Raw genomic sequence first — 63,062 nt, 5'->3', positions numbered from 1 at the left:
GGAAACCCAGGGGCAGGGATGGAGGGAAGGTGGCCGAGGTTAAGCTGCCCCCTGCCCTGTGCCCTGTCTTTCCCACCTGCTGGGGTCTGGGACCTGCCCCTTTTCTAGACACACTGGCCAGTCCAACAGCGTGGGCCACCAAGGGGCCTTCATCTGACCTGGCAGTGACCACAGCTGCCTGGCATCCCAGGCGAGGGAGGCTGGGCCAGAGGGGCAGCGTCTTTAGCTCCCTGTGCCTCGGCTGGGGCCTGTCTGGACACTGGCCCAAGGCCCAGGAGGGCAAAGGTGGCACTGAGCTCCGGGGCTGGACCCCAAGGGCCTGAGACTCAGGAGCTGAGTGCTTCCCCTTCCTTGGGCTGACAGTTCAGGGTAAGGGCCAGGGGCCTGTCTGGGCCGTGCAAGGTCCTGGTGCTCCCCTGGGGCCCCATGAGGGCCCCCCATTTGCATTCATTTTATGAACTCAGTGGCCCAGATGTGGGGGAAGAGTGTAAAGGAACATAGCTTCTTCTTGGGGACCCAAGAGCTCTGCTGTCCAGCCTGGGCATGGAGAGGTTTCTCAGAAATGGGTCTTCTGTCTCTAATAGAATGAACTAACCCCCACTGTACAGATGGGGAAACTGAGGCCCAGAGCTGGAGGCAGAACCCAATCCAGGGACGAGGCTGGCTCTGGGTGGAGTCCCAGTCTTGCCCAATGGCACCAACAGTCTTCCCAGAGGTAGTCCAGGGATCACCTTGGAGGTGACAAGCTCCATACCTGGGCACGGCTAGTCTCCCCCAGGGCACCTCCTCCCTCTGGCTTCTGTGGCCGACTCCAGAGCTCTTTATCCAGGCGGCCCTGGCAGCAGTGGTGACCACGAGGCCAGGGCTGTCGTGGGGTAGTAGGAAGGCTGCTGGGTCTGGACAGGGCCTGGCTCACCCTGACAGATACCTGCTGCAGACTGGCTGTGCGGGCAGTGGTGTGGGGTGGGCTGGGGAGGAGTTGAAGGGTGGAGGAAGGAGGTGTGGGAGGCAGAGGGTGTGTCCTGGGAGGCCCAGACTGGGCGGGGAGGTGAGCTCAGGACCAGGGGGTAACACGGGGCGCCCTCTGGGTCAGTTGCGTGTTGGGGGAGGGGTGAACAGAAGGCTTAGCTGAGGTGGGAGGTGAGCAGGTTCTCTCCCTGGGTGGTGTTTTCGGCAGCGCATCTCTGGGGAGGGGCCGGTGACTCACAGCAGTGCCTTTGTCACCCCTCCCCTGCCCCAGTCCCCCCCCCAAGCACCTGCCCCCAGCTCAGTGACTTTGAGGGTACCAGGACAGACCAAGCTATTGATTCACCTTTGACAGGATTGGGGGGCGGGGGGGGGGGGGGCTCCTGCCAGGTGTCCTGCAGGCCCTGCCTTGCCCACCCACTCCAGGGAGCCTGGTCCAGCATCCAGGGGGACAGAGGGGCCTGTGTCCTGTCTTGGGTGGACAGAGCCTCCCTCCCATCTCCAGCCATGTCAGTCGTTCTCTTAGGGTCAAAGGCCTCCAGCTGTCGCATGGAGGGGCCCTGGCTGTGTAGGCAGGACTTCGGCGTCCAGGGTAGATCTCCCCTCCACTGAGGAGAGAGGTCCCAGCATCCTGAAGGGCCCCAGGCCTCAGCCCCGCACAGGCGCTGGCGAGATGCAGGGTGATGGCTCTCGGGGAGCCCTCTATAGATCTATTTTTATATGGAACTTGTTCACCGGACAGAGGGAGGTGGCCTGCAACCCCCACCCCCACCACCCCCATCTGAGTCCACCCAGTGAGGGAGGGGACCACTGGTGGGGGGGATGGTTCCTTGGACTAATCCTAGAGATGTTTTTATATTTCTTGGGTTCTGTGTCCAGGACAAAGTAATAAAAACTTGTCTGTGACGTGCTGCCTCTGGGGTGACAGCTGCTTTATTCTCAAGTGACTTGTGTGGGAGGATGTAGGCACCCTCTCCTCCAGAGCCAACAATACACAGGGGCGGGCGCAGGAAGCTACAGGCTGGGGTTGGGACACACATTTGAGACGCTGTGGGATGTGGAGGTAGAAACAGCTGGGTATGGAACCTGGAGCACAGAAGTGGGCTCAGGACAGAGCTCTGGAGCCCTGGGCACGCCGGTGGGAAGCAGGGCACCCCGGCAGCTCGAGGGCGAGAGGGAGCCCTGGAGACACTCCAGCACTAGCGTTCGGAGGCCCCTGGATTAAAGGAGAGCAGCTGTGGGAGAAGCCAGAAAGGTGTCACGCATCATAGACCCAACACGAGCTTGCTTTGATGTTCAGTTCTGACGAAGCAGGTGGTTAGAGGCTGGAGCAGGGCAGGTGGACGTTGTCTGTGACAGTGTTAGTCTGCTAGGGTCGGTGTAACAAGTAGGAACCGTCTCACAGTCCCAGAGGCTTCAAGTCCAGGATCAGGGTGTTGGCAGGCCTGGCTGCTTCCCAGGGCTGGGAGGGAAGGGCCTCCCCAGGCGCGACTTGCAGGTGCTGTCTTCTCTCAGTGCCTTCACATCCTCTTCCCTCTGAGTCTGTGTCCGAATCGCTCCTTTTATTAAGTCTAGCAGTCACGTTGGATGGTCTCCGGCTGGCCCACCCTAACCACCTCATTTAAGCTTAATCAGCTCTCCAAATACAGTCACATTCTGATTTACAGGGGCTTAGAATTCCCACATAGGAAGTTCAATCCATAACAATGACTGTCATTGTGGGGAGCAAAGCCAGATGGGAGGTTTGGGGTTGGAGTTGGGAATCATGGGGAATGCTGCGAGGGGAGAAAGAGTGGGTGAGATGACGACCAGGGCAGAGGGCTGAGCTGAGGAGTGCCTGCGGCTGCAGCAGGTGTACACACACACACACACACACTCACTCTGCTGGAGCCCTGCCTTTCTTGGTTGCTGGCTAGTACTAGTGCTTCTCTCCCAGGCCTGGGCTGCCCCATCCACAGGTTGCATGGTTCAGGCCATGGGAAGTCGGCGCAGAGGAGTGGAAGGTGTGGCAATCAATAGCATGGCTTTCTTTGCCTCTGCTTGGAACCAGCTGAGCACTAACTCACTGGGCCAAACGGGATCAAAACTCTAGCTCTGAGAACGGTGCCTACCATGTTCCTCTGAATGTAAGATGTGGGTTCCTTGAAACTCTCAGGGGCCCTGGGGAGAGAGGACTTGACTCCCTTCCTCCCTCCCACTGCTTTGATTTGCTTCATGCCCGCAGTGGACGGCACAGACTGAATGGCCCACAGGGTGAGCCAGGTAACATCAAGAAGAGAAGAGATCTCACAGCGACTGCTTTGAACCGGAAGGGGACTCTGAGGCCAACAAAAGCTGCTACTGAGCCCCAGCTGACTGGGGCCTGCACTGCCAATCTCATTGTTAGCAGTCAGTGTTTGTGCGGTCTCCCGGTTTTGACGTTGTTAGTAAATCTGAAAGTAAAAATTACCACCACCACCAAAAAAAATCCGAACCCACCCCAAACAGTGAGGGGGAGACTACATCTGTGGGCTGACAGTAGGACTGGAGTTTTCTTTGTGACAGTCCAGCCATGACATCATTCAGCCCATTTCTAAAAATCCTGGAATGGAAACTTTACCTTCCAGATCAGCCCCTCCTGTGGAATGAAGTGCCCGGTCTCAGTCCCAGGAGTGTCTGTTAGGCGCCTGCTGCATACCACACATTGCCTCGAGCTGGCTTGACTCGGGCAGAGCTGTGAGTTGAGTGAGCCAGGGTGAACCTGGATCAGGGCGCAGCTGGTTGGGTTCTAAGTGTTTACTCAATGTCAGGCTCTTCTTAAAGCTGCCCCTTAAGAATGGAGGGACAGGTAGAAGCCTCAGGTGTGGGGACTTGTAGGCGGGGCTGCTGCTTTGCAGGTAGGAACCTTTCCCCCAAATGCTGGCTGACCACAGGGCTCCAAACTGTATTCAACAACCTGGCTAAGTCCCAGCTCCAAGATGTCTCTCAGGCAGAGCCCTCTGCCGCTCGAGGTCCGTGTTGAGTGTTCTCAACGTAGACAGTTTCTGCCAGGGTCCCTGGGACTCTGGGAAGTGAGAAGCAGGATCACTGACGCCTGCCCCTGCTTTGTTGCTGGCCGACGAGACCTCACTGTACAGGTTAACTGTGGTGTCCTGGTTTTTGTCCTGCGTGTACATTTCTAGCCCCCAGGATGGAGGTGCTGGGAGACCTGCTTGGGGGCTGAGGTTACTGGAACTTGGCGTGAGTCCCTGTTCAGATACAAGAGATTCTGCCTCAGCTCCTGAGGACAGCAGCTGTCCCACGACTCTCACTCCAGGGGGTTTCAGCTCCTAAACTCAGTCCAGGTAGCACAGCTGCAAGATGTCAGGCAGGCTGATGAGTGATTAAAAAAACCAAACCAGAATTTATTGAAAGCAGGTACCTTTCAGAAGCTCTGATTAAAACCATCAGCTTAAAGATACCATCACTCAGGAAAACAGTACGTACAGAAGTCTCAGGAAAACGAGAAAAAGCAACTTAAAAACGATTCGACTTGCATAGGGCTGCATTACTAGATTGATCATGTCCTAAAATAACACAAACCATTCCCAAGAGAAACTGTGCTTCCAAGCCTGTGGGAGAACCCTGGCTCCCAAATTCTGGGAACCCAGCCCAGGACAGTTCGGGGCAGACTCAGCAGAATTCACCTGTGTCCGGGGCACAGGCTAAACACGTGGAACAGGGCCACCACACAAGTCACACGTGCCCGCAGCCCCCGGGAGCCCCCTAAGAGAGAAGTGCTTTCTGCAGTCCATCCACCTTGCAGCGACCACTGGGCCACAGAGAGCTTGGGGACAGTTACTCTGCAGCCAGTCACAGCAAACCCCAGATGCTAAATCTACAGTCCCTTTGTCTGCGTTCCAACTAGCTGGAGAGGTAGACGTGCAAGACATGGAAGCTGCCTCCAAGCCAATTTTTGGTCTTCGATAAACAGGATAAACACAAAAACTGTTCCACAAGTCATCCTGAAAAGAACGACTGGGCACAGGGGGTGAGAGGTGCTGCGGGCCCACGCAGTGCCCCACAGGAGGGGGAGACCTCCGGGGCCTGGCGCAGTGGTCGCGCTGCGCGCGGTCCCGCTCTGCCATCTTCTCATTTGTGGGTCCGGATGCTGCTGCAGATTTGGGCGAGACGGCTCTGAAAGCAAAGCAGAAGGGTCACGTCAGACACACGCACGTGGCGCTCGGCTGAAAGCCACTCGGGCTGAGTGAGCCTCGGCCCCTCTGCTCTGTTTGTGCCACACATGAATGGGCCCTTCTGCTACTCAGCTTCTCATGTGCACAGAGGAGTAAAGCAACAGCTCAGATGAGAGCGTGAGGGCGCAACTGGGAAGAGCGGTGCCCTGGGCCCGGCTAAAGGATGACCGCTGCAAGAGCTGGGCAGCTGGGTATGCGTGGGAGCTCAGCACCGGGCTGGGGTCTGGGAAGCCAGCTTTGCCCTTGTCCCCCTCCGTGGACGTACCCCTCACAGACCCCACAGAAGGGTGGGCCTGTGGCAGTCATGTGTGTTCTAAGCACTCCCATTTGCCACCCAAGACCAAGGCTGACTGGACCTGGGAGGTTTATCTGAGGCAAGCTGAGTCATTTCAATCCTCTCTCTTGAGAACTTATGTCCAGACAGTAAGCTGAACAGTGCTGGACACTGGGGTGATAGAGTTAGAGCTGGAGATGTGCTTCCCCAAAGCAGGTGCAAATCACTGCTGGGGGAGCAGAACCAAGTTCCCTGCGGAAAAGGTCACACGCACGGGGCGGTGAAGGTGTGCTGGAGAAATGCCAAGGGCAGGCACCAAACTCAGCCTCACCTGGACAGAACTGCCTCAGTGTCAGCAGGGTCACAGGTGAAAAACCCCTTGAGGCAAGGAAGGCAGCAGGATTCTAAGTATTAGCCCCAACCCCAAGGAGAGCTACCCCTAGAAAGCTACTGGAGACATACTACGTGTAGAGATGAACCGTAGACTTACAGAGAGCTTCTTAATGTTTCCCAAGGCCTCTGGGTCCAGCTGTGCAATGTCGACCCTCTGCAAGTCACTGGCCAATAACCGCACGCTCTGTAAGGGAGGAGACTGGTTACACTGGCAGGTCCCTCAGGGCAGAACCCTCACCCAGCATCCCCGTGGCGTGCCCAGGCGTCTCTGTGACTGCTGCACTTGCTGGCAGGGATGGCTGAGATGCAGCAGTGGCCTTTCTAGACGAGGTGCGCTCCTCAGCAGTGTCCTCTGGGCCCTTCAGCATCCCCGTGAGTTGGGGCTGGCGCTGTGGCACATGGGTTAAGCTGCGGCCTACAGCACTGACACCCCATACTGGAGCGCCACTTCAAGTCCTGGCTGCTCTGCTTCTGATCCAGCTCCCTGCTAATGCACCTGGGAAAGCAGCGAAGATGGCCCAAGTGCTTGGGCCCCTACCAGCCATGTGGGAGGCCCAGCTGGAGTTCAAGACTCCTGCCTTTAGCCTTGCCCTGAACGACTGTTGCAGTCATTTGAGGAGTGAACCAAGGGATGAAAGATCTGTCTCTCTCTGTCACTCTGCCCATCAAATAAATGAATCTTAAAAACAAAAACAAATCCCCGTTAGTGCAGCTACCACAGATACTATGCTTGCCAACCCATCTGACTCCTGAACTGCTTTGCAATGACAAGAGCCATGCCCCCCCCCCCCCCCCCCGGCTTGCTACAGTCAGGTGGGCAAACAGAAGCCAGTGATGGACAGGGATCCTCCCAGCCTGGGCCCCTGACTTGGGTTCCGAGTCCTGCAGGAGTGTGGAGCTCAGGACCCACATAACCAGCAGACCCCTGATGAGAGGAGTGAGTGAGGGCCCAGGAAGGCAGGTGCTCCACGACGCAGCACGCCGCGGCCTGGCTTCCCAGGAAATACTGTACCGCGCCGCCGCCCACAGGCACGGTGAGGGAGATCTCTTTGCTGTCGGCCAGGGGGCTGCCATTCACAGAGATGTTGTAGATCTGCTCTCTGGCTGCCGGAGTGCGCAGGCCCGGGGTCTTGAAGACTCTGCAGAGTGGGAAAGTCTGTGAAGTCAGCCTGGCAGATGGAATGACACCAGGCACGGGGAGCCCTTCCAACCCCCATCTGGTCTCAAGCTGAAGTTTTCAAAATCACATGTTTCTAAGAAGGCAAGTTCTAAATTTAGGGAAAACATTTTTTTTTTTTTTTTAAAAGCAGTAATGACTAAACACAGCTGGAGAAAGGAGGGTGTAATTACCAAACATACATCTAACAAAAGTCAACTCTTCTCTGTGTAAATTTTAGGCCCGCAGCTCCACATGGGCTGCCAGTCATCCATCCATCCAGAGCCAGAAATAAACTGGATAATGTGCTTCCCACGGTGGTGAGCACTTCCATCACAGGGAGCTTTCGAGGGTCTCAGGAAGACTGAGGGATTACATTATACTGATCCGCACGCTAACTTTCTCAAGACAGTTCAAACGCTGCAGCCTATTTTCACCAAAATGTCTTTTGCTACATGTTCATGTGAAAGACAGACAGTAAAGTGGGAATTTTATAGTACAAAGGGACTCTTCCTCACTTTCCCTACCAAGAGAGAACCCCTTCTTGCTCCACTCCCCAGAGGTAACCACTCCTAATTCCTTACCTATCCTTCTAGAACTTCCTGTGTACATAAAGCCAGTGGGCTCACACAGGACCCACCGTTCAGCAAGCTGCCTGGGGATGCTCTGAGGCCATGAACTCTTTCAGTACCAGCACACACACATCCAGTCGCTTTGATGGGCTATTCGGCAGTTCCTATTTAGTCAACTAGCCCCTGCGGAGGGCCCGTGTTGTGGTGCAGCCTGTTAAGCTTCCACTTGTGACACTGGCATCCCATATCAAAGTGCAAGTTTGAATCCAGGCTGTTCTGTTTCTGATCCAGCTCCCTGTGAATGCACCTGGGAAGGTAGTGGAGGATGGCCTGAGAGCTTGGGCCCCTGAGCCCATGTGGGAGATCTAGATGGAGTTCCTGGCTCCTGGCTTTGGGCTGGTGCAGTCCTGGTTGTTGCAGCCATTTAGAGAGTAACCAGAAGATGGAAGACATCTTTCTCTCATGCTCTTTTTTTTTTTGAACCCCTGCTCCCTCCCCTTGTATAGGAAATGCCATTTTAGATTTTATTTTTTTATTTTTCTGCCTTTCAAATCAATCTATCTTAAACAACGAAAACAAAACACTAGCCCCTGTGGAAGGCATAAGCAAGACTGTAAAAACCTTCTTTTTTAATTTGGCCTCTAAAAGGTGTTATCAGTTTTCCCTCCGACCAGGGATATAGGAAAGTGCCTATCTAGCTTCAAACAAACTTATGATCAGGATCAGAAAATGCCAGAAAAGTAAGAGAGACCTCTTAGTTCTCCTCCCTCTCACTGGACAAAGAATAATTTTTTTTGCTGAAAACAGGTGATTCAGGAAAGAGGCAAACACCAGGAAGCCCAGATGGCTACTGTCCTCTGAGAAGGCTTCCCAGGCAAGGACCCAGGAATATCTTCTAAAACGCTCCTTCCCTCTGAATACTGGTCACTGCTGTGCTCTCACCAGAACCCAAGCTCTGTTCTTGACACTCACCTTGAGTCAAACCTGGGTGTCAGGCCTGGAGTTGGTTTGACCATGGACAACTCCAATCGGCTCATAGCTGGGGTCACAATATGACTATGGCTTGACCTACAGGTAAGAAACAGCTGTTAGGTATCGTCCAACCCTCAGGTCTCAGGACAGCAGCAGCGTGTCACATGTGGGAAGTACTGACCGTTAGACACTGCATCAGCTCATGTGAGCCTTCTAACCACCCGCGAGGGGGAGCACAGTCATCTCCCTTTACAGACACGGAAACTCGGGCATATGGAGTTTACAGTTTGGGTGGACCCAGGACTGCACCTGAGCAGTCTGCCTCCAGAATCTGACTTCTCAATTAAGCTAATCAACTGCAAGAAAGGGGACAGTCTCACAACAACACAAAGGTCCAGGGCAGGCACTGTGCTGTGGACAGGTAAAACTCGACTTGGGATGCCTGCAGCCCGTATCAGTTTCTGGAACAGCGTCCTGCCTCTGCTACAGATTCAGTTTCCTGTTAATGTACCTGGGAGGCAGTAGATGATGGTACAAGTGTTTGGGTCCTTGCCACCCATGTGAGAAATCCAGATGAAGTTCCGGGCTCCTGGCTTTGGCCTAGCTCAGCCATGGCTGTTGCAGCCATTTGGGGAGTGAACCAATAGATGAAGATCTCTTTCTCTGTCACTCTTTCAAATAAATAAATCTTTAAACACACACACACACACACTGAAGGCTCTTCCTGTTGGAATTCTTGTCCTCTTACAAGGTGCTGGTTAATGTCCTGCTACCTCTGCTGAGAGAGAAATGAGGTGTTCACTCCCACACAGACATACCATCCCAATGTCTACTTTCCTAAGCTCTTTTCCCTCTGCTCCAAATGGCTCCCAGTACACCACACCACAATCAACTCAAGTCCATGGGGATTCTTCACACAGCAAGAACATTCAAGAAATGAACTGGCAGCTGACAGCCACTTTGTGACAGGCTGGGGTGTAGCTCTGCACAGACACTGACACCCAGACAACGAAGCACAGTGAGTGGGCAGTTCTTACCACACTCTTCAGCACTCGCTCTCCCTGTCTGTGTTAGAAATGGAGACAGCACTGGGTTAGACCACTTCCAGAGACCCCCAGCTGGGACATTCAGGATTCCATGGTTTGAAGCTCCAGACCTTCAACGGTTGCCACCACCTTCCCGCCTCCATTTCTGCCATGATGAACACAGCTCTCCCGTGAAACCCAAACCACACACTTCAACTTGGAAACCCCTTACCTTTTGCTTTTGCCTTTTCCTTGTATGGACTGGGTTCTCTTCTTGGAGGGAGGACACCTTTTGACCTGTAGTTACAACCAAACAAAACTAAGTGTACAGAAAAGGGACACTAAGGAGGGTTCAAAAAAAAAAAAAAAAAAAAAAAAAAGAGGGGAAGGAGGACCAGAACTAGAAAATGTAATTAATACTGACTTAAGGCCGGCACCGTGGCTCACTTGGCTAATCCTCCACCTGCGGCGCCGGCACCCTGGGTTCTAGTCCCGGTTGGGGCACCGGATTCTGTCCCAGTTGCTCCTTTTCCAGTCCAGCTCTCTGCTGTGGCCCAAGAAGGCAGTGGAGGATGGCCCAAGTGCTTGGGCTCTGCACCCACACGGGAGACCAGGAGGAAGCACCTGGCTCCTGGCTTTGGATCGGCGCAGCGCGCTGGCCGTAGCAGCCACTTGGGGGGTGAACCAACGGGAAAGGAAGACCTTTCTCTCTGTCTCTCTTTTGCATGAAGTGCTGCCATGGAGGCCGCTCAGGGCGAGCCAGGTGCTCAATGCAAGGAACCTTCGTGAGAGCTGGGAGGCACCTGACGAGGTTGCCCTGGTCTTCTAAGACCCATCCTTCCCTCCTACCTTTCCGGCTAGTCCTCAGCAGTCTCCTTCCTCCTAGTGTCCACCTGCTGCCTCCCTCCCTGCCCGCTGTCTAACCTGTAGAACCTTTCCCACTCCCATCCTGGGACGAGCACCTACAGATCTGGGGGTGTCTCTCAATCTCCTGCTTCTCCCTGAAATTCCTGGGAAAGTAGCCAACATCCAACATGTCAACGCCTGACGCCTGCTGCCAGCACACTCTGCCTCCAGGGCCCCAGCCGCGCGAGTCATCAGTCTCCTGGGCTAGAAACCGTCTGGCCGTCTCGGGCTCCTCCTTTCCTCTGCCAATCACACCCCTTCCCTATGGAACCACCCCTTCTCTTTGTGGTGTCCGTGCCTCAGTTCAAGAATGAGCAGCCTCCAGACTGATTCCCTTGTCCTGATCTCCCCCTTCCCATTTATCCTGAATGCTGTTCGGAAACAGTGATCTGAGGTCACTTCTGTGACCCACCCGACAGGACAAGGTCCACACAGCTGTCCCCCGCCTGGCCCCTGCTCCATCCACGTTACCCTCAGGCTTACACCCCAGCCACACCCACTGCCCTTCATCAGAGGACATTTGCTCTGCTCCTCCTGGAATCCTCTCCCCTTTCTTCTCCAGTGAGTGGAATCTCACTCAGCTCAGAAGGCCTGGCTGTGTCCCAAAGGGGTAGGGAACCCGTGCCAGCTTCCTCCTCTGTTTTACAGGCTTTGCACACATGCCAGTGATCACTTGGCCATTTAAAGCAGAATCTTCTTTTGTAAACTGTGAGCTCTGGGAGAGAGACACTGTATTCCCTGTGTTTTCGTATTCGCCTGTCTCCTGCCAGCCCCCAGCCCTCAACCCGAATGCCTACTTACTCTTGCAGTTTGAGGGTTCTTATGTTTACTTTCTTCTTCTTCTCCCTCTTCTTCCACTATCATTTCTTCCATCTGTATTGCCTTTCGTGCTATAAAGGAAGTTTTAACAGTGAAATTTCTGATGGGAATAGACACTTTCATGCATTCATATTTCTTAGAAGGAGTAAAACTTACATGATCTTAGACTGCAGTCAAGAAATAGACTCAACATAAAGAAGCCCACTGCTTTCAAAAACAGTAAGTTTAAAAAACAAAGGAAACAAATCAGAGGGGTAAGAAACCCCACATGACACTGTGGAGGGACAGCCCAGCATTCTGACTAAGACAGACTTGAGCTTGAAGCCTGGCCCTAACCAGGCTGCCTGTTTCCACATCTATGACAGAAGCAGTCACTTTACAGGGACAGTATGAGGGCTGGAATGTGTGCTCCACAAGAACGGAGTGTTTCTTTTATTTTTATTCCTGCAACTGTAGTCCCAGAATTTTCCATGAAGTATTTATTAAGTATTTGTGGGATGAATGAATGTAAAGCCCTTTGGACAGCACCAGACATAGATTAGATTAAGCATGATTTATTTTACATACATTTATAAAGTTATTATTACAGTTCTCATCTTAGGAGGAAAAGGAGTACAAGGCATGCTCAAGATGGAAGATTCTAGAGGCAACAGTACCAATTTTTAATATTTAAAGGTCTGTCACATGGAAGGCAGTTCAAGGGGACCCGAGAGAGCAGAACCAGCACCGAGGTGTAGATGGCACAAGGAAACCTTGGTTCAAATTTTGGAGGAACTTCCCAGTCACCACAGCTGCTAGACATGGAAGGCACAGAGTGCCTCCCTGCTGAACCAGACCCTCCTGAACAGGGACTCCACAGAAAAAAATTCATATCGTGGACTAAATGACTTTGAGTTACCTTTGTCAGATGCAGTTCTGACATACCAAATTAGAATATAAGTCTGTTTCCCCCCCAAAGATTTATTTATTTATTTAAAAGGCAGAGTGACAGAGAGGGAGGGAGGGAGAGACAGAGAAAGAGATCTTTCATCTGCTGATTCACCCCTCAAATGCCCATACCAACTAGAAATGGGCCAGGCTGAAGCCAGGAGCCCAGAACTCCATCTGTGTGGCAGGAACCAAAGTACTTGAACCATCTTCCACCATCTCCCCTGGAGCATTAGCAGGAATGTTGGATCAGCAGTGGAGTAGCAGGGACTCAAACTGGCACTCTGATATAGGATTCAGGTATCTTAACCCACCGTGCCCCAACATACCTCCCTCTGTTTTTTTTTTTTTTTTTTTTTTTTTGTGACAGGCAGAGTGGACAGTGAGAGACAGACAGAGAGAAAGATCTTCCTTTTGCCATTGGTTCACCCTCCAATGGCCGCCGCGGTAGGTGCGCTGCGTCCGGTGCACCGCGCTGATCCAATGGCAGGAGCCAGGTGCTTCTCCTGGTCTCCCATGGGGTGCAGGGCCCAAGGACTTGGGCCATCCTCCACTGCACTCCCTGGCCACAGCAGAGAGCTGGCCTGGAAGAGGGGCAACCGGGACAGGATCGGTGCCCCGACCGGGACTAGAACCCGGTGTGCCGGCGCCGCAAGGCGGAGGATTAGCCTAGTGAGCTGCGGCGCCGGCCCTCCCTCTGTTTTTTAATAGCCTACCAAGTAGGCAAAGTCCAGTCTAACTAACTGTTGGCTTGGTCCTGGTGTGTTCAGTTCCACGGAGTGAAATCAAAGGAGAAACTGATATTACTTAAATGTAGTAATGACTCAAAGTGACCTAACAGATTGTCAATATGTGACAGAGAACTCGAGAACGTTACACCTAATTCTGTCATAACCTCGGGGAGACAGGCCTGGAACATGACCCTAGCAGAGTGAAAACCGCATCATGATTTCTGCACTCTACAAGGCATCCTGATGAAGGGCAGTCGAACAAGCAGTGGACAGGGTCTCTGGCCCTGCCCTGTGGAGGAGGTGCCCTGGGGGGCAGCCCCCACAGACCAGGTCTGGCCTCACAAAAGCTGGATTCGTGGAGCCATCAAACCTGATGATAGCAGTATTGAGTCCATGTTACAGTTCCTCCCGACCCAGCTCCACGCTCACGGGTAACAAACAGGCTTCCCGTGTGCCTTGTCCTGTAAGTCAGCGTTACTGAGTGTGTAACTAGACTATCTCTCAATTTTAGTTTAACCACAGAAAAGCAAGCAGGTATCGGTGTTTGATTTCCAGCATGGCTTTTACTTCCCTTTAATTTTCCCTTTAGCTCCACAGTGGTCTTACGAGTTTGGTTGCACACAACAAACAAATGGAATATGGGGGCCAAAGTAGAAAGTTTTTGGATTTATAAGATTCAGACGCAGACATCAGAGAGGAGAGCCCCACCAGTGAAGCCCAGCCTGAGCAGCCCAGCAAGCTCCCCAGAGCCCGGCCCTCTCCATTCAGCAGGGGTTCTGACAAGTACTCACATTTGGCAGATTTCAGGGGAGTCTGAATAGCTTCTGCTGTTAGTTTGTTTATTTCCGTGATATCCACATCAGCCTATAACAAACAGAGTCAGAAAGCACCAAACTTATTCCATCAAATACGAGGAACAATATTTAAAGATGAAAAACAGTTTCAAAACATACTAGGTGAGGGATCAGCGCTATGGCGTAGCAGGTAAAGCTGCCGCCTGCAGTGCCGGCATCCCATATGGGCACTGGTTCAAGTCCCAGCTGCTCCACTTCCGATCCAGCTCTCTGCTATGGCCTGGGAAAGCAGTAGAGGATGGCTCAAGTCCTTGGTTCCTGCACCTACTTGTGGGAGACCTGGGAGAAGCTCCTGGCTCCTGATTTTGGATCGGCTCAGCTCTGGTCAGTGCGGCCATCTGGGGAGTGAACCAGTGGATGGAAGACCTCTCTCTCTGGCTCTACCTCTCTCTGTAACTGTCTTTCAAATAAATAAATCTTTTTTAGAAATTGTATTCGTTGATTTGAGAGGCAGAGTTAACAGAGAGGCAGATGCAGAGAGACAGACAGGGAGGTCTTCCATCCGCTGGTTCACTCCCCAGATGGCTGCAAGGCCGGAGCTGAGCCAATCCAAAGTCAGGAGCCAGGAGCTTCCCCCATGTCTCCCGTGTAGGTGCAGGGACCCAAGGACTTGGGCCATCTTCTTCTGCATTCCCAGGCCATAGCAGAAAGCTGGATTGAAAGTGGAGCAGCCAGGACTCAAACTGGCGCCCATATGGGATGCCGGCACTGCAGGCAGTGGCTTTACCTGCTACACCACAGTGCCAGCCCCTCAATAAGGTTTTCTGATGCTCTTAGGTCCTTCAAAAAGGACTGGCATTGTGAGCAGTGCAAGCCACCGTGTGCAACACTAGCATCCCATATCAGAGTGCTGGTTCAAATCCTGGCTGCTCTGCTTCTGATCCAGCTCCCTGCTAATGCACCTGGGAAAGCAGCGGAAGATGGTCCAAGTGCTTGGGTCCCTGCCACCCAGATGGAGTTCCAGGCTCCTGGCCCTGGGCTAACCCAGGCCTTGTCATTGAGCCATTCAGGGAGTGAACCAGTGGATGGAAGGCCAATTCTCTGCCTTTCAAATAAATTTAAAAAGGTGGGCGGTTCCAGCCACTCTTCTAGGTGACTACCTATAACATATGGGTTGCTCAGAGAAGGATTTTGAGGCTGTCTGGGCTTAGCAAGTAAACAAAGCTGAGTAGACTAGTAATGTCTGCAATGGTTGCTGAAACGGAAAGTGGTGACATTCCTATCCACTTTCTGCCAACTCCAGAAACTTGCTATCACTGAGGGCAAGCTACAGATCACCTACTGTGCAGTGTGTTAACACAGCAGGCCCGAGCTGACATATGTAAAAAGGCCTATGGCAACACTGGCATCTGGGAACATGGATTTTGGGAGGTTTCCCACCATTCCTTAATTAAAAATGCTTCACTGTTCCTAAAATTTCTGCCAATAATATGGTTTATGGTGGGGGCTAGTGCTTCCGCCTATGGCACTAGCATCCCATATGGGCGCCGGTTAGTGTCCCAGCTGCTCCTCTTCTGATCCAGCTCCCTGCTAATGTGTCTGGGAAGGCAGCAGATGTCCAAAGTGTAGGGCCCCTGCACCCACATGGGAGACCCAGAAGAAGCTCCTGCCTACTGGCTTTGGATCGTCCCAGCTCTGGCTGTTGTGGCCATTTGGGGAGTGAACCAGCAGATGGAAGACCTCTCTGTCTCCCCTTCTCTGTCTCTAACTCACTCTGCCTCTCAAATAAATAAATAAATAAATCTTAAAAAAAAAAAAAAGAAAGGCTTATGCTGAGCACCTGCTTTCCTTCTGGAAGTCTGGAATTTTGTTATGTGCTCAGTAGAGCATGCCTACCTGTCCAGCCCCCAATAACAACTCCAGGCACTGGGTTTCTAATGAAATCTTCTGTTAGACAACACTTCACAAGTGTTACATTAAGCATTTCCTTGTGCTTCCGCTAGGCGTGGACTTTTGGAAACTTGCACCTGATTCCCTCTGGACTTTGCCCAATGGGATTTCTCCCTTTGCAGATTCTGCTCTGCATGCTTTCACTTAATAACCCTAACTGTGAGTGTGATTATATGCTGAGTCTATGAGACCTCCAAACAAAGCCTCTGGTACACTTTCCAATTGGAGCACTTGTGCTTTTTTATCCCCATTTTATTTGAATGGCAGAGAGAGAGATCGATCTTCTATCTGCTGGTTCACTCCCCAAATGCCCACAACAACCAGGGCTGGGCCAGACTGACGCCAGGGCCCTGGAGTCCAGTTTGGGTCCCCCACATGTGTATACTTGATCCATCCCCTGCTACCTCTGAGGGTGCACACTAGTTGGAAGCTGGCTGGGAAGCAGGGAAGCCTGAACCTGAATCGGGCACTCTGGGATAGGATGCAGGTGTCCAGAGTGCCAACTTGCCACTGCACACTCCTTTTTCGGGTTTTAAATCCCATTCACGAAGACTAGAATCCTCTCAACTTGGCCCGACAACACTTGACATCTCACATTAACATCAGAAGTTCTTCCAGTTCTCTGCTGTCGGATTAAAACAGAGGGGGATGCATTATCTAATGAGCATAACTCGTCTCAGATATGATTGTTTGAAACATTAGATCTGGAGGTGCATAGGGGGTTGAGTAAAGTGGGTCATGGGAACACATTACAAAGACAGCGGAAGCAAGCACCTAGAATGCTTTACTAGTTCTTGATTTTATATTTTAGTTATCCCCACCCCTCTCCTAAAATATTCATACCCCAAATGTAACAACTTTTTCCCTACTTCCACCACTGACTCTTAATGTCTTTAATACTAGAGCTGGTGGAGAGAGCTGCTAGTCAGAGCCACTGTGGATCCTTCTCTAGTTAGATTTTTCCAACCCTCGGATTCCAAGTGATTCTCATCAACATGCCAACAAATGCAGATCTTGTGGGTTCACTTTGTGAAGCTGATGAAGCCTACACCAAACCTCCTCCCAGGGGAGATGCACAGATGTGTGCATGAACACAAACTGCTCACATGATTTCTGTGTGGCCAGGGACCCTGTGAAGTCTACTTATGGACTAGTGCCTAACTTTGTCTGATAGAATTTTCTGCAAGGGGAGAAATGCTTTTTTTCTATGTTGTCCAACATGATGGCAGCCACTAATATGGGAAGCTACCGAACAACTGAAACGTGGCTAATGTGTCTGAGGAAGTAAATTTTTTTAATTATCTTTCTTGTTGTTGTCGTTAAGGATTTATTTGAAAGGCAGAATGCAGAGAGGCAGGGACAAAGAGAGCTCTTCCACCCACTGGTCCACTCCTCAAATGCCTACAAAAGCTGGGGCTGGGCCAGGCTGACGCCAGGATCCCAGAACTCCATCCAGGTCTCCCATGCATTTGAGCAATCATTTGCTGTCTTCCCAGGGGCATTAGCAGGAAGTTGGACTGGAAACAGAGAAGCCAAGATTTGAACTGGCACTGAGGTGTGGTATGCTTGTGTCCCGAGTGCTAGCTTAACCTGCTGTATACAATGCCCATATCAAATATGAATTCTTAATTTTGTTAATTTTAATAGCTACTTGGGCCTGATGGCTACCCCGGTGGAGACTGCAGATCCAGACTTGACTTTGCTTCTCTATCTTACGGCTTTCTGTCCTGGCAGAGATGCTAGGGGCAGGTGGGGAATAACCAGGAGTCCCAAGCAAGAGCACTGCTGCTTCTCTGACATGAGGAGCACTCGGTCACGGCTCAGTAACACAGGAGCTCAACAGGACTCAGGGCTGCAGGAAACCTGCCAAAAGTAGGCCTGCTGTCCTCTTCAGGGCTCAAAGCCATTCGGGCTTCCCCTCCTCACATCTGCCTGACTCACTTTTCAGCTGACATGAGCAGACAGCGTCCACAGAGGGTACCCAGCATTTGGAGTTTCTGAGACTGGATTAGTTAGGAACAACAAACAGCTCAAAAATAAGACAGGTCGGCCCGGCACTGTGGTACAGCGGGTTAACGCCCTGGCCTGAAGCGTCAGCATCCCATATGGGATGCTGGTTCTAGTCCTGGCTGATCCTCTTCCAATCCAGCTCTCTGCTAGGGCCTGGGAAAGCAGTAGAGGATGGCCCAAGTCCTTGGGCTCCTGCACCCACATGGGAGGCCCGGAGAAAGCTCCTGGCTCCTGGCTTCAGATCAGCACAGCTCCAGCCGTTGCGGCCATCTGGGGAGTGAGCCAGCAGATAGAAGACTTTTCTCTCTCTCTGCCTCTCCTCTCTCTGTGTAACTCTTTCAAATAAATAAATAAATAAATAAATCTTTAAAAAAGAAAAATAAGACAGGTCACTTACTGTTGCTGCCTCTTCCAGGGCCTGTCTGTTTCCTCCGAGGGCTTTAAAAAGAACATTTTATTTGGTTACTATCAGACTTTAATGACAAGTCATCTTCCCTCATACTAGCGCTATCTTTCTGAAACAGGACCAGGTCAGCCCTTGGCCCAGCATCTTCACTTCAACTTCCAGTCTAATCTCAGCTTCAGTCCCCTCTCTCGTGCTCCAGTCTTGCTTTCCAGACGTGCCACTGTCATGTGGCTTGGCAGCCCGATACTTGGGATTGCCTCTGCACCTTCTGATTCATCCTTCAAGACACAGCGCAAACATCACTAAAACTCTGCTGGTTTTTCTGCCACAGCAGATTGCCACAGGGCGGTGGTGCTCAGCCTCTTCCTACTCTGCTTTGTGGTGAATTCCAGAGAAAATACAGCCGCTGGCAAAAAGCTGGTATCCAGTAGAACCGAAGGAAATGTGCATTGAATGGGAACAGTCAAGAGGTTTAGACGTAGAAGAACAAGTTAGGTTAGCTCCTCCTGCTACACCTTCCACAGTATGCCGTCTGACAGTTAAGATCGCTGGCTTTGGAACCACAACGCCTGCGTTCAGAGACTCGGCCAGCAACTAGGTCATGAGGCTTTGAGCCAGGTAGCCAATCTCTCTGTGCCTTAATCTTGTCATTTCTAAAATAGGGACATGGATAATTACCTTGTGATGAGGATAAAGCTGGTTAATATCACATAAGACACTTGGCACAAAGCCCGTCTGACCCAGACAGCACTTTGTAAATAGGCTCATTGGCCGCCACTCTGTTCTCTCTTTTGTAGTACTTGTGATTTCAACTCTCCATCAGCCTGCCGGCTCCCAAGGCCAGGGCCAGGGTCTGTGATTTCCCAGGGCGTCTTCAGCATCTAGCCTTCTGACTGAGTAAGCTCCGCGTTTGCAGCAATGAGCAGACCCACGGCCTGATAAAGGGGGACGCTACATGTCTGCTATGCGAGCAGAACGTGCATCTGCACCCAGGGAGGAGGCCAGCCACCGTGCTCATTAAGAGGAAGGAAAGCAGAGAGAGTCAGGCAACCCAGCAGAAGGGCCTGCCTGCAGTCCGTGTACCCCGGGGAAGCGCCCCAGCGAGGGAGGGGACATCGGGAGTGGGAGGCCGCAGTGGGCCCGCGGCTCTCCCCGAGTGGCCAGCGCTCCGACAGGTCCCTTCCGAGGGCCTCGCCGCCCCCACGGCCGGGGTGCAGGCCGGGGCCCGGGCAGAGCGGGGCGGCTCTTACCGAAGTAGTCGAGCCAGTTCATCTCGCGCAGCGCCTTGGGGAGCCGGAGCACCTCGATGTTGTACAGGTTGTCCACCTCCTTGAGGAGGTTCTGCCTGTCGGACTCGATCTGCTTCATCCGCACTTGCACTGCGACGGGGCACAGACGGGCGGGACGCGGGTCACCCACGGCGCCGGGTCCCCGCTGCCCCGCGCCCCGCCAGCGCCAGCGTCCCGCGGCCGCCCGGGCTCTGCCCCTTACCCTCGCGGTCGAAGTCCTTCAGAAAGGAGGCGAGCTTCCGGCTCCGGAGCGAGTTGGTCTTGGCCACCCGACTGCTGCCCTTCCTAGGAGCCATGGCGCTTCGGCGGAGGCCGCAGGGCGCGGGACGCCGAGCCACAGGGAGCAGCGGAAGAGGCGCAGGGGGCGGAGAAGGGAGAATGGAGTCCCCTCCTAGGGGGTCTGGGCCTATAAAAGACGCGAGACCGACACCTGAGGGTCGCGAAACAAGGACTAAGAAAAGCGGCGCCGCTCCGGCTGAGGAGTGGCTCTGTAGCTAACCGCCATCAATTCAAACCCAACTGCCACCGGCTGACGAATGAGAAGTCGCCGACTTAGGACGGCGCCGTAACGTCCAATCACCAGGAAGCTCCACAATCAGGCAGCCAATCACACGTAGGACTACATCGCCCAGAAGTCATTGCGGCTTGACGCCTTATTTCCGTGACTCGGCGACTGCGTCGGCCCGAGGCTGTGTGTTAGGGGCGGTCGCCCTGAGCGTGTGCCGGGAGTAGACGCGGATGCGGACGCTGGCGCGTGTTGGAGGTTGCGGTGGGACTACGCGCCGTGACTTCCTTGGCTGTACGTTTTGCTGCTGGCTCTGGTAACGCAGCCGGTAGCCTCAAGCAAGAGACAGGATTTCGGCCCCGGAAGCGCGGATCTGAGGGGAGAGGGGACTCGGGCCCTGGAGCCCGCGGTCTGACGCAGGAGACCGCCCTGTCCGGCTCTGGGAGAGCAGCCGGAGCGCCGCGAAGTGGAGAGCAAGGGTCCTCACCCCTTCAGCGCCTCGCGTCCGGAGGGACGGGGAGGCCAGAGCCCGAGGTCGGAAGACATCTCCCGCCGGCTTGGCCCCCCGGCCATTCCGCCCCCAGCCTTGGCCGTTCTCCTGCGGACATGACTGCGGACCGGCCGTGGCTCGCCGTGCGGGAGGCGCTCAGGCGGTGCTTCCCCGCCGTGGAGGAGCAGCAGGGGCTGTGGCAGGGCGCCCTGCGGGACTGCCAGCCCCTCGTGGCCGCGCTCAGCAACCTGGCCGAGCAGATTCAAGCCTCGCAGAGCGTGCGCTTCGAGGACGTGCCGGCGCTCCGGGCCTTCCCCGACTTGCAGCGGCGGCTGAGGCGCAAGCAGCTGGAGGCGGGAGACGCCGTCCTGGACAAGCTCGGGGAGAGGCTGTAAGGGGCTCCAGAGGGGAAATGCGGGCGCTTCTGGCCCTGGGGGGCGGGGGGCGGCCCGGCCTGGCCGTCGGATGCCGGGTCGGCTGTGCGAGGGCCCTTTCCTGGCATTTGCCTCGTCAGAGACCCGGAAGGGCGAGCAGAAGGGAGAAGGAATGGAGCCCGCGTGTTAGTCCGCCTCTGTTCTCACTGGTGAGAGGCCGTGCGGGCTGTGGTGTAGACTCGGCAGGTGCCAGAGCCAAGGGTTTTATGTCTGCTGGCCCGGGGGGTTGGGCCTGGTCAGAGCCCAGCCCTCACCCCCACTTTGTTCTGTGCCTGTGACGGGCCTCCCAGCTCAGATTTCTGCGTGTGGCTAGACCCTCCGTCTCACCTTAGGAGGATGCTTAAAAGGCTTGTGGAGAACTGGAATGAAAAGAAATTTATTTCGGTGGGAAGCATTTTTTTTGGAATCCAGGTGTAGCCTTTTCATAATACACAGTTTCCCATGAACTTTTTGCATGGATTTCCAAAATTTTTTTGTGCCATAATGAACTTACTTAATTTCATTTTCCATGGACTTTTTGAAATATGCATAGATTATTGACACTGGACAGAGCACCTGTTCCTTGACCCAGAACAAAAGACAGGTCCAGTAGAGTGTCTGTGCCACAGACTAACATAGGAAACTGTCAAAGATGAGGACCTTCCTTTCATTCATTTTTTTTTTTTAAGATTTATTTTATTTATTTGAAAGACAGTGTTACAGAGAGAGGCAGAGACAGAGAGAGAGGTCTTCCATCTGCTGGTTCACTCCCCAGATGGCTGCAATGGCTGGAGCTGCGCTGATCTGAAGCCAGGAGCCAGGAGGAGCTTCTTCAGGTCTCCCATGTGGGTGCAGGGACCCAAGGACTTGGGCCATCTTCTACTGCTTTCCCAGGCTACAGCAGAGAGCTGGATCAGAAGTGGAGCAGTCGGGACTAGAACCGGCACCCATATGGGATGCTGGCACTTCAGGCCAGGGTTTTAACCCACTGCCCCCTTTCATTCATTTATACAAAATGTATTTATTTATTTATTTTAAAGGTTTTATTATTATTATTATTTGAAAGGCAGAATTACACAGAGAAGGAGAGGCAGAGAGAGAGGTCTTCCACCCACTGGTTCACTTCCCAATTGGCCGCAATGGCTGGAGCTGTGCCGGTCAGAAGCCAGGAGCCAGGAGCTTCTTCTGGGTCCTCTATGCAGGTTCAGGGCCCCCAGGACCTGGGCCATCCTCTGCTTTCCCAGGCCGTAGCAGAGAGCTGGATCAGAAGAGGAGCAGCCGGGACTCGTGCCAGCAATGCAGGCGTTGGCGACTTTACCCACTGCACCACAGCGCTGGCCTCCAAAATGCATTTATTAGATACCAATGGGATGGCAAATACAAGGTGCTAAGAATACATCAATGAACCAGCGTTCTGATGATAGTCACGTGGAAGAGATGGACAGCCCACCAGGTTCTGGAGTGTTCTGAGATGGTAGTCACAGCCTGTTGGGGAAGGGACGTGAAAAGCCTGACGATGCGCAGATGTGGACATGAGTGGTGTGGCCTAGGGAACGGGTGGCTGGAGTGGAGGTGGGGAGTGAGAGGGGAGCCAGTTTGTGAGGCGCATGTGATTAGCGTGTCTGTCTCTGGCTTCCAGAGTGAGGGGAGTTTGGTGAGGGGTGAGGGCAGAAGTCCCCAAGAGCCTCCTGCATAGACGGTTTCAATATAGCTCCTTAGGAGCTGTTGAGAAGCTCTGTGGGACATGGGAGACCTGGAAGAGGCTCCTGGCTTCTGCTTCGGATTGGCTCAGCTCCAGCTGTTGCAGCCAATTGGGGAGTGAACCAGCGGATGGAAGACTTCTTTCTCTGCCTCTTCCTCTCTCTGTGTAACTCTTTCAAATAAATAAATAAGTAAATCTTTTTTTAAAAAAAAAGCTCTGTGGGAATCTACATTGTTTATTCTGGTGAAACAGTGGGATATTGAGCCCTAAAGAGGAGAGCATGGCCCAACACGGGAGAGCTTCACAAACAGCATGCTGCAGCAGAGGGAGCCAGACAGTAAAAAGCCATATGGTGTGTGATTCCATTTGTAATGTCTGGAACAGTGGGTGCATGGGAGAGGGAGATGGCGGCTGCAGGGCCGGGATGGAGGGGCACCTGGGGGAGTGAGTACTGGATGCAAGGTTTCAGTTCGGGAAGACGGAAGCGTTGTGGAACTGGATGGTGATGCTTGCTCAATTTCGTGACTATGAGAAAACCACTCAATTTTGTACTTATTTTAAAAAATAAGCTTATTTTTAGAACCGTTTAGGTTTCCCAGCAATACTGAGTGGAAGGAATAGAGAATGCTCTGTGTCCCCTGTCCCCACACAGGCTCACCTCCCCACTGGCTACGTGGCGCAGCACAGTGAGTCATTGTGACTGTTGCTGACGTGACACTGACCTTTATCCCTGCAAGTCCGTCCTTCGCATCGGTGTCCGCTTCCTGTGGGTCAGGACAGACATGGGGATAGCGTACACCAGTGTCCCATACAGAGTATCTTCCACAGGTGTTCCCTTTTTTTTCTGAAATATAACTCACAAATGATAAAACTCAGTCTTTAAATGTATACAAGTTACACTGAGGAGCCAGCACTGTGATGTAGTGGGTAAAGCTACCGCCGCCTGCAGTGCCGGCATCCCATATGGGTGCTGGTTTGAGTCTTGGCTGCTCCTTTTCTGATCCAGCTCTCTGCTATGGCTGGGAAAGCAGTAGAAGATGGCCCAAGTTCTTGGGCCCCTGTGCCCATGTGGAAGACAGGAAGAAGCTCTTGGCTCCTGGCTTCAGATCAGCCAGCTTTGGCCATTGTGGCTGTTTGGGGAGTGAACCAGCGGATGACTTTTCTCTCTTTTTGCCTCTGCCTCTCTGTAACTCCGCCTTTCAAATAAATGCATAAATCTTCAAAAAAGTTATTTGAGAGGCAAAGGGAGAGATATCTTGCACCCGTTGTTTTGCTCCCCAGTGGTTGCAACAGCCAGGGCTGGGCCAGGTCAAAGCCAGGAGCCAGAAACTCCATCTAGTCTCCCACGAGTGGCAGGGACCCATGCACTTGGACCATCATCCACTGCCTTCCCCAGCTGCATTAGCAGGGAGCTGGATTGGAGGTGGAGCAGCCATGACAAACTGGATTTCAAAATGGGATGCCGGCATCACAAGCAGAGGCTCAAACAGCTGCATCACGATGCTGGCCCCCAAGCCAATGGTTTACACGTGAGGAAGAGCAGCTTTCCTGAGTCCTGCAGAGGCCAACTTTGGCATTCTAGAATTCCCTGGGCTGGGGCTAAGGGGTGTGTGGCTTGAAATGGTTGGTTGCTTCAGTTTCCTCTGCTTGTTCCCCTTTGTTTACGTGGCTTGGGACAGTGAGCATCTGCTCTCCTTAGACAGTTTTATGGCAACCCCAGAAGACTTTTTGGTCTTTTCTCTGGCAACAGGGCTTCCTGTTCAGCTTTAAGAACAATGTACTGGCTGGCGCTGCAGCTCAACAGGCTAATCCTCCGCCTTGTGGCGCCGGCACACCGGGTTCTAGTCGCAGTTGGGGCGCCGGATTCTGTCCCAGTTGCCCCTCTTCCAGGCGAGCTCTCTGCTGTGGCCCGGGAGTGCAGTGGAAGATGGCCCAAGTGCTTGGGCCCTGCACCCCATGGGAGACCAGGATAAGCACCTGGCTCCTGCCTTCGGATCAGCGTGGTGCGCTGGCTGCAGCGTGCCGGCCGCGGTGGCCATTGGAGGGTGAACAAATGGCAAAAGGAAGACCTTTCTCTCTATCTCTCTCACCGTCCACTCTGCCTGTCAAAAAAAAAAAACAAAAAACAAAAACAAAAACAAAAAACAATATACCTAGGACCATTGCAGTGACCTACAGAGTAAAGCTGCCACCTGCAGTACCGACATCTCATATGCTCCATTTCCAACCCAGCTCCTTGCTGATGGCCTGGGAAAACAATGGAAGATGGCCCAAGTACTTGGGCCCCTGCACCCACTTGGGAGATCTAGAAGAAATTCCTGGTTCCTGGCCTCAGATTGGCCCAGCTCCAGCTGTTGGCGGCCATTTGGGAAGTGAACAAGTGGATAGATCTTGTTCTCTTTCTGTAACTCTGCCTTTCAAATAAATAAGTTAATTTTTAAAAAAATGTACCATGCCCCTTCTTCAGCCGCTATCCCTAAGTCAGGTCTCGATTCTTTTTTTTTTTAACTATTTATTCATATTTGAAAGAGTTACAGGGATAGAGGGATCTTCCATCTGCTGGCTCACTCCCCAGATGGTTATAACCACTGGGGCTGGACTGGGCTAGGTTGGGCTGGGCTGGATGGAAGCTTGGAACCAGCACCTTTTTCTCGGTTTCCCTCAGGGGTGCAGGGGCCCAAGGACTTGGGCCATCTTCTGCTACTCTGCCAGGTGCATTAGCAGTGAGCTGGATCAGATGTGGAGCAGCCGGGACTCAAACCGGACCCCATATGGGATGCCGGCGCTACAGGTGGTGGCTTGACCCGCTAAGCCACGACTCCGGCCCCTGTTCTTGATTCTTGTTCACTCTGCTGTCACTAATCTGCTGAGAGCAGTGGTCCCAGGAGCTGTTTCCGGCAGGGGACATCTGGCGTATCTGGAGATGTTCCTGGTTGTGGCGACTTGGGGAGGACGGCAGCACGGTAGCTGCCACGGAAAGGGCCGAGGTCAGGCACGCTGCTGACCGTCCTGCAGCGCGCAGGCCAGCTTCCGCAGCCAAAAGCTGTCTGATCCAGGCCTAGAACCTTCCTTGCCTGGTACCTTTTTCGTGGTGTCACCTGATGTCATTCTCTTCACCCAGAGCCGCCCTCCTCAAGGTGCGCGACACGGTCAGCAGCCACGTGGAGCGAGTGTTCCAGGTGTACGAGCAGCACGCGGACACACTCGGCCTGGACGCCGTCCTGCAGCCCTCAGCGGCGAGCCCCTCCGTGGCTGACATGTTAGAATGGTTGCAAGACATGGACAGACATTACCGAAACTCGTATCCTTTGCACACATTGTGTCCACAGCTGTTCGTTTTATTAGACAGCTGTATCCATTGGGTCAGTCCTCTCTGGTTCTTGAGCTTGGATTCCTCCTGAGGCCCTTAGTACAAGGAGTCCTGAAGAATTGTACCGAGCAGCCGCTACCTCCTGGGTACTTGCTAGGAGCTTGAGACAGGCATTAAAAATACAGAATGTCGGATGGTGGTAAGCACCATGGAGGGGCCTGTGACTTTAAATAAGGTGGGCAGGGCGGCCTCATGAGAAAGGTCTATGGTGGGTAATGGAGAGGGCCGTATGAATACTTGGCGTGTTCCAGCCCACGGGAACATCCTGTCCGAAGGTTCTGAGCTGAGAGCATGCGTGGCAGGTTCAGGAGACAGCAAGCGCGCCCCTGTGGCCAGAGCAGAGTCCTGGGGGGAGTCTCACAGGCGATAGAGCTGCTGAGATGGGGCCAGATGTTGCAGAGCCCTGGAGGTCTTTGGAAGGATTCCTTTTTACGCTTTTTTGTTTATTAAGGGACACAGAGAGATCTTCCATCTACTGGTTCACTCCCGAAATGCCCACAACAGCCCGATTGAGCCACGTCACAAGCCAGAACAATCCGGGTGTCCCACGTAGGTGGCGGGGACCCACATCCTGCAGCCTCCGGGAGTGTGCATTAGCAGGAAGCTGGAGTCCGAGCAGAACGGGGACTGACACGATGAGATCAGTGTTTTCCATGGTATCGGGCCGGCCGTGTTCTGGGGAAGTTTCGGGGGACAAGGGTGGAAGCAGGAAGCCCAGTTAGTTAAGGCTGGGGCCTTTTTCTCTAGAGTTTTTTTTTTTTTTTAAAGACTTATTTATTTATTTATTTGAAAGTCAGAGTTAGGCAGAGAGAGAGAGAGAGAGAGAGAGATCTTCCATCCACTGGTTCACTCCCTAAATGGCCGCAACAGCCAGAGCTGGACTGATCCAAAGCCAGGAGCTTCTTTTGCGTCTCACATGGGTGCAGGGGCTGAAGGACCTGGCCATCAGCGGGGAGCTGGGGCGAAAGTGGAGCAGCCGGGACTTGAACCGGCGCCCATATGGGATGCCAGTGCTGCAGGTGGAAGCTCAGCCTACTACACTACAGCACTGGCCCCCACTTCCATTTTCTTTTTGAGTAGTCCTTAGCTTCCGGGAGGTACCTGAAGAGAAAGGACCTCCTCTCCTCCATCCAGTGGGGAGACTTGGCCAGCATCCAAGCTTTGCCCAAGGCCTGGGACCGAATTCCAGAAGAGGAACACCAAGAGCTCGTGCAAGGTGCTGGCTTTGTTTGTCCCTTCCTGCGTCCGCTCCTCCCTTCTTCCCCGTGCTCACCTCCCCCTCCTCCGTCTTCCCCGTGCTCACCTCCCCCTCCTCCCCTTTCCCCGTGCTCACCTCCCCCTCCTCCCTTCTTCCCCGTGCTCACCTCCCCCTCCTCCCTTCTTCCCTGTGCTCACCTCTCCCCCTCCTCCCCTTTCCCCATGATCACCTCCCACTCCTCCCCTTTCCCCATGCTCACCTCCCCCTCCTCCCTTCTTCCCCGTGCTCACCTCCCCCTCCTCCCCTCTTTCCCCGTGCTCACCTCCCCCTCCTCCCTTCTTCCCCGTGCTCACCTCCCCCTCCTCCCTTCTTTCCCCGTGCTCACCTCCCCCTCCTCCCTTCTTCCCCGTGCTCACCTCCCCCTCCTCCCTTCTTCCCCGTGCTCACCTCCCGCTCCTCCCTTCTTCCCCGTGCTCACCTCCCCCTCCTCCCTTCTTCCCCGTGCTCACCTCCCCCTCCTCCCTTCTTCCCCGTGCTCACCTCCCCCTCCTCCGTCTTCCCCGTGCTCACCTCCCCCTCCTCCCTTCTTCCCCGTGCTCACCTCCCCCTCCTCCCTTCTTCCCCGTGCTCACCTCCCCCTCCTCCGTCTTCCCCGTGCTCACCTCCCCCTCCTCCCTTCTTCCCTGTGCTCACCTCCCCCTCCTCCCTTCTTCCCCGTGCTCACCTCCCCCTCCTCCGTCTTCCCCGTGCTCACCTCCCCCTCCTCCCTTCTTCCCCGTGCTCACCTCCCCCTCCTCCCTTCTTCCCCGTGCTCACCTCCCCCTCCTCCCTTCTTCCCCGTGCTCACCTCCCCCTCCTCCCCTTTCTCCGTGCTCACCTCCCCCTCCTCCCCTTTCCCCGTGCTCACCTCCCGCTCCTCCCTTCTTCCCCGTGCTCACCTCCCCCTCCTCCCTTCTTCCCCGTGCTCACCTCCCGCTCCTCCCTTCTTCCCCGTGCTCACCTCCCCCTCCTCCGTCTTCCCCGTGCTCACCTCCCCCTCCTCCTTCTTCCCCGTGCTCACCTCCCCCTCCTCCCTTCTTCCCCGTGCTCACCTCCTGCTCCTCCCCTTTCCCCGTGCTCACCTCCCCCTCCTCCCTTCTTCCCCCGTGCTCACCTCCCCCTCCTCCCTTCTTCCCCGTGCTCACCTCCCCCTCCTCCGTCTTCCCCGTGCTCACCTCCCCCTCTTCCCTTCTTCCCCGTGCTCACCTCCCCCTCCTCCCTTCTTCCCCGTGCTCACCTCCCCCTCCTCCCCTTTCCCCGTGCTCACCTCCCCCTCCTCCCTTCTTCCCCATGCTCACCTCCCCCTCCTCCCTTCTTCCCCGTGCTCACCTCCCGCTCCTCCCTTCTTCCCCGTGCTCACCTCCCCCTCCTCCCTTCTTCCCCGCGCTCACCTCCCCCTCCTCCCTTCTTCCCCGTGCTCACCTCCTGCTCCTCCCCTTTCCCCGTGCTCACACTCTGGCTCCTCCCCTTTCCCCGCGCTCACCTCCCCCACGCTGGCTGTGTCGGACGTTTCGCGTTCGCAGCAGCGGTGATGGGCCAGTTTTCCTCTTCCTATTCCAGATGCGCTGTTGAATGTTTCGTTCTTCCTGGAAGAGTAAGGAAGCTGTGTGTTTCGCTGGAGAAAGGGGTGGGGGCGAGGCACCGAGGTCTCAGACTGACACTGCTCTGCCCTGCGGTTTCTCGGGAAACGCCAGCAATGCGGGGAGACCTAGCTGCAGGGCCAAGGCCTGGAGCCGAGGTCTGGGTTTGCGGAGCACTGGGGCTTCTCCACACGGCACACGGCTGAGACTCTGGGCCAGGCTTGCTGTTTGCTGAGGCTCAGGGAAGTGGACGGAGGTCGAGAGCGAGCAGGAAAGGCATAGCACAAGAACACGGCGTCGGTGTCTCCTTCCTAAGGCGCAGAGCGGCAGGGAGGGAGAGGACTGGGTACCTGGGGCAGCATCCGAAGCACCAAGTCTGGTGGACGGCAGGCCCTGGGCCCATGTGACTGTGTCAGTAACTGACTCACGGGCACAAGGAGGGTGGTGGTGATGACCTAAAGAAATAAAGGTGCTGTTGATGGAAAACATTTAAAACTCAGTCTTTGACCCGTTTCCTAGCTCCTGATTCTTGAGCCCCTTTCCATTTCCAGAGCCTGCCACCAGGGGGCGGTGGTGCTGCATGAGTTGTTCCGGATGCCTTGTCCTGGGAGAGTGGCTCTGTTGCTGTAGGGTCTGAGAGCTGACTGATTGCCAGTGCCCTGGGAGCTTCACCCGTAGGAAGACAAGCCCGGTGTCAAGCGGTCCTGGGGCACTGCTGAGGCCCATGCCTTCCTCTGCGGTGGTCATGATGCTTCTAGAACATTCACCTCCCCGGTGGGTGTAGAAATCTTGATCATTGGATGTAACAGGGCTTAATAAACATGAAGACTTTTCTTTCAGGATGAACATGGTTTTTGTTCAGAAGTGGTATACTTATTACAGAAGTGGTATACTCTTATCTCCAAATGTAAATATTCTGATAATAAAAAACTGAAATATTACATAGAAATGTGCCATTATTGACCTGCCAGATAGCTATTATTAATTATGTAGCATCTAGTCTGACAGAAATGTATAAAATTGTATGAGGTACATAATCATTACGGTTGGGTATGGAGTCTTATGAGGGACTCGAGAAGAGATGAAAGAAAACCGTGGAGAAGCTCACAGGGCCACGAGGCAAAGGCTGAAACCGGCGTCTCTCGAGCTTTAGCATCTGAGTTGCCGCCGCCTCGATGAAGTCTGGATGCTCGCGCTGTTGGTCCTGATGGGGTCTGAGCGGGGCCTGAGCTCTGTGCTTCCAAGGGTCCCAGGTGAGGCTGGTGCTGACCTCGCAGGACTAGACCCTTGTGTGCAGAGACGTAAGTGTGGTGTAGTACAGTGTTAGGATCGAGACCACGACCCTTCATTGAGACCTAAGTGTGTTAGGATCGAGACCAGGCCATGCTGAGGCAGAAGCAATGACTCACTGCCTGTGGGCTGCTTTACGGTGACAGCGACATCTGCGTTGGTCGTAAGGGGATTTTTACTGGGAGGGGGACTTAGAGTAGGACATTCCGTGCACAGGGGACAGGCCACGCGAAGGCAGCACCTTGAGGACAAGTGGAAGCTGACACTTGTGAACAGCTCTGGGTCCTGGCCCAAAGGTTTCTATGTCGTTCTGCAAATGAGTGTTGCTTCCTTGTGTGTAGTAAAGAGCTTTCTAAACTCCCCCTGCTGGAAAAATAAAGACTCAACAGAAACAGCTAGGTTTGTGGAGTAATAACTATGCATTATTTAAGAATCATCATCACTTTGTTCCCTCTGGGCTTTTTCTGCTATTAAAATGCCATTCTGGAGCCGGACCTATGGCGTCAGCATCCCATATGGGCGCCAGTTTGTGTCCCCGCTGCTCCTCTTTCGATCCAGCTCTCCGCTATGGCCTGGGCCCAAGTGCTTGGGCCCCTGCACCTGTGTGGGAGACTTGGAGGAAGCTCCTTGCTCCTGGCTTTAGATCGGCCCAGCTCTAGCTATTGTGGCCATTTGGGGAGTGAACCAGCAGATAGAAGATCTCTTTCTCTGCCTCTCCCTCTCTCTCTCTAATTCTGCCTTTCAATTAAAAATTTTTTAAATGCCCTTTAAAAAAATCTTTTTAATTGTTCTTTTTAAATTGAAAATTAATTTATTTCTTGAATAGTAATACATCTGTATTGTGTGAAATTTAAGTCACTGAGATTTATTTCTTGAATAGTAATACATCCGTATTGTGTGAAATTTAAAGGGTACAAAAGCATATTCAGTGACAGATCTCCTCCCCAGTTACACAGTTGCCTCCCCTGGAGGCAGCCGGGGTGAGGTGTTTGTGGTACACCCTCCAGCCGCCTGTTCTGCCTGGGCCAGTGGTGGCAGGCACCCTCCCAGGTAGCCCTGGAGACCCCTCCCCGTGGCGTGGGTGCCGTGCTTACTCTCTTCCTGTTCCGCGTGGGCTGGACCTACCATTTGTTGACAAGGAAACGAAATACTGCAAAAATGGTGGCATGCTGCTTCCGAGAGCGCGTTACAGAAAACGGCCAGAGACTGCATCGCGGGTGCTGTCTTGCACTCTGCGGTCACCCACTGGGGGCAGTCAGCCTCCAGGAGGGGCCCAGGCCTGCCAACAACTTCCCCCCGACCGCTGCCACCTGCCCCAGCCCCCAGCGTGAGGGTCTGAGTCCTGACCTGGGTAACCAGAGGTGATAAATGTTAAGTCGCTGAGTTTGGAGGCAGTTTGTTCCACGGCAGCCGATAACACACAACAGAGACTCGCTGTTGTGTTCTCTCGTTTCTATGTAGAGGGACACGCCACACACCACGTTTTGAACCTTGTTTTGTCCCCTTGCAGTTTGCCCGCTGGGAACACTCAGGGCTTCCTTAGAAGAGACAGTTACACAGCTTTGTGCTTGGGGGCAGGGAGAACAACTTCTTTCTCTCTTTTTAAAGATTTATTTATTATTTGAAGGTCAGGCCCACAGCGAGGGAGAGGCAGAGAGAGAGAGAGAGGTCTTCCAACAATTGGTTCACTCCCCAAATGTCTACAATAACCAGGGCTGGGCTAGGCCGGATGTAGGAGCCGGGAGCTTCATCCGGGCCTCCCACGTGGGTGCAGGGGCCCAAGTACGTGGCCACCTGCTACTGCTTTCCCAGACGCATTAGCAGGGAGCTGGATCAGAAGTGAAGCAGCAGGGACACAAACTTGCGGTGGCTTTACCGGCCACGCCACAGCCCTGGTCCCAGAGAAAAATTTAATTAACCAGCTCCTTCCTGGGGGAGATCAGGGTCTTTCCAAAGCCCGCAGGTCTGACAGGTCCCAGCAGCCCTCCCCTGGTCTCACTTCCATATGTGATGTTCCCCCCTAACCGCCCCAGCTCCCCAATTTTCCATCTAGCTCATCCTACCCCTCCCGACAATAACAACAAAGAATCCTGTTGCTGTCTCTATTGGAATCATGTTACATTTGCCGCCAGGGTGGGACCGTTCCTGGCGTCCCCCCACTACAGTCTGCCCCTAGCTGGTGGCCAAGAGCTCTTTTCTCTGCTTCTCTCAGCTGGATCAGAGCCGTGCTCCTCGTCCGTGTGAGAGAGACCCATGCTGTTGGGAGGAAATGGACAGTGGTGCCCCTGTTGCCTTGCCCCTACCCTGTCCACAGCAGAACTTAGCAGAGGAGGGGTTGTCCCAAGCTTGTGGGATGCCTGGGCTCTCAAGGGCCCCTGGTTGCCCCGGGAAGAGGCCAGGCTTTGTGGCGGCCAGGTTGTGCCGACCTTGATCGGGTTGAAAGAAGCCAGGTACCCTCCCAGCCTCCTGGAGCCTGTTTATAATTCCTCCTCCCCAGGAGCATGCACGTTTGCAGGGGAGGGAGAGTGGGCTGGTCACCCCCTCCGGGGAAAGCTGGCTGAACTGCGAGTCCCCTAGACCCAAGGGCAGCCCCAGTCCAGCTCTAGCCAGCCAGGGGGTCTTGGGTCAGCAGTCGCCCCCTTACATCTCAGGGTTGTACAGGGGAGTGAGGAGAGATGGAGGAGGGCTTCTGGTGAATTTATAAACATTTAGGGAATGGAAATCCACTTAAGATTTGTTAGTCAGCTGTAAAATACATAGATGTGCCATGCTCTTAAATCTTTTTTGATTGTTTACTTTTTGATTTGTTTAGAATTTTTAAAATATCTTTTTAAAATTTATGTATTTGATTTGAAAGACACAGAGAGAGAGAAGGAGAGAGAGATCTTCCATCTGCTGGTTCACTCCCCAAGTGGCTGCAATGGTCAGGGCTGGGCCAGACCAAAGCCAGAAGCCAGAGCCAGGAGCCAGGAGCTTCTTCTGGGTCTCCCACATGGGTTCAGGGACCCACACGCTTGAACCATTTTCCACTGCTTTCCCAGGTGCATTAGTAGGGAGCTGGATCAGAAGTGAAGTAGGCGGTCTCAAACTGGTGTCCATATGGGATGCTGGTGTTGCAGGCAGTAGCTTAATCTGCTAGGCCACAGTGCTGGCCTCAAAAAAAAATTTTTTTTTTTAACCCTGACGTGTTGAGATAACATTGTGGAGTTACCTCCATGATGCAAGGAAACCAAGACAGTGAGTTTTCTGAGTGCCCACGGCTTCTCAGTGGCGAGGCCGGGATTTGCACCGGAGCCTTGTTGGTACTGGGAAAAGGGTCTTTCACCCCCAGGCCCGTGGTAGGTAAGGGCATACCTGACACTGCCACAGCTTGCGCAGGAGCCAGGCTGTCGGAACTCCCAGCCCCGCGCGGCGCAGGGCTCCTCCAGGGCCGAGCCACCTCCTTCGCCTTGGCAGCGGTTCATGGAGTCTCCAAGCCTCTTCCAGGTCAGCTGCAACCTTGCCAGTCACCCTCCCTTGTGTCCCCCAGCCAAGAGGGTTGGAGAGAAGCCTGGGCAGTCTGCCAGGGTCTTAGACTTCCGCCCTTCATGCCAGGGCCTGGGAGGAGAAAGCCGGTCCTTAAGGAACGTCAGGGCCACCCTTCCAGGCACTCTCCCCACCCACGGCGTTCCTGGAAAGGAAATCTTCTGAGACTGACACCTGGTAGCGCGTTGTGGGTTCCCAGCCCCGGAGATGCAGATCCAGCATGTGGAGGGAGGGGCTAGGAATCTGCATTTTTTAAAGATTTATTTGAAAAGCAGAATTTACAGAGATGAGAAGGAGTGATGGGGAGAGGGTGGAAGAGAGAGAGAGAGAGACATCTTCCATCTGCTGGTTCACTTCCCAAATCGCCACAACAGCCAGAGCTGGACCAGTCCAAAGCCAGGAGCTTCTTCCAGTCTCCCCCGTGGGTGCAGGGGCCCAAGCACTTGTGCCGTCCTCCTCTGCTTTCCCAGGTGCTATAGCAGGGAGCTGGATTGGAAGTGGAGCAGCAAGACATGAACCTGTGCCCATATGGGAGGTAGGTGGAGGCTTAGCCTGCTATGACACAATGCTGGCCCCAGGAATTCACATTTTTTTAAAAAAAATTATTTATTTTAGAGGCAGAGTTATAGACAGAGAGGGAGAAACAAAGAGAAAGGTCTTCCATCTGCTTGTTCACTCCCCAAATGGACAGAATGGCCAGGGCTGGTCTGATCTGAAGCCAGGAGCCAGGAACTTCTTCCAGGTCTCCCCATGCAAGTGCAGGGGCCCTAGTACTTGGGCCATCTTCTACTGCTTCCCCAAGCCATAGCAGAGAGCTGGATCAGAAGAGTAGCAGCTGGGACTAGAACCAGCACCCAAATGGGATGCCAGTGCTGCAGGTGGAGGTTTAGCCCACTGTGCCACAGCGCAGGCTCCCAGAAATTTGCATTCTTAACAATCACCCTGGTTCTGTCCCAGCGTCATTCTGTAGGACACGGCCTTAATGTTGAGCAGCTGCAGCCAGCACAGGGTGGGACGGCGGAGTGGAGTAGCCACAAAGACTGCCCTTGACTCTGGGGAAGAATCCGGCCTTCCTCACTTCCTCACTGCACCTGCTCCTCCTCATTGCTGCTCCCCAGCACCTAGCCCGTCCTCAGTTCCAACAGGATCGCCCTCCCAACACCGCCCCCGTGGCCTCGGTGCTGGTGCCAGCAGGGCAGTCCTAACTTAGATAAACGGGGCCTTATAGAGCGCCACGAGAGGCGTCCCTGTGTGGCCAGCGCAGAGCTAACCACTGCACAGACAGAGGTAAGTGAGGGAAGCAGGCAGTTTAGTAGGCTGGGCCGACGCGCAGTGCACGGTGAGAAGTGCTGTCAGCAAGGATGTGCAGGGACCTCCAAGGGTGCATCGAGGGACTGATTCTTCTTGCAGGTTTTCAAGGGAATGTCGGCATAGCTCCCGATAGCTGAGCTGCTCGGCCAGAGCCTTCCCGCTGGTGGCTAGCAGAGCAAGCCGGGAGAAGAGTCCAGTGGGGCCTGTTTGCCATTGTCTGAGCAGGGGACACCCGCCACGCTCCGGCCCCTCTCTCCGCGATTCAGACATGGAGCTTACTTCTTCATTTGTACGGAGCGCCCAGACCAATAAATCCTCTGCTCAGTTGTGGTCCCCACAGCGCTTTTATAAGCAGCAGCTGACTTTTATCAGCTGGTTTGCTCTTTCATATAAGCAGAGTTTTATGAGGGTCTCCTGCGCTGGCTCGTAGCGTAATGAATCGTCTGCACAACTCGGCCGTAAATCCCCGGCACCTGCCGGCCAGAGGATGCTGTTTTCCAGGCACATTTTGTCCAGCTGGCGGCTCTGTCCCCTTGCCCAGTTTGCAATTTTGCACTTGTCTCTTTCAGCTCGGGTTTGTTCTGCATCTCTCTGTGGCCTCTTTAAAGGCAACTGAAAAATGAGGGGTAGGAACAAGGAACTAGAGAGTTACGTCTGTGCTAAAAATTACCCTTGGCTTAAGTTGTGCGCAGAGCTGGTTTTGATCCGCTGCTGAGACAGAGACCTCAGTCCTCCCAGTCCCACGAGCCTCAGGGTGGAGGACCGGAGGACAGCGCCAGCTTAGAATGGCTTTGATCCTCTTCTGGGCCATCACCCTTTGTACTTGCCCAAGGCCCCTACCCTTGGTCGTCAGTTCTGTAAATTAAAGGAGCAGTTCCAGAAGACTCTTCCCCAGATGGTCTCCAAGCATGACATCTCCCAGCATGGAGAGAGATGGAGCACAAATATGTTCCACCTGCTCTGATTCGGGCCAGCCCTGGGGACTTGGGGTGCTGGGGAGCTTAGGGGAATTGGGGCCTGGGAAAGCTACAGATGCCCCCCCCAACCCCGCCACGGACCATCCCATCAGTGTAGGACAAAGGGAGGGTGGCCCCAGGCGGAGCCTCTGGATCATTCGCTGACGTGTTCATGGGTTCTCTTAGTCTCGGCTGGGGGACTAGTGGGCCAGATTAAGGGTCCCGTGGCTCCCTGGCTGCCCTCCGCGTGGCCCTCACTCCTTATTTGCTTCCCGAGATTGCTCTCTGGGACAGGCTTCTTAGGGGTCTGACCTGTGCTTGCAAGGGTCCCTGTGCAGGGCTGGCACTGTGGCATTGTGGGTAACCCCACCACTTGTGACACTGGCATCCTATTTGGGTGCCTGTTCAAGTCCCGGCTGCTCCACTTCTGATCCAGCTCCCTGCTAATGTGCCTGGTAGAGCAGTCAAAGATGGCCAAGTCCTTGGGCCTCTGCACCCATGGGGGAGACCCAGATGAAGCTCTTGGTTCTTGGTTCCTGGTTCCTGGTTCCTGGCTCCTGGCTCCTGGCTCCTGGCTGTTACGGCCATTTGGAGAGTGAACCAGTGGATGGAAGATTCTCTCTCTGTCTCTCCCTCTCTCTCTAACTCTATCAAATCAAATAAATAAATATTTAAAAAAAAAAAAAGCCCAAGGGTCCTTGAGCTTGATGTCATGCTCCACTGTTGCCCCCTGACACTGAGTTTTGAGAGATCAAACTTTCATTTTGCTCTGGGCCCTACAAGTGTGGTTGCCAGTCCTGCCCTGCTCACACCTGCTCTGACGGCACGTAGCTAACCCAGGGCTGTGGTCAGACCCTCTCTCTTTTAAGTCCAAGTCCAAGGCCTTGCAGAGCAGGTCACTTGCCTGTCAGTGAGGAATCTGGCCTTGCCCCACTTCCAAGGGTTCCCTGTTACCCAATCTGCCGGTCACAGCCAATCCCTACAGTGTGATGGTATCTCGACAGGCCCTAAGGAGATGCCTGCCAGTCTCAGGTCATTAAGCCATTGTCAGCTGCTCTTGGCCCCTCCTTGTCACCATTCTGGAAAACTTTCTAGTCTGCCTGCTCCCAGGGGTGGCTGGGTCTCTGCGGAAGTAAGGAGCCCTTAATCCCCACCCCCACCACCAAGGACAAAGGACATTGTTCCCTGCAGAGGAGAGGAGACCCCCTGCTTGTGTGTGAAGTCCTCAGGCTCCATTTACTATTCTTTGTTATCGCCCTGCTCAAAATGACCCTTCCAGGAGGGTGGGCGTCATGGTGCAATGGGTGGAGCCACCACTGGGGGCACTGAGATCCCATATCAGAGTGCCTGGGTCGAGTCCCACCTCCACTTTCTTTCTTTTTTTTTTTTTTTTTTAAAGATTTATTTATATGGAAGTCAGAGTTACACAGAGAATGAAGGAGAGGGAGAGAGGGAGAGAGGGAGAGAGAGAGAGAGAGAGAGGAAGAGAGAGGTCTTCCATCCGCTGGTTCACTCCCCAAATGGCCTCAATGGCCGGAGCTGCGCAGATCTGAAGCCAGGAGCCAGGAGCCTCTTCCGGGTCTCCCACGTGGATGCAGGGGCCCAAGGACTTAGGCCATCTTCCACTGCTTTCCCAGGCCATAGCAGAGAGCTGGATTGGAAGTGGAGGAGCCAGGACTCGAACCGGCGCCCATACGGGATGCCAGCACTGCAAGTGGTAGCTTTACCCTCACCTCCACTTCTGACCCAACTTCTTGCTAATGTGCACCCAGGAAGGCAGCAGATGATGGCTCAAGTACTTGGGACTCTGTGCCACCTCCATGCCACATCCAGATGATATTCCGGGCTCCTGACTTTGGCCTGACCTAGTCCTGGCTGTTGCAGACATTTGGGGAAGGAACCAGTGAATGGAAGATCCCTCTCTCTCTCTCTGCCTTTCAAATAAATAAAAATAAAACAACAGGATAGAAAAAGAAAAACCTCCTGGGGGGACCTAAAAGGAGGAAAAAATAAACAACTCCTTTCTCAGCACATTCCTTTTATTTCTCTTTATCATTTTTTTTTTTAATTAGTCCATCCCTATAGCCCTACCAGCTCAGACCGTGTGGGAATTGAACCAAGTAGAAAAGGTGCAGAAGGACTTAACTAGCGGGTTAAGCCACCGCCTGCAGTGCCAGCATCCCCTATGGTTTCCAGTTTGTGTCCCGGCTGCTCCACTTCCCATCCGGCTCCCTGCTAATGCTCCTGGAAAAGCAGTAGAAGATGGTCCAGGTACTTGGGCCCCTGCACCCATGTGGGAGACCTGGAAGAGGCTCCTGGCTCCTGACCTCAGCCTGGCCCAGCCCCCGTCGTTGTGGCCATTTGGAGAGTAAACCAGTGGATGGAAGATTTCTCTCTCTCTCCATCTCTCTTTCTCCCTTTGTAACTCTGACTTTCAAATAAAGAAAGAAATCTTAAAAAAATAAATAAAGGAAGGAAAAGAAAAGGTGCAGAGGCCTTTGCCCCGGCCTGGTGTGGAGAAGGTTCCCCTTGCTCTGCCTGGGGCCGGGGGGCACTGGGGTGTGGTTCTTGGACTGAGCCAGCTGGCTGGTGGCTGCAGCCTCTGCCGAAGCCAGTGTCCTGAAGTCATCCTGAGCGTTGGCACGGCCCTGACTCTGCCATCTAAGACCTCAGCCTGGGCCCGCCCCTCTCTTACCTGTAAAATGAGGATAACACCTGATCCACTGGGTTATTACAGAAACAAGATGGGAATTCATGCAAAGCACAGAGGCTAAGGCCTAGCACCCGGTAGGTTCTTAATTAATTGTGAGCCGTAGCCTCTCCCTGGAGGGAGGCTCGGAGCTGAGGCCTGGCTTGGGTTCCCTGGCACAGCTGGCAGACCCGGATCCACCCGGCATTGCCACACTGGCGGAAATGTCGGCTGCCATCCCAGCCAAGCCCTGGGACTGTGGCAAGAGCCCTGACTGGGTCCAGCCACCACATCAAGGGTGCAGCCCCACCCTGCTCTGAGCATCTCTCCCACGTCGGGCTTCTCGCCTCTTCCTTCTCCCGAGAGCCCAATCTCCCCCGGAAGCCAGGGAAAGCGACAGCCCTGTGAGGCTGTTGCTTTGTGGAGAACATTCCGAGTGGAGAGTCGGGACATCCGGGCCCCTGAGCCAGCTGTGCCACTCAGCCCCGTGGTCGTGTGATCTGACTTCTCTAGAACCCAGAGGCTTCATCAGAAAAAACAGCAGTAACGGCAACGAAAACCAAAAAGGGAGCCTGGTGGCCAAAAGTGCCAGCCTCCCAGGCTGCTGGGAAGAGGCACTTGGCTAACATGACATGTCCAGAAACTTCAAATCACACACAAATGTAAGTGATTTTCCTCTGAGAAGCAGCAGCATGTAACGGAAATAAGAAGGATTTGGGGGGCCAGCATTGGGGCATGGCAGATAAAAAGCCACCATCTGGGATGCCTGCATCCCATCTGGGTGCCGATTCATGTCCCAGCTGCTCCACTTCCAATCCAGCACCCTGCTAATAGCCTCAGAAAAAGCTATGGAACATGGCCCAAGTCCATGGGACCCTGCCCCTCTGTGTGAGAGACCCGGATGAATCTCCTGGCTCCTGGCTTTGGAAGGGCCCAGTGCTGGCCATTGCCATGAACGAGCAGATGGAAGATGTCTCTCTCTCTCTGTCTCTCTCTCCAACTCTGGGTTTCAAATCAATCAATCAATCTTTAATAAAAGGAGGAGGAGGTGGCAGTGGGGAATGATGATGATGATTTGGGAGCCAATAAGAACAATTTGGGGCATGGGGCAGGCGTTGGGGGTAGAAGTTAAGTGGCCACCTGGGATGCCTGGTTTGAGTCCCAGCTACTCAGCTTTGGATCCAGTTTCCTGCTAATACACACCCTGGAAGGCAGCAGGTGATGGCTCAAGGACTTGGGCCCCTGCCACCTATGTGGGACATCCAAATGGAGTTCCTGGCTTTGGCCTGGCCCAGGCCTGACTGCTGTAGGCATTTGGAAAGTGAAACAGTGATGGGAGATCTCTCTGTGTTCCTCTGCCTTTCAGATACATGAAAATAAATTTAAAAATTAAAAGAAAAATTTTTGAGTGTGTACTGTGTGTCAGACACTGTGAGGAGTCTGGGTTCTTGCTCTCATGGAGTTTGCCTTCTAGTGGGGGAAACATAAACAAGCAAGAAAAGAGATCATTTCAGATGGAGATAGCTAATGGAGGAGAAGGGCTTGGGGAGGGGTCAGAGGCACAGAGGAGGCTCTCTGAGGAGGGGGCGTTTGCGCTGAGCCATAAACGAAGCAGCCCAATGGGGGGGGGGTGTGACCAGCAGGAGTGGCAGGCGTCCAGGTGCTCTGTGGCATCCCATCCTCCATCACGGATTGGAAAGGGACGACTGTGATCCTGAGAGGGGCCTTGCCCTTCCTCTCATTGTCTCACAGGTGTGCAAAGAAGTGTTCCAGTGCCCCGGGAGCTGGATGACATCACCACTCCGACAGCTGCTGGGGTATGTGCTGTGTGTGTTTTTTGTTTATTTGTATTTGAAAGGCAGAGCAAGAGAGAAAGATCTCTCATCTGCTGGTTCACTCCCCAAATGGCTGCAAAAGCCAAGGGCCAGGGACTCCATCCAGGTTCCTACACGGGGAGCAGGGACCCAAGGACTTGGGCCATCTTCCACTGCCTTTCCAGGTGCATTGACAGGGAGCTGGATTGGAAGTGGAGCAGCCGGGACTGAACTGGTGCTCTGATAGGGGATGCTGGCATCGTCAGGAGCAGCTGGTCCTGCTGTGCCACAACACGGGGCCCTGTGCTATGTATCCTCATGTTCTGGGAAGTTTGGTCAGCAGTGATGGACATAACACACGAGAGCACACACAAGCCTTTGGAATCCTGAGTTTCTTGAGTGTGTTGGTGCCGTGAGCACTGCTCACCTGGCAGAGGAGCCTTCCTGGGGGTCCTGGGGTGGGGACCAGCACGGCACGCTCAGGAAAGAGCAGTAACGGGGGAGGGTGGGGGACCAGAGTGAAGAGAGAAAGGGGCTGGGGGCTGATGAGGGCAGAGCCTGGCAGGGTGGGGCTCAGGCAGGGGCAGACCAGGAGTGGGAGCTAAGAGGTGGAGCCAGGGCGATGGCTATGGAAAAGGCGGGATGTGGACTCCAGACACATCTGGAAGGTAGGAGCAACAGGACCTGGCAGCAAACTGGATGTAGGGAGGGAGGAAGAGGGCAGCTCCAGGTTGCTGGTGGGGGACCCAAAGGCTGGGTGAGTTTTGGGTGGGTGAGAGGGAGGGGACAGAATGAGCCATGTGGGGGTCGGGGCCACCAGCTGGCTCCTAAGTGGGTGGGTCTGGAGGTCACCAGAGAGGTCAGAGCTGGAGCGGGAATCAGACCTGGGCAGGATGTGTGCAGAGAGGAGAAAAGGGACCTGGGGAGCCTTGCTGGGCTGCCCCAGCCTGTCCGCCATGGCCCGGGGGTAAGAGGGGGCCAGGAGCCAGGGAAGGAGCCAGTTTCAGGAAGGAGGGAAGGGTTCCACTGGGTGAGAGCAGGACCTAGAGGCCAGGGCCTCAGACAGAGAGCTTCTGGGTGCTGGGGGCAGCAGCTGGTTTGCATGAAGAGGAAGATGTGGAAGCTGTGCGTGTGGGGAGGCCTTAGGAAGAAACGCAGAAGGCAGTGATGGAGCTGGAGTTGTGGCGTAGCGGGTAAAGCCACCGCCCTGCAACAGCGACATCCTATATAGGCGCTGGTTCAAGTCCCAGCTGCTCCACTTCCCATCCAGCTCTCTGCTAATGTGCCTGGGAAAGCAGCAGAAGATAACCCAAGTCCTTGGAGTGCTGTACCTATGTAGGAGTCCCAGATGAAGCTCCTGGCTTCAGCCTGGCCCAGCCTGGCTGTTGCAGCCATTTGGGGAGTGAACCAGCAGATAGAAGATCTGTCTCTTTCTCTCCCCTTCTCTCTCTATAACTCCACCTTTCAAATCAATAAATAAAGCTTTAAAAAAAAAAAAAAAGGCGGCAGTGGCGGAGGCAGTGCGTGGGAGCAAGCTTCATGAGGGAGGAGCCAGGAGCCTGTCCTGCGGGCTGGGGAGCAGCAGGTGCGGATGCGGGAAGAAGGGACGGCTGATGGCACAAAGAGGCGGGCTCAGGACCAGGGAAGGGAAGGACCAACTCCGTGACAGTGAGTTTGGGTGGTGGGAGTGTCACAGGGAGGGCAGCTAGGAGACAAGGGTTGGTCGTTCAGAGGGACCAGCGTGCTGAGGGAGCTTGAAGGATGTTATCCCAGTAGATGCCGATCAAAAATGCACAGGGATTCAAAGGCCCAAGGAAGGGGCTTAGCACTGCATGTGGGGGTGGGCGGCCCATCTTTCCCTCCAGGAGGCCATCTGGCAGGACCCCTGGGGAGTCCCACTCTGCAGTTGGGTCTCTGGGCAAACCTTAACGGCTTCAGTCACCAGCCCAAACTGGCACGAAGTCTGTCCTGGCCAGAGGCAGGGGGCTGTGTGGGACAAACTCTGCTCCGAGAGGCCCTGGCTCCCCGGGGCCTGCGTGACAGCCGGGAGGGTCACATCTGCAGGTAATTTCTTCATCCATCTGCACTGGGATGGATCTCGTTCAATTCATCAGAACAACACCCTCTGTCCCCGTGCCATCTCCCGGGGCGGGAGGGGCTGTGGTGTCCCCTGGAGAGCACGCTGCTCAGGCTCCGGTCGGAACCTTCTGTCTCCCGGGGTGCTCTAATTGCATTAGGAGTGACCATGAGGTCAGCGGGCTTGCTCTGTCTGGGCGGCCTGGCCTCCCGCCGCCCGGGTGCGTGCGCGAGGAGCTCCCAGGCCGTGCTGCCTGACATTTGCAATCGTTTACTGGAAATAAGTTCCATCTTTGCCTTCTGGTCAGCCTTTCATACAGCAGTCAAGCAGTCCACCCTGGACAGGACATAAATCCTGCTGGCGAGTGTCCGGCCAGCACCCCTCCCCGAGCTGCTTCCTCCTCAAGAGCTTGTTGGGCTGCAACAAAGGTCCTGGGGCATGTAGGGAACTAGAGCACTGTGTTGGGAGCCAGATTCCAGATGAGCAGCTTTCATTCACTTAGTTCTGTGCTTTGGTTGATCCCAGCTGTAAGAGGAGAATGCCGGGCGCCCACTACTCTCATTGATCCTAAGGACAAGAGATGTCCGCTGTGCCTGCCACCCACCAGGGAGTAAGAATGTGCTGTGTGACCTCGGGTGAAGTGCAGAACTTCTCTGTGCGTCAGTGCCTTCCTCTGTTGAGTGAGATCATGGTAGTGAGGATGAGCTGGAGTCACACGTGTGAAGGGATGACCATGGTGCCTGGCACGCACCAAGCGCTCGGGCTGGGCTCGCCAGCTGCGTTTTTCTCCTTTCCAGGACACAGCACCAGCAGAAAGGCCTGGTCAGTGCAGGCCCTGGTCGGTTTGTGCTTGGTCCTCCCCAGGGAGGGTTCTGGGCTGAGACAGGTTATAGGTTTGGTGGAGGAAGAAGGCCAATGGGAGGGCTGAGGTCCAGACTGAGCAAGGATCTTGTTCACCTAGCAAGTACTTATTGAGGGCCTACTGTGTGCAGGCAGCCGGCTAACGGGGTCGAGCTGGGAGGGCTGTCTGTCCCGCAGGCCCCACTGGCCATGCCTGGGACCTGCCAAGTGGGTTTTCTCTTCCCCGGCCCTCCCCCATTTTGAACATCACTGTGATGGAAAAGGGGCTCGTGAGCAGCAGCCTGGCCGAGCCTCTGGCTGCAGCTCAACAGGACAAGGGCTCTTAGGGTCCAGCTGCCTCTGTGCACTCGGCCTCCCTCTCCGGTCTCCGCAGAGACATCCCTTCCCATGCCCTCTCGGCCTGGTCACGCAGTCTTTGCCTGCCACAGCGCCAGCAAGGCACTGTCCCGAGGGTGTTCAGTGGCTCATCAGGACCTGGATGGCAGGCACCGCATCTCCTGACCCCTGCTTGTCTCCGGAACCCAGAGGCTGCCTGGCACAGCGCGGATGCTCCACAAGCATTTGCTGACAAAGGGGTGAAACATGGGCTTCGGGCCTGTGGCCAGGATGGCACCTGGAGCCCCCACAAGGTGACCCTTCTGCCCCTTGGACAGCCCCTCTGGCTTCCCCCGTGGTCCCCTCTAGCCTCTGTTCCAGGGTCCAAGCCCCGGTGGCCCTGGGAGTCCTCCCCTGTGTCTGCCTGAGTATCCAGGAGTGACTGCTGTCCTGGCGGCAGGCAGTGTGGAGGTGGAGGTGGAAGGTGTCCTCCCTGAAGGGCCAGGACAGGAGAGCAAGTGGGGACGAGAGGCGGGCTGGGAACAGGACGATGAAGGCCAAGCAAGCATCCCTGAGCAAGGGGAGTGCAGCTGTGTTGAGCGGAGCCTATGTCTGAACCGGATCTTAAGAGGGTTCCTGGGGCAAAGGCCTTGGCAACCATGAAGGGCGGGTGAGCTCTCAAGCCACGGGCAGCCAGGCCTCGCCTGAGTGCGGCCCCCACTGGCCGGGTGCAGGTGTGGGGTGTGAAGACTCCTGGGCACCCACCAGGGGAGGTGGAAGAAGCCAAGGCAAGGTGGGAGTCCCCAGACCCTTCGCCTTGTGGGCTGGCCTGGACAGACAGACAGACAAGCTGGGAACCTGGGCCAGGACTACTTGCACTGGGAGGCGGGCGGAGCCGCCCTGCAGGAAGGAGGCACTTGGAGCACCGGTAGCCCACAGGCAGGGACCCTCAGCCTGCAAATGTGCGGTGTGCGGTGCTGCCTCTTCCCTGCAGGCTCAGAGAGAGGACCTCCGGGCCAAACCTGTCTCTTCCCACCTCCCCTACAGCAGTGCTTTTGCTCCATCCGGTTTTCCTGGAGTCACAGGGGTTACCGCAGCAGGGGGTACGGGACCAGCTTGGCCGAGCCAGGAGGAGGCTGCTGACCTACAGCCAGCTTCCAGCGCTATGTGAGCTGGGCAGGTCCCTGGTCTTTGGAGTCCTGAGCTATTTCACCTGCACATAGCTGTGCCTGGAGGAGTGGGGCCCGGGGTCAGCCCCTGTGCCCTGAGCTCCTCCCTGCTCCCGGTCACAGCCTGAAAGCGGCTGGGCTGCGTGACCTCGAAGGGACTTCTTGCCCTAAGCTTCATGGGGGCTCCCAAAGGACACCAGGGCTGGGAGGCTCCAGGAGGTGCTCTTGTCTGGAAAGATGTTGACAACCGGCCCCTCGGGACAGAGGGCAGGCCCATTGCACCTTGCTTTCAGGAGGCATTGATCAAGTAGAACTGGCTTCCTGGGGGGCCATCTCAGCCCCGGGGGAGGAGCAGCACAGCCACCTCCCTCCAGCAGCCCTTCCCCCACTCCCAGGGCAGGGACAGCAACAAACCCTGTGGAGGAACCCCCAGGCCTGAAGCCCCCTAGGAAGAGACTCGAGTCCTGGGCCTGGCCTTACTCTCTCTAAGGGGGAGCCGGCGACAAGGAGACACCAGACTGGCAGGCCCTGCCTGCAGCCTCTGCTCGGGAAAGCCCCTCATTCCACGGGGGCTGCTTAATCCCAGTTAACTTCAGCCTGACCTCTGCCTCTGTGGCCTCGCACTGCGCCTGCCCCACACCCTCGCAGGCCTCCTTCAAAAAATAAATAAATACTTTCTCCATTATCCCATTAGCAGCTTCACAGGTTTTTCTGCTGTTGGTTCCCAGCTCCAGTGAAAGTGGAAACACGTGTTCCGGCGAGCCGCCCTGCCCCCAGCTACCACGGGCTGAGGGGCAGACTCCAGGTGGGAGATGTGCCCGGCCACCTGCAGCTGCCGCCCACGGGCGACACAAGGGTTCAGAACCAGCTCTGCTCCTCCCAGCTTCTGCCCACTCCCAGCATCGACCAGGGGTCTCTGGGCACGGAGCTGGAGATGCAGCTTTTGGGGGCTGCTCTATACAGGCTGTGTGTCTTCAGGCAGAGTGCTATACCTGTCTGGGCTTCAGGTGGTTTATTTATTTTGGGGGGAAAAGGATTTATTTTAAAGGAAGAGAGAGAGCGAGAGAGAGAGAGATCTTTCATCTTCTGGTTCATTTCCCAAATGCCTGCAGCAGCTAGGGCTAAGGCCAGGCCGAAGCCAAGAGTCTGGAACTCTACCTGGGTGTCCCCCTTGGGTGGCAGGGCCCACGTAGCTGAGCCAGCCCCTCCTGCCTCCCTGGTGATGTGCATTAGCAAGAAGCTGGAGCAGAGCCGAGCAGCAGGGACGCAAATGGGCTGGCACTCCCATAGGGGAGGCAGGTGTCCCAAGGGGTGGTGGTTAAATGCTGCACCAAACACCTAGCCCCTAGGTTATTTTTTTGGGTGGAGGTTTTAATGCCCATGCTGATAGATTAGAGGACCCGAACAACCTGAGAACAAGGAAGGGTTCTGAAGGTACCAGTGCTGGCTGCGGCACTCGGAGAGGCTGAACAGCTCTGGCCTTTGCTGTCCATGTTCCCTTCTGTAGGTGCAGGAAGGAAGTAGCCAAGCCTTCCCACACTGCTCGTTCTCTGTCTCCAGACTCAGAGACCTTTGGAACCTCGCTGGGGTTGGCAGGGTGCATTTCCCCCTGCCTGTGGCTGCAGCTCTCTGAGAAGGTTCTAGAACCTTGGCTTCTCAAGGTGGGTTGAGGAGCTGCCCAGCTGGCCTCAACTGACGCCTTCCCAGTGCCCCAGGCAGGCCGTGGCACAGCAGGATCCAGCTGGGAGCTGGAAATGTGTTTGTCTCCCCATTCCATCTCCTGCCCAGGGCCTCAGGCAAAGAGGGCCCAGGTGTGCGTGAGGCTTGGGCGGCAGGCGGGCAGCTCCAGCAGTCTGAGCAGAGCCTGCCAGCAGCCAGGGCCTGTCGGCAGGGCCGCGTCACCACTCTGCCATGTTCCCCTTTCTTGTGCGGTCAGGTGAAGTCCTAGCCCTGGCCGTCTCTTGTGCCTGCTCCTCACCAGAACTCCAGCCCTGCTCACTTCGCCTGTCTGGGAGCTTCCTGAGACAGGAAAGGTGTCTTGGAGCCCTGAGTGGGCCTTTCAGTCAGCCTTGCTTCAGTCAAGGTCCTTCAAACTGTGGCTCTCTTATGAGTTTGCTGGGAAACCTCAGAGAAGTGACCTAACTTCTCTGTTCCTCTAGTTTGTTACCTTTTTAATTTATTTTTTATTTATTTATAAGTCAGAGTTACAGACAGAGAGGAAGAGAGAGAGAGAGAGAGATCTTCCATCTGCTGGTTCACTCCCCAGGTGGCCACAATGGCCAGAGCTGAACCAGGCTGAAGCCAAGAGCCAGCTAGGAATTTCAAGCATGTCTCCCATGTGGGTGGCAGGGACCCAAGCACTCGGGCCATCTTCCACTGCTTTCTCCATGCCATTAGCAGGGATCTGGATCAGAAGTGGAGCAGCTGGGACCCAAACCAGCTCCCACATGGGATGTCAGCACCACAGGCGACAGCTCTACCGGCTACCTCACGGCGCTGGCCCCATGGTTTGCTTCTATTTAAAGGGCAGACAGCACATTGCTCAGAGGGTCTGGTTGGATAATGCACCAAGCAGTGCCTGGCACTTCACGAGCCTTCCACACAACAAGCTGGAGCCCTGGCACACAGCACGGTGCCTGGAGAGCGTGGGGAGCTGCAGAGAGCCCGTGATGCGTGCTGAGCCCCAGGCCCCAGCTCTCCAGCGTGGGAGATCATCAGAATCTGCCAGCGTGTGGTTGCCCAGCATGGGAAAGGCTGGCCAGATACCTGGGAGCACAGGATGACGGTGCCTGGGCAGACGGGAGCCTGGAGCACATTCCTGGGTGGGGAGCCGGCGTCGTCCACCTGCACCATCCAACTTGGCCTCAAGTGTTGGCCTCAGCCCTGACCCCCTGCTGCTTCTTGCCAGAATCCGTCTCCCTGCAGCAGCTGGGCCTCCTTTCGTGCCAATGGGCAGCTCCCCCAACCCACCTATCAATCAGTTCTCACCTGGCACATCCCACAAGTCGCACGAGGAGGGTGGACCAGGGCATCTGTCTACTCTGGCCTGCTAATCCCCTCTCTGAGTGAGGCTCCCGTGGAGGGTGAGGCAGAGCTGGCGACACGGAGGGGTGCTCTCACCTGCTCCAGCACGGCCCGTGCCAGCCTGGAGGAGGCAGAGGTGGACTGGAAGCCTCTTCCTCCCTGGGATCCTGGGCTCTCTCTATCAGGGAGCCACTGGGCATGTTGGCATCAGGTGCCTGGCTGGCTGAGATAGGGGACAGCAGGCCCAGCCCCCTCTCTGCAGATGGCCTGAGGGGGGAGCTGGCCGGGGTGGGGGTTGGGGGCTGGGGGCTGACCTCCTGTGAGTCCGGAGCTGCAGTTCTGTGATTGATTCTCCCCTGGGAGCGGCTCTCCTGGGAAAGCTGGCAGGTCTGGGTCGGGGGAGGGAGGCTGCTAGGGACCATATTCAGGGGCGGATTAGCTGGGGGAGCTGCTCCCACCAGCAGGGAGAGCTGGAGGAGGGGCCCAGCACCGGGACATTCCCTCCACTGACCCCGGCAGGCAGAGCCGGTGTCTGGGCTGGGGGAGGGGCCGCCCCTTTCCCAGGGTCCTGGCCGGCCCTGGAGCCCAGCACTTTCTCAGGCCCTTTATTAAATTTCTCAGGAGCAAGAGGGGAGGTTATCCCTCCCCCTCTTCCCCAGGCTCCCCTCCTTTTGTCTCCCTCCCCAGGAGGGTCGGGAAGGAGCTTTTCTCATTATTGTGGTTATTAAAAAATAAATGAGCTAGAGACAGAGACCCAGAGAGACAGAGAGACAGAGAGGCTGAGAGACAGAGGCCAGCCAAGAGAGACAAAGAAAGACAGACAGATGGAAGAGGGGGCTGGCAAGATAGAGACGGAAGGAGGGAGACGCGGAGACAGGGAGAGACTGAAAGAAACGGGGAGACTGCAGCTGGGCGGCAGCTTTGGGCTTCCAGCTGTGTTTAAAGGCACACCTGGCACGTAGCAGGGTGGCCTTGGGCAGGCAGCCCCACCGACTTCAGCCTTGGTTTCCTGCACAACGGGGAGAGTGACCCTTACTGTGCACAGCATCCCTGTGGAGCACAGAGTGCCTGTCCAGCACTGGGTGCAAATTTGGAACTTAGCAGGTGTTCAAGCGAGGCTTTGTAGACGTCATGTCTTGTATGTGTGCAGAGACAGACAGACAGACAGATGACGCAGGGCAAGGACAGCCAGCAGACAGCTCCGTGGTGCCTGGTGAGGCGCCCACCTCTTTAGGACTGGGGAGTGTGGGCCCCTCCCCTGGGTTGCTTCTGGGATCCAGCCCCTCCTCCTTGCTCACCCCCACACTTCTATGAGCTGTTCTTGGCTACTGAGTGGGGGGTGGACGTTCTGTTTTCTCTTATCTCCGAAATGTAGGAACTTGAATCTAGAGGTCAACAAACCTGGCGGTAGATTCCAGAAATGTACTATGATTCTTAAAAAAACTTAGTTTAAAGACATTGATTTATTTGCAAGGCAGGTGACAGAGAGAGAGAGAGAGAGAGAGAGAGAGAAAGAAGAAGAAGAAGAAAAAGAAGAAGAAGAAGAAGAAGAAGAAGAAGAAGAAGAAGAAGAAGAAGAAGAAGAAGAAGTAGTAGTAGTAGTATTTTCCAACCACTTGGTTCACTTCCCTAATGCCTGTATCAGCCAGTGTTGGGCCAGGCCAAAGCCAGGAGCCAAGAACTCCATGTGGGTCTCCCATGTGGGTGTCGGGGACCCAAGTCCTGAGCCATCACCTGCTGCCTCCCAGGATACATGAGCAGGGAGCTAGATTGGAAGCAGAGTAGCCAGGACTGGAACCAGACACTTGGATTCAGGTGCAGGTATCCAAAGGGGTGTCTTAACCCCCTGCACAACACCTGCCCCCAGGGGCGAAGGCTCTGATGGTGTCTATGTGTGATCCTGTGGTTCTTTTTCACTCAGGCAGCTTCCTAGAGGTGTATGACAAACCTGTGAGATCCACCCTCACGAAGCGTACGGGGCAATACAAGAGTACGGTGGTGCGACCGTCACCACTGGAACATCCCTAGCACCTCGCGTGCCCATGGGTAGCCTCTCCCCAGTCCCACCCAGAGCCCAGGCATCTGTCTTCCATCTCTGTAAGATTTCAAAAAGTTCATGGAAATGGAATTAAAAATATGTTTGTTTTGGTGTATAAAGAAACCTTGAAATCCATGAATGGCTTTTCATCATGTGGATTTTGCATGAATTTTTAAAATAATTTATTTTATTTATATGACAGGCAGTATTACAAAGAGGGAGAGGGAGAGGGAGAGGGAGAGAGAGAGAGAGAGAGAGGTCTTCCATCCTCAGGTTCACTCCCCAAATGGCAACAACAGCCTGGGCTGGGCCAGGCCAAAGCTGGGAGCCAGGAGCTTCCTCCAGGTCTCCCACGTGGGTGCAGGGGTCCATGCTCTTGGGCCATCCTCTGCTGCTTTCCCAGGTGCATTAGCAGGGAGCTGGATCGGAAGTGGAGCAGCCGGGAGGCGACCCGGCGCCCATATTGCAGGAACTTTCAGAGGAGCCCTGGCAAGGGGGAATCGAGCCCCATGTGGCCTTTCCTGCCTGGCTTCTCTCCCTTAGCACGACTCATGGTGCTGTCCCCTCCAGCTGAGCAGGAGCGCAGCATGGGCAGGTGCCGGGTGCTACCTCCTCGAAAGGGAGTGGGCCTTGTGGTTGCTCGCAGAGTATTTTAGGGGTTAACAGGAGCCCATGTGTAAAGTGATGAGGTCAGTCCATATCAGATCGTCTTAAATAGATTAGGAGGAGAGGAGAGACAAGGGTTTCTTTGCAAGTTTGCTGTGTGCCAGACACAGTTGGAAGCACTTGGTGGCTGCCTGCTTCTCACGGCACCAGTCTGGCGTGGGTTGCCTTCTCCATTCTGCAGGGGAGACACCCACAGCTTGCAGAGGGGATGGTGCTGCCGAGGTCAGACCCAGCGAGTGTGCGGCTGGGGGCTGAGCCGGGGCAGCTGGCCCCCACCCTGCAGCTTCCCCGAGCTGTGTGGTTCTCCACTGCGGACTGGGAGAAGAGCGATGGGGCGGGCCCTGCCCAGGGCCTCTGGATGGAGGAGGAGAGCTGGGATTCCAGCAGGCTTGCTGCTCTCAGCACCCGCTCCCGCCCCACCCACAGCACCCGCTGTGCTCGCTGTCCCTCCTCGCCATCAGCTAAGGCATTCCGTGTCTTCTCTCTACGATCCGAGCCTCCAGGAGGAATGGCTCCTTGCTCCGGGCACCGCTTCACAGGTGTGGTGTTGAGGATACACTTTAATCCTTGTGCAATGCCTGGGGAGTGGGGATGGCACGGAGTTCCCAGAAATGTCCGGAACCCCGTCCGAGTACACACAGTTCACGCACAAGTGGCGGGGCCCACATTCCGAGGGCTGCATCTGTTTGATTCCAAGGCCATTCTCCCCTCTCCCTCCACCCCTGCTCCCCTCCCTTCCAGAGGCTGGAGCTCCACATCTGGCTCCCAAATGACCCCCCCCCCCCTCAGGAGGAGAGGCAAGGGCCTGGGGACCCTGTTGTAGGGAAGAGTGAGCAGGAGGCCAGAGTGGGTGTGGGCAGAGGGGTAGGCTGGCCTCCTCCCTGCCCCACCCCCCACCCCACCAGGTGCTGGAGCTGCCCTCTCTTCTCCTCCTCGCTCTGCTGAGAGGCTGCCCGGGCTCCCAGACATCCTCTAAGTGTGAGGGTCTGGTGTGATGGGGGGATCCGCCAGGCCCCTCCCACCTCCGGAGGAGGAGAGTCCAGCACACTGGAGACAGCTGTGCCCTCGGCCACCACCCAGTGCCAGGCGTGACTACAGTTCTTGGGTGGAGGGGGGGACCGGCTGGGGCCGAGACTGGGGCTTACTGCCATGCTCTGCTTCCTGGTGGCGACCACCCATCCGGCTCTAGGTGCCTCCAGCAACCTCCCCTCTGATGGGGCTGTCAGAGGCAGGCCCACGCCTCCCCTCATGCGGGGGTCCCCTGGTGTCTGGGGGCCTCAGACCTGTCTTCCAGGACCTGGGCATGCCCAGGAGGAGGAGAGGCTGGGGTGCAGAGCTGGGCTGGGAGGTACCCACCACGCCTACCCCGGCCCTGCAGTGTGGGGCTCAGGGGAGAAGCTACCAAGAGTGAAAACTCTGGGTTCCTCCCTACCCAGTGGGTCTGTCTGCCTGGGAGACCATGAGGGGCTGGGATGCTGCTCACCCAAGCATTCCGACACCCTCTCAAGAGTCTGAGCCAGGCCAACAGTGACTGAGGCGGGGCCAACGGGGCCCCACAGCGTGTGGCTTGCAGGTTGCTGGAGCACCTGTCACTTCTTGATGCCCACAGCTGTGTAGGCACCTGGACCCCTGTGTGGGCCTTCAAAACGGTCACTGACATGGGCATCCATGTGCACTGATAGACACACTCACACTCACACAATACACTCCTCCAAACAGACCCTGTACTTCCCGTCTCACACTTACACACCCATGCTTGCACACAATGGCGTGTGCTAACACATGCCAGCACACACAGGGACAACCCTCCTCTGCAGGCACTAGGAGTCCCTTCCACGCCCCCAGGCACCCATCTGACCATCTGATCCCGTGTGTGCGGGATCCCAGGACTCTGGTCCGGGAAGCGATCTTGAAAGTTAACCTTGTCCAGCCCCAGCCTGGCAAGGCCTCTCCCAGACCCTCCCCACCCCACGCACACACCAGCTGCTGTGATGTCACCCAGGGAGAGAGCAAGCCCTTGGCCCTGACTCTGGTGTGGGAGTCCTCGTGACGCCTGACTTTAGTCACATGGACCTTGTGGGTTCGGTCCTTTGGGAACCCCCTTTGGTGACTCAGGTGCTAGAGCCCAAGGCTGGATCTCCAAGGAGGGGGCTTTGGGGAGGCCCAGGAGGGCTGGAAAAATCCAAGGGGGGATCTTGACCAAGAGAAGCATTGGCTTGGATTAGGGCAACAGCTCATCCTGTCCAAGCCGAGAACATTCGGTTTATTTGCTGAAACAAAAGAAGGAAAAGCAAGAGGCCGAGGCGCTCTGTCCCTGGGGTGCCCTCAGCAGACAGGGAGGAGATGAGGCAGGGACAGGTCAGGAAGTCTGACCCCTGGGCTGGGCAGGAGGGCTTCAGGGTGGGGGTGAGTTCCTGAACTTTGAAGGAGGGAAGAAGGCAGGGCCAGGGGACGGCGAAGGAGAGGCCCTGCCCCATTTGGGGCTGCAGGGACCAGCGTGGGCACCTTGAGAGCAGGTGAAAACAAGACTTGGCTCTGTGGGGGCTGAGTCCCCCCACGCTCTGTTTGCCTCCTCCCTCATTCGTTCCAAGTCAGCGCCTTCCTCTGGGCTGGCCTGGCACTGGGCTGCGCCTGTCCATCCGCTTTGTGAGCGGCGCCTCTCTCACTACCCGGTGAGCTGCTTTTACGCCATTCATTCACTGACAGGATGATCTGCTGCCAGCTGCATGACCCGGGCATCATTTGCAATTTTTCCTAAAATACAGATCACGGTGTCTTCCCGATAGGATTGTTCGGATGGAACGAGTTGTTAAACATGAGGCTTACAGAACACCACCTGGCACTAACTAAAGGCCAAGTAAATGTTAGCATTAAAAAGGTTAGCAGGCAAATGCCAAACACTTCCAGGTACCAGGGACACAGCTGCGGGGAAGGGAGACGGGGTGCTCGCCCTGCCCGCAGCAGCTCCGAGTCCTGCGGGTCGTTGTTGACCAAGTGGTCAGGGTAACCTGTGAGGGCTGTTGGAATGGAAGAAGGCGGGGTTTGGGGAGAGCACCAGGTCGGGGAGGGGGAGTCCTGCCCCAGGCAGTGGAGTGGGGAAGAGCCTCCCAGCAGGACAGTCAGGATGAGACCTGGGGGGGAACAGTCAGGTGAGGAAGGGGGAGAAGGGTGCTCCAAGCAGGCAGAGTAGCATGCAAAGCCTTGGAGGTCATTGTCATCAACGCCAGGGTATAACCCAGGGTCTGGCCTAGACCAGATCCTTGGTCGATGTTTGTTGAATGGAGCCTTGACCACTTCCTAGCTTCTGCAGGGGACACTCACGTTCCGTTACCTGGGATGTTTGTTGCAATCTCTTGAGGTGTGTGTGTGTTTGTGTGTGTGTGTTTGGCTAACGTATGTCCATTGCACGGAGACGCTGAGGCCCGGCAGTTTCCATCGGTAGCCAAGGTCACACCCCTGGGGGTTAGCAGGGGAGTCAGGGCCCTCGGCTTCAGGGTTTCGGGGAGAGCGTTTTCACCACTGGACAGAGAGCAGAGCAAGAGCCGGCAGCTGGAGACAGGTCTCTGAGGTCCTCTCCCTTAGGATTTCCCCTGAGCTTCAGAGTTTGGAGACCCTCTGACCACCCTGAGCCTTGGGGTCCGACCTCCTCCCATAGCCAGCCTCAATCCAGCCCCCCCCACCCCCGCCCGCCACCTCTGCCTTCCCTGGTTCCTGGGTGCCGCATCAGGCTCCTGTGAGAACAAGGCCTCTGGGCCTCCACACCCCAGGGCGCCCGCAGCAGTGGGCCTCTGCAGCTGTGGGCCTGCTACCTGGCCTGCTCCCACCCCGTGTCCTGTGACCACGTGACCAGGCCTGCTCTGACCCCGTGCCCCTTCTCCCATGACCACGTGACCAGGCCTGCTCCCACCCCGTGTCCTGTGACCACGTGACCAGGCCTGCTCTGACCCCGTGTCCTGTGACCACGTGACCAGGCCTGCTCTGAACCCATGTCCTGTGATCTCGTGACCAGGCCTGCTCCTGCCCCGTGTCCCTTCTCCTGTGACCAGGCCTCCTCCCACCAGCCCTGGCCATAGGATGTCACTGCTCTTACAGACCCGTCACCCTGACACATCTGGTAGGAAAGGACAGCACATCTGGCTTTGGAAAGTTTAAGTCAAATAAGCTCCAGGGACGGGGGAGGCCCCGTGGATACACTGAAGGGGAGCGTGGAGGCCAGACCCGAGGAAAGGCAGGAGCAGGGGTGCGGGCCTGGCTTATGGCCCTCAGCCTCCAGGGTCTGGCCAGCCTTCAGCCTGTCTCCTGGGAGAAAAAGACTCCCTTAGGGTACCAGGTCACAGACCCTAGAATGAACACCAAGCCCACTGCACAGATAGGAAAACCGAGGCCCAGGCAGGCTAGGAGGGGCTGGGGACAGATCTGTCCTTCCTGGGAGAGGTGAGGCCAGTCTGTCTGTCCTTCCTCTCCCCCATCCTCCAGCCACTCTGCACCCCCACCCCTCTAAATGCTCCCTGGAGCCTGGCCACCACGACCCCCTTCCGGGAACGCGATGAAAGGTCTATTTATTATACTTCAGCTTGGACAGTTGTTTCAGATGTTTTCAATTCGTCAGCTTGCTCAGACATCTGTTCCTGGTTGAAGTCAGAGAAAAGAAAGAAAAAAGGAGGAAAAAAAACTCCACGCATTTCGCACACCCTTGCTTAGACACACACCAGTCCGCCCATGGCCGCCCCCCAGCCCCCAGACCTCACGACATGCTCCCTGTCCTTACCCACACGTGCACCCACACCCACTGGTGCACTTCCACATACCCCCTGCCCGTGCTCAGCTCCCTGACCCATCCACCTACACACTCGCCTCCTACACCTGTCCCCTCCGGGGCTGCGCAGCGGGGGTCGCCATGCCAGCGTGGCTTGGATCACTCACGCCGTGGGTTCTGGCGTAGACAGAGTGAAGCGGGTTATCACCTCTCTTACGTCACAGAGCTATCGTCCTGCTTAAAATCCTGTGTGTCAGGCACCTGGCCTGGCAGTGAGCCCGTGCTCCGGGGATGTAAAAACGGTTTCTGTTGATATTTCCACCCTCACCTTTCCGTGTACAGACGCACAGCCGTGCGCATATTTGCTTCAGTGGGGAAGATGGGAAAATCTCTAGGGTTCCTGGGAAACTTGGAGTTCTGTGATTCTTGACTGCACCCCAAACACTCACACAGATGTGCACAGCTGCATAGGCAAGCCCGGTGCCTGCGTGCTCAGTGATCTTGTCTAACACACGTATACACATGCATGTGTGTGTGATACATATGCGTGTGTGTGTGACACACATGCACACAAAATAGACACCCTCACACACACCCCTACATGTGTGACACGCACATCCCACCGTGTGCACACGCTCACTCACCTCTCAGCTCACTCACACGTGAGCCCTCAGCAATGCCCAGGGAAGAGGCTGGGGGGAGGGGCAGAGGGGAGCCTGGGTTCATGGGGACCCAGCTGGACGTGCTCGGGGAGAAGTCAGTGTCCCCGCCAGCTCTGAGCAGGTTGGGTGCAGTATTGCAGGGGAGACCAGCCCCACCTGCCTCAAGGGAATGGCGGTGGGGAGGAGGGGATGACAAACCCCTCTCCTGACACCTGGCTGTGCCCACCCTGGTCACCCCATGCTGGAGGGACTTGGAGCATCTCCAGGTGAAAAGGGAGGCTTTAGGGTGGGGGTGCATCAGTGGGGTGAAGGGCCCAGGTGATGAGTCTGCTGCATAGGCTTCATTGGTTGGTAGCCCCTGTCCACCAACCCCAGCCCCTGGGTCTAGGTCATTAGCATGCGAACAAGAGCACCCTCTCCTACTGCCTTCCCACCTCCCCCGGTTTCCACCAATCACAGACAGCTTCCATCACAGCTTGGTCAGACTGGCCCAGTCCATCTCCAGCCTGGGATGCTCCAGGCGGGCTCTGCTGACCCCCTCCACCAGGTGGACCGCTGAGCGGCTGAGAAGCTTTGAGAACCAGAGAGCAAGGAGTAGGGGCCTATGGGTCCTCCACGCCTCCTTCTGCTTCCCCCAAGCTGATCCTCCAACAGTGGGGGAGTTGCAGTCCCTGCTCCCCCAGCTCAGACCCAAAAGCCCATGAGAGAAGGAACTTCCTTAGCCCTCAGTGAGCCCAGCGCTTCCCTGCCATCCCGTTCAGCAGAGCCTGCCCAAGGCTCCCCTCTTCTTTCCCACCCCCTGACCCCTGCCTTGTGCCTTGGGCCCTTAGGCCAACTGGGGCGCCTCCTCTGGTTTACAGTCAGCACTGGTCTTGGAGTCAGAGCAGACCTGGGTTGATTTGCTCTGTGATTTGGGTAAAACATTTAAACCCTCTGAGCCTTGGTTTGCTCCCCTGCAAAAGCAGTGAGTGATAGGCTTTAAAAAAGATTTATTAATTTATTAGAAAGGCAGAGTTACAGAGATGCAGAGACAGAGAGGGAAAGGAGAGAGAGAGAGAGAGAGATCTTCCATCCGCTGGTTCATTCCCCAAGTTGGGCCAATCTGAAGCCAGGAGCCAGGAGCTTCTTTCTGGTTCCCTCATGTGGGTACAGGGGCCCAAGCACTTGGGCCATCTTCTGCTGCTTTCTCAGGCACATTAGCAGAGAGCTGGATCAGAAGTGGAGCAGCTGGGACTCGAACTTGCGCCCATATGGGATGCTAGCACTGCAGGTGGTGGCTTTACCTGCTATACCACAGCGCTGGCCCTGGGCTGCAGGCTTTGTGGTGAGGTTCCCTTGAGACAACAGCCACTGGAAGGGCCTGGCACTGGTGGCACTCAGTGAAAGCTGAGCCCTGGGGCCGGAGGCCTTCCCACTGCAGGGCAGGTTGCCCCCTTGGGAGTTCCCTCTGCCAGCACACCCTCCCGTCTGGGCCTCTAATTCAATGGGAGGAGGTTCTGCCTGTTGCCTCCCTTTCAAATCCCCTGCATCCTAAGGAACTCAGAGACCTTGAGGGAGGTGGCACGGGGGCGGGGGGGCATGAGGGCTGCTGCTGGGTGGCAGCCGGTGATGGCGGTGGTGCTTGGAGCTGCCTAGCGCTTTCCACTGGAGCTCTGTCCTCCCCACCACAAGGGGAGCAGTCAGGACATGGACATCTTCCCTCCCTGCCCCAAGGACAGCACTTGCTACTGCGCTGTGTTGAACTATAGCATACCTGCAGTATCTGTAGCTTGCACACCCTGCACCTTCCTACCTTGGAAGGAAGAGCCAGAAGCTTTGGCAAGGTGCTGGGCTGGGGAGCAGACCTGCAGGAGCGGGGCAGAGAGGGGTCCCTGCCCAGCTTCTCACCCAGAAAACGCCATCAGGTGGGAGGCGCCGGGAGGAAGTAAACACTTCTTGAGCACTTACGGTGTGCCATGCCTTGCAGCAGGGCAAGGCGCTTGTCAGCATGGGCGTACCCAGACGTAAGCTTGGCAAGGGCGGAGAATTCCCTGTGGCATAGCCTGTTGTGAACCCAGTGCCTCACAGGGCGCCCGGGACATGGTAGGAGCTTGGTAAGCATGTGCTGGGTCACTGCATGTGCACCTGTTACTCTCATCACAGCCGTGAGGCAGTTAGTAGCTTCATGCTACCTGGTCTTCATCTGAGGCTCAGAGACCTGAGGTCATTTGCCCTAGGTCACAAAGCCAAGTGCAGGCAGAGCTGGACCTGTCTGGTTGTAATAGCCTTGCTGTGTCCACTGCACTCCACTGGCTGCTCTGCTCTGCGTGTGTGCACATGCCCGGCGTATGAAGGGGCGTGTTCTCCATGCCGTCTCATGGTCACACATGGAAGTTCTTCTGTGCCCTTGTGCCTGAGTGGACCCGTGAGGGCTCCTGTGGATGTGTTCTATGCAGACGCCTGCCCCTGTTCCAGGCTCAGCATCAATTGACCTGGATCCCCCTGAACATGGACTGGACAAGGGTGCAGGGCACTGGGTCTCTCTGGGGGCACCCTGTGCCCTGCTTGGCTCTTTGTCTCTCTTGGGCCAGTGTCCAGGCTGCATAAATGTACGTGCATATTTGCACTCATGCAAGGTGTACGTGTATGTACACATGAGGGTGTTAATGCATGTGTCAGGTGTGTGTGTGTGTGTGTGTATGCACGTGAGCCTGAGCTTCTTCTCTGAGGCTCTGGCCTGCCGTACTCCAGGGTCCTGGGCACACTGGACAAAGAAGCTGGAAGATGTCAGCTTCAGCCTGGTGTGTGTGCCAGGGGGAAATGTGCCATCAAGGGGGGGATGGGAGTACTGCTTGGGCTGGGGGCTAGCAAACCCCAACCCTGCTCACCCCTTTCCAGAAAAGGAGAGTCAGAACAGAGGCAAAGTGAGAGCACTACCCCCTCTGGTACACGTGGGCGCACACATGTTGGCAGTCACTGACTCGTGCATGCATGGACTCGCACACACAAGCATGAGTGGACATCAGTGGATACGGGCTCGTTTCACATGGACGGATTCCTGGCACAGCTGGTGTGTGGACGCACATGCACACGAGCACACGCTGCTGAGCACGCAGACACACACATGGCCAAGAACACACTCAGCTTCGGTGTGGAAGCCCTGCCTGCCTCCTGCACCGCCCCGGGAGCCACCCTGACCCTCCACCACCAGCCCCCTCTCCTTGAACCTGAGCTCGTGTGGGATGCTCAACAGCACCAGAGGGCTGACCCAAGCTGAGCCCAGGGTTTCCTCTGGGACCGGGTGGGGGTGGAGCTCTCCGCTGCCTGCCCCTCCCTGCAGAGTCCAGGGCCCGAAGCACCTGAACCTAATTAGCCATCCAGCCTGCTCCATGTAACTCAGTCTGGGGCTGGCTGGCAGAGGAGGGGTTGGCATGAACGCTCAGGGAACTGACTCACCAGGCCAGGCCAGTTCTCCTCTCGGTCTCCAAGGGATCCAGGGCCGAGCCCTTCCTCCCAGATGCCCATGGCACCCGTCTTTTATTGGCATCTCAGCCTGTCCGCCATTTGCCCCCCACGTTTCACTTGGGCGACCTGTCCCTCAGAACCCTGGTGGTGCAACTCTCCAGCTGAAAGAAACATCCCTGGGCCAGTGTCATGGTGCAGAGGGTCAAGCCACCTCTCAGGCACCTGCGTCCCATATCAGAGCATTGGTTGAGTCCCTGCTGCTCTGCTAATGATCTGGCTGCCTGCGAATGCGCCTGGAAAGCAGCAGAAATGGCCCCAGGTACTTGAGCCCCTGCTCCCCAGATGGGAGACCGGATGCAATTCCTGGCTCCTGACTTTGGCCCAGCCCAAACCCTGCTGTTGAGGCCATTTGGTGAGTGAACCAGCAGATGGAGATTCTCTTGCTCCGTCATTCTGTCTTTAAAATAAATAAATAAATCTTTTACAAAGTAAGTGCCTCCTAATTGCCCTCAGGAGGAAGAACTGGCCACTTACTGTGGCCTGCAAGGCCCTGCTCCCCTGTGCACGCCTCTGGCTCTGGCTCTGGTTACTCCCCTCCCAGTGGGCACTCCTGCCTTCACCCTCCAGGACTCCCACCTGCCCTAGGGCTTCCTCCCCACTCCTGGCCTAACGGACTCGTGCTGTCTCACCCATCTGAGAGTGATTTTCTCCAGGAACCTACCGCTCAGCAGACTCCGCTCAGGGTCCATCCCAGAGGGAGCGTCTGAGTCGTAAGTGCCACCTGACCGCCCCGTTGGCCACCGGCTCTAGCTTTTTGCTTTGCATTAGTTTAGAATCTTGGCTACAGTCAACCCTCTGCGTCCTCAAGGAATCAGTTTCGGGGCCCCCAGATCTGAGCTTGCTCACATCTCTTCTACAACAGGGCCTAGCGTTTGCACATAACCTACACACAGACTCCTGTACACTCGCTTATTTTATGTGAGACACAGGGAGAGAAGAATGACACAGAGAGGCAGAAAGAGCAAAAGAAGCGCTCCCATCTGCCGATTCACTCCCCAGTGTTGGCAACAGCTTGGGTTAGGCCAGCTGAAGCTGGGAGCTGGGAGCCCAGTTGGCGGGGGCTACCGTGTGGATGGCAGGGACCCATCACCTGCCTCCCAGGGTCTCCAGTGGCAGGAAGATGGAGTCAGAAGCAGGGCCAGGACTTGAACCCAGGCACTGTGATATGGAATGTGGCTTCTTAGCCACTAGGTCAAATGCTCGTCCCGTCCGGTATAGTTCACGTTACTGTAGATTCTCACAACAGCTAATGCAGTGTAATGCTAGGTAAACAGTTGTCACGCTGGTTGCTTAGGGCGTAATGACAAGGAAAAGAAGTCTGCACATGTCTACACCATTTCCACCCCAAACGCGTTTGGTGCAGAGCCAGCTGAGTCAGCGCACATGGATCTGTGGGTATGGAGGGCAGAGTGGTTGTTGACCGAATATGCGGGATGAGCACGAGCTGTGGCCCAGTCCCATGCACACCTGGGTCGTCTTCAGAGGCTGGGTGCTCAGAAGCTGGGTCTCAGCTGAGAGGTGGATGTTCAAGTTCCCATCCCAGGGTTGCAGGGTGACCTTGGGCGTCGTCCCCCTGCCCGGGCCAGTTCCCTCCTCTGTGAGGTGGACGTGAACTGATGGTCAGGTGCCTCCAGAGGCGCCAACAGCTCTGCCACTCCCGGAGCCCTGAGCCTCAGGTGTCCCAGCTCTGGGCCCCACAGCTGGGGGAGGGGACTTGTTTTCTGGGGAGTAGTGATCTGGGCACGCTCTACTCTACAGAATGGAATCCGGCTCTCTGCGCAATCAAGGCCTCCACCACGCAGTCTCAGTCCCAGCTGCTCCCCTCACCCCATGCAACACACACACACACACACATGCATACACACATACACACACTCAAATATTCACACACGTGTGCACACACTCACACACATGCACACACACGCACATGAAAGAACAGCTCAGCCAAGGCTCTGAGTCCAATCCAGCCAGAAAAAGCAGTCTGGGCCTCCCAGCGGCCAGCTACCGAGCTGGGCTTTGCCTGTAGCAGCTCCACCTGATGGAGGAAGCTCCAGCTACAGAATCAGACGACTTGGGCTTGGATCCAGGTTTGGTCGTTTACCATCAACGTGCTCAAGGGCAAGTCTTTCTGAGCCTTCGATTTTTTCATCAGCAAAATGGACACAGTGAAGCCTTCTCTGTGGGAGCCTCTGTGAGAGTAACCACAGAGCACACATTCGTGTGTGGCCTTGAAGAAAGGAGGGTTGAGGCCAGCGCTGTGGTGCAGCGGGTTAAGTCACCACCTGCAGCACCGGCATCCCATATGGGCACTGGTTCAAGTCCTGGCTGCTCCACTGCTAATGTGCCTGGGAAAACAGCAGAGGATGCCCCAAGTGCTTGGGCCCCTGTACTCCTGGGGGAGACCCAGTGGGAGATCCACACGAAGCTGCTGGCCCCTGGCTTCAGCCTGGCCCAGCCCTGGTCATTGTGGCTATTTGAGGAGTGAACCAGCAAAAGGAAGATCTCTCTCCACTCTCTCTGTCTCTCCTCTCACTGTGCCTCTGACTTTCAAATAAATAAATTAATTTTAAAAATCCTTAAAACAAAGAAAGAAGGATTTACTGAGACCTGCCTTGTGCTCCCCAACAAGGATCTGAGAGAGACAGGGGAAGGGCAAGATCCAGGTGCTGCCCACCTCGGGGACTCAAGGTCTCCTGTGCAGAGTACCCAGGGCACGCGGTGACAGTCATGCAGTCAGAGCTGACCTGCGAACAAGGCTGCATGATGGATAATCACAGTTTTTTAAAAAATATTTATTTGAGAGAGAGAGAGAGAGAGAGAGATCTTCCATCTGCTGGTTCACTCCCCAAATGGTCACAATAGCCACGTCTGAGCCAAGCTGAGAGCAGGAGCCAGGAACTCCATCCAGGTCTCTCACATGGGTGGCAAGGGCTCAAGCACTTGGACCAGCATCATTGTCATTCCCAGGTACACTAGCAGGAAATTGGACCTGAAGCAGCACAGCCAGGACTCACACTGGTGCAGCACTCTGGTACGGCTCACAGGATGTTGGTGTCGCAAGCAGCGGCTTAACCTGCTGTGCCACAATGTCGGCCCTGTAGATACAGCAATTTAAAAAAAGATTTGTTTATTTACTTGAAAAGCACTGTCACAGAGAAAGAGAGATAGAGCCATCCGCGGGTTCACTTCCCAAATGGTCACTGCGGCCAGGGCTGGGCCAAGCTGAAGCCAGGAGCCAGGGGCTTCATCTGGGTCTCCCACATGGGTGCAGAGCCCCAAGTACTTGGGTCATCTTCTGCTGCTTTCCCAGGAGCATTGGCAGAGAGCTGGATTGGCAGTGGAGCAACTGAGTCAGGAACCAGCGCCCATATGGGATGCCAGCATTGCAGGCGGCTGGCCCCTAGCAATCTTAATACAACCTAATGGAGGGAAAAACCCACACAAATTCCAGTAGATTAATGAGACCTCATGATAGAGATAATGGGGGGGGGGCAAATGATATGGACACGACACTCCAAATGATTAGCAGTAGACGTTTGTAAAACATTTCATCTTACCGATCATCAAAGAAATCCAAGCGAAAGCAAGGGTAACATGTCTGTTTATCAACTTCGCAAGGTTTCACTTTCCCCTTTGATGAAGCAGCCAGTGAAAAAGATGTCACAGTGAAAAAGATGAGCGCACACACTTCTCAGTCATCAGCC

At 55.4% G+C, this 63,062-nt stretch overlaps 2 protein-coding genes across 4 annotated transcripts; one reads left to right on the top strand and one right to left on the bottom strand.

The window, feature by feature from the left end:
* Nucleotides 1–4,311: 4,311 nt before the first annotated feature.
* On the bottom strand, nucleotides 4,312–19,918 carry CDCA8 (cell division cycle associated 8). Its single transcript, XM_062190998.1, has 10 exons — nucleotides 19,607–19,918; nucleotides 19,366–19,494; nucleotides 18,107–18,147; nucleotides 13,747–13,819; nucleotides 11,280–11,368; nucleotides 9,805–9,869; nucleotides 8,548–8,643; nucleotides 6,860–6,986; nucleotides 5,945–6,031; nucleotides 4,312–5,121 (listed from the first exon to the last, which is right to left on the bottom strand). The coding sequence occupies exons 1-10, from the start codon at nucleotides 19,698–19,700 to the stop codon at nucleotides 5,077–5,079; spliced, it is 846 nt and encodes a 281-aa protein (XP_062046982.1). The 5' UTR covers nucleotides 19,701–19,918; the 3' UTR covers nucleotides 4,312–5,076.
* A 176-nt stretch (nucleotides 19,919–20,094) lies between these two features.
* Nucleotides 20,095–29,602, top strand: AIRIM (AFG2 interacting ribosome maturation factor). Of its 3 annotated transcripts, XM_062190997.1 has the most exons (5): nucleotides 20,095–20,790; nucleotides 25,636–25,815; nucleotides 26,082–26,085; nucleotides 26,982–27,100; nucleotides 28,682–29,196. In XM_062190997.1, the coding sequence occupies exons 1-5, from the start codon at nucleotides 20,516–20,518 to the stop codon at nucleotides 28,905–28,907; spliced, it is 804 nt and encodes a 267-aa protein (XP_062046981.1). In that variant the 5' UTR covers nucleotides 20,095–20,515; the 3' UTR covers nucleotides 28,908–29,196. The 3 variants fall into 3 exon arrangements, with proteins under 3 accessions (XP_062046981.1, XP_062046979.1, XP_062046980.1); XM_062190995.1 differs by lacking the exons at nucleotides 26,082–26,085; nucleotides 28,682–29,196 and adding an exon at nucleotides 29,253–29,602; XM_062190996.1 differs by lacking the exon at nucleotides 26,082–26,085.
* Nucleotides 29,603–63,062: the final 33,460 nt, after the last annotated feature.

The sequence above is a fragment of the Lepus europaeus genome, chromosome 5 (assembly GCF_033115175.1).
Source record: "Lepus europaeus isolate LE1 chromosome 5, mLepTim1.pri, whole genome shotgun sequence".
In the NCBI taxonomy this organism is placed as follows: domain Eukaryota; kingdom Metazoa; phylum Chordata; class Mammalia; order Lagomorpha; family Leporidae; genus Lepus; species Lepus europaeus.
The sequence above is the reverse complement of the archived record's forward strand: the minus strand, read 5'-3'. Positions and strand labels throughout refer to the sequence as shown.

Bases quoted from the DNA above. Each gene is read 5' to 3' on its own strand.
- CDCA8 (XM_062190998.1), bottom strand. From the start codon at position 19,700: ATGGCTCCTAGGAAGGGCAGCAGTCGGGTGGCCAAGACCAACTCGCTC. The intron at 18,148-19,365 runs GTAAGAGCCGCC...TTCTTTTTAAAG, and splicing joins GAACTGGCTCGACTACTTCG to CCCTCGGAGGAAACAGACAG. The intron at 13,820-18,106 runs GTAAGTGACCTG...TGTTTGTTATAG, and splicing joins CCCTGGAAGAGGCAGCAACA to GCTGATGTGGATATCACGGA.
- AIRIM (XM_062190997.1), top strand. From the start codon at position 20,516: ATGACTGCGGACCGGCCGTGGCTCGCCGTGCGGGAGGCGCTCAGGCGG. The intron at 20,791-25,635 runs GTAAGGGGCTCC...CTCTTCACCCAG, and splicing joins GACAAGCTCGGGGAGAGGCT to AGCCGCCCTCCTCAAGGTGC. The intron at 27,101-28,681 runs GTGCTGGCTTTG...TTCCTATTCCAG, and splicing joins ACACCAAGAGCTCGTGCAAG to ATGCGCTGTTGAATGTTTCG.